At 39.6% G+C, this 72,089-nt stretch overlaps 3 protein-coding genes across 3 annotated transcripts; all 3 read right to left on the bottom strand.

Moving 5' to 3' along the window:
- Positions 1 to 25,964: 25,964 nt before the first annotated feature.
- LOC129266020 (uncharacterized) lies at positions 25,965 to 31,136 on the bottom strand. The gene is made up of 5 exons (XM_054903906.2): positions 31,074 to 31,136; positions 30,033 to 30,307; positions 28,509 to 29,351; positions 27,729 to 27,882; positions 25,965 to 26,964 (listed from the first exon to the last, which is right to left on the bottom strand). Exons 1-5 carry the CDS (start codon positions 31,134 to 31,136, stop codon positions 26,848 to 26,850), a joined length of 1,452 nt encoding a protein of 483 aa, XP_054759881.2. The 3' UTR covers positions 25,965 to 26,847.
- A 5,168-nt stretch (positions 31,137 to 36,304) lies between these two features.
- LOC129264970 (NADP-dependent oxidoreductase domain-containing protein 1-like) lies at positions 36,305 to 56,617 on the bottom strand. Its single transcript, XM_064101910.1, has 5 exons — positions 56,405 to 56,617; positions 48,611 to 48,810; positions 47,216 to 47,563; positions 46,545 to 46,731; positions 36,305 to 38,387 (listed from the first exon to the last, which is right to left on the bottom strand). Exons 1-5 carry the CDS (start codon positions 56,599 to 56,601, stop codon positions 38,207 to 38,209), a joined length of 1,113 nt encoding a protein of 370 aa, XP_063957980.1. The 5' UTR covers positions 56,602 to 56,617; the 3' UTR covers positions 36,305 to 38,206.
- Positions 56,618 to 65,203: 8,586 nt separating this feature from the next.
- Positions 65,204 to 71,158, bottom strand: LOC129264972 (dual specificity protein phosphatase 10-like). Its single transcript, XM_054902945.2, has 3 exons — positions 68,674 to 71,158; positions 67,502 to 67,912; positions 65,204 to 67,114 (listed from the first exon to the last, which is right to left on the bottom strand). The coding sequence occupies exons 1-3, from the start codon at positions 69,539 to 69,541 to the stop codon at positions 66,780 to 66,782; spliced, it is 1,614 nt and encodes a 537-aa protein (XP_054758920.2). The 5' UTR covers positions 69,542 to 71,158; the 3' UTR covers positions 65,204 to 66,779.
- Between the last annotated feature and the right edge of the window lie 931 nt (positions 71,159 to 72,089).

Here is a 72,089-nt window from a genome sequence, read left to right as displayed (position 1 = left end):
GAATTGATGCTCGAACTGCGGGCACTAATTGATATTAAAACTAGAGGGTGTCAAATCGAAGGTTCAACCAATTGAAGTATAATTGATGTTAAATGTAGGGGGAGCCGAATGGATATTTGACATAGGGGCGCCGAATTCATGCTCGACGTAGAGGCGACGAGTCGATTTTCGCCACAGGGGGGGGGGTGCCGAATGGATGTTCGACCTACTGGCGCGAAGGTGTATTTAAACATAGGGGGGGGGGTGCCAAATAGATGTTTCGACCTAGGGGCGCCAAATTGATGTTCAATCTAGGGGGCGCCGAATCGATGCTCGACCTAGAAGGGGGTGCCGAATGATCATTTTAGGGGCACCAAGGTGATGTTAAACACAGGGGGGATGCCAAATAGTTCTTACACCTAGGGGCGCCAAATCGATGTTCAATCTAGGGGGCGCCAAATTAATTTTAAACCTAGAGGGGGCGAAATGGATGTTTAACATAGAAGGGGGAGCACCGAATAGATGTTTGACCTAGGGGCGCAAAATTAAACCTGGGGGGAGGGGACACTGAATTGATTTCTAACCTAGGGGCGCCGAAGGTGGGTGTCGGATATTATTATTATTTATTTTATTTATTTTATTAAAACATCTTTCAACAGGATAAAACATTAATCAGCTCGCAGGCTGTTTCACATAATGGTCCTGCATAAAGAAAATATACACATATTAAAAGGAAAGATTACAAATAATTAGGAATACATGTAATTATAAACAGCAAAGATTAGAATACAAATAATGCTAAAAAATGAAACATCAGAAAAAAAAGAACAATTAGCAATATTTATCTCATAGTAAGATAAAGAAGTGAAGAAAAAGGAAAGAGGTACGTTTTATATATCGATAGTGACAGGAATGGGTCTCAATTTAAAGAATCGTAACAATATTAATAATCATAGGAAATCATAATAATCGATAATAAGTAGATGTGTATTATTTGGCAATCATGCTAATAGTATCAATACTACAGATATATATGGACCAAAGTAGAACAGTTGAATAATTGTTATAGATTTGAGCGAAGTTTCTTGTAATGATGTTTGAAACTTTCAACAGAAATGGCATTCTGGATGTCTTCCGGGAGTTTGTTCCAAGTTACTGCTCCGGCATATTTGAAGGATTGTTTAAATAAGGATATGTTAGGTTTGGGTAATACTACATTCAGTGAATTTGCATTCCTAGTGTTCATGCCATGGCGATCGAAGTACATTTCAATTTCATTTGATAAGCGGGGAGGGGCAACGCCCCTTATACACTTGTACATGAGAATTGCCAGAAAATAATCTCGACGTTGGTCAATAGTTTGCCAGGAGACTTGATTTATCAATGCATTCCCGCTCGCAATTTGATTCCAGATACATATCTGGCAGCTCTTTTTTGCAATCTGTTTAGGGGCAGTTTGTAGGCTGCTGGACAGTTGCCCCAAACAGAGATTGCATAGTCTATACAGGGCTGAATTATGCATTTATACAGGATATTTAGTACATGTGAACTCAGGAATTTACTCAACTTGCCTAAAGAGTAGATCTTATAGGCAATCGATTTACATAATTCTCTTAAATATACATTCCATTTCAGGTTTTCATCTATCACAATGCCTAAATATCTTATAGACTTTACCTGTTCAATCAGATCATCATTAATGAATATATTCAATGTATCAGACGATCTTAATTTAATTAGTATTGTTTTGGTTTTGCTTGTATTAATGCGTAATCGGTTTCGGTTATACCAGTCATTTAAGGCGTCTACATTTTTCTGTAATTTCTTTGTTACATCTTCCAACTTACTGTCAGAGGCAAATACTACTACATCATCAGCAAATATGCTGCAAGTACCTTCAGTAATACATTCAGATATATCATTAATAAAAATTAAGAACAGGATGGGGGCCAGAACACTGCCCTGCGGTACTCCAATTGAAAGCTTTTAATATTAGATAATTTACCTTTGGAAAATACAGCTTGCTTTCTATCATTTAAGTAGTTTTTGAACCAAGTGAGCATATTATTGATAATTCCATATTTTTCGAGTTTGAATAGAAGAAGTCCATGATCTACACAATCAAAACATTTTGAGATGTCTAGAAAGCATGCAGCACACATTTCTTTCATATTTAATGCATCATAGAAATCATCTAAGACACGATGTAGGCACGTTATTGTTGAATGGTTCGGAAGAAATGCGTATTGATCAACATTAATCATGTCATGCTTTTGAAGGTAGGATAGTAGTTGAGATTGTATTTCCTTTTCTATGATTTTGGGGATGTGACTAACGACTGAGATTGGTCGGTAATTAGATTTTTCGTCTTTTGAACCCTTACCTTTGAAAATTGGTGTCGTACGTGCAATTTTCCAGTCAGCAGGTACAATTCCCGTATCTAAACTAGTGTTAAATATGTCACATAAGGATTGGGCAATAAAAGGGGCAGCTAATTTCAATAATTTTGTATCAAAGTCAAGGATATCTAAGTTACTATTTGAGTCCAAATTGTCCAAATGCCGTAGAATCTTTGAACAGTCAATTGGTTGAAAATTGAATTCATAGATACATGGTGGATGATTCCACTTTAATTTTTCTTTGCAAAATTATTTAGAGATATTCTTACCAGTATTAATAAAAAAATCATTCATTTCATTACATTCAATATTACAACTAGGGTCCACAGATTTCGACACCCCATGAATCTTATTCAGTTCTGACCATAACTTCTTAGAATTATTTTTATGTTTCTTGTGTCCATCATGGAAATATTCTTGTTTCCGCTTTCGGATAAGACAAGTAATATAGTTTTTTGCCTTCTTATATTTTTCATAATATTCAGTGCGTATTGCATATTCATCAGAAGCCACTGACTTTCTTTTGAGAAAATCTCTAGTGTAGATGAGTTTTATAATGTCAGGGGTCATCCAAGGGCATATTCTATCTTTTACTCTTGCTGTTTTGATAGGTGCGTGTTCATTACATATTGTCAGAAAAGATTCCTTCCAGGTGTTCCATGTTTCTTCAACTGGACCGTTATTGTTTCCTTTGAATATTTCAGCATTTTCCACAGAGGCAATGAACCTATTTACATCGAATGATTTATAGTCACGAAAACGACGACATTTGTGTTGTTTCTTTTCGGTGGAGAAATCAATGCATGTATATATCATATAATGGTCGCTCATAGAAATTTCTGCTACGTCACATATAACGTGTTTCTGAGGAATTGAGCTTAATATGTGGTCTATACAGGTTGAAGAAGTCAAGGTTACTCTATTAGGTTTACGTATCATTTGTGTTAAAAGAAGTAAATTTTCTAAGAGATTTATGTGATTTTCATGGAGTGATTCATCAGCTTTATAATCTATATTAAAATCACCCATGATTACTAAATCAGATGGATCATCGGTTGCCTTTTCAAACACATCCAACATATTGTTAAAGTAATCAGTATTAGAGTCAGGTGGTCTATATAGACAACATATTAACAGATTATCAGACAAGGATATTTTTAAGTCTATCCATATCGCCTCTATTTCAGAACTTTTAAGATCATCGCGTTGAGTACATGATAATGTGTTTTTAACATATATACAAACACCACCACCACGGCGACCATCTGTTCTATCCCTACGGAAAAGTGCATATCCATCTATTGATACCAGATTGTCACTTATAGTTTCAGATAGCCAAGTCTCAGAAATGCATAATACATCAAGATCAATTTTCTGCAAGAGAAATCGCAGTTCATCTAGTTTCCCATACATACTACAGGCATTTAAGTGAGCTAGTTTGAGACCATTGTATTTCTTGAGTTTATTTATACATACATCATAATCATTGGAGTCAGAAATTGACGTAATGTTCGAATAGACAATAGAGGTGCAGTTCATGGTCAAACTGGGGGGGGGGGGGGGCACCGAATTGATGTTCAACGTGGGGGATGTTGAATTGGTGTTCGACCTAGGGGCGCAGAGTTGATGTTCGACACAGGGGCGCCAAATTGATGCTCAACCTAGGGGAGCCAAATTGATGTTCAACCTGCGGGCGCAAATTGATAATAAACCTAGGGTGGGGGGTCCGTCGAATGGATGAACATTCTAGGGGCACCAAGGTGATGTTCAACATGGCGGGGGTGCCAAATAGATGTTGAACCAAGGGGCGCAAAATGTATATTCAATCTAGGGGGCGCCAATTTAATGCTAAACATAGAGGGGCGAAATTGATGCTTAACCTAGGAGGGGGCACCGAATTGATGTATGGCCTAGGGGCGCCGAATGTGGGGGGGGGGGGGTATTGCATATACAATATAATTGCAGTTGATGGTCAACCTCAGGCGGATGGCGCCGAATGGATGTTCGACTTCGGGGCGCCAAGGTGATGTTTAACGTGGGGGGATGTTGAATTGATGTCCGACATAGGGGCGCCGAGTTGATGTTTGACATAGGGGCGCCGAATTAATGCTTAACCTAGGGGAGCCAAATTGATGTTCAACCAGCGGGCGCAAATTGATGTTAAACCTAGGGAGGGGGGGTTGTCGAATGGATGAACATTCTAGGGGCGCCAAGGTGATGTTCAACATGGGGGTGCCAAATAGATGTTCCACCTAGGGCGCCAGATTGATGTTCATCATAGGGGGGGGGTGTTAAATTATTGTTAGACCTAGGGGCGCCGAGTTGTTGTTCGACGTAGGGGCGCCAAATTGATGCTCGAACTACAAGCACAAATTGATGTTGAATTAGGGGCATCAAATGGGGGGGGGGGTGTGTCGAATAGACAATAGAGAATAGGGGGCGCATAATTGATATTGATATCGAGCTAGAAGGGGGTGCCGAATGAATGATCATTCTAGGGGCGTCAAGGTGATGTTCAACATAGGGGGGGGGGTGTTGAATTGATGTTAGACCTAGGGGCGCCGAGTTGTTGTTCGACGTAGGGGCGCCAAATTGATGCTCGAACTGCAGGCACAAATTGATGTTGAAATAGGGGCGCCAAATGGGGGGTGTCGAATAGACAATAGAGAATAGGGTGCACAGAATTTATGTTAAACCTAGAGAGGGGTCGAAATTGAAATTAAACCTAGGAGGGAGGGCGCACCGAATTGATGTTTGACCTAGGGGCGCCGAATTCATGCTAGACGTAGAGGCGCCGAGTCGATGTTCAAAATAGGAGGGTGCCGAATGAACGTTCAACCTAGGGGTGCTTAGGTGTTGTTCAACATGGGGGTGGGGTGCAAAATATATGTTGAACCAAGGGGCGCAAAATTTATGTTCAATCTAGGGGCGCCAATTTAATGTTTAACATAGAGGGGCGAAATTGATGCTTAACCTAGGAGAGGGCACCGAATTGATGCATGACCTAGGGGCGCCGAATGGGGGGGGGGGTGTTGAATAGACAATAGAATTGCAGTTGATGGTCAACCTCAGGCCCCGGGCCTCAGGCAGATGGCGCCGAATGGATGTTCGACTTAGAGGCGCCAAGGTGATGTTCAACTGGGGGCGCCGAATTGATGCTCAACCCAGGGGAGGCAAATTGATGTTGTTTATATATTTATTTATTTATTTCAATATATTTAACCAGGGTAGCCCACTCAGCAATAAACTGGTCTCCCGTGGGGCCCTGGAATACATGATAAATATGGAATATATGACAAGTATAAAAACATTTAAATACATATGAAATATACACAGAAATATTCTAAATAACTTAACTCATATCATAACAGAAAACAGAGTAGCAAGTATACGGTATCCTTAAAAACATGATACTAATTAACAAATTACATACAAAGCAATATATATAGATAAAATAAATTAGATAGACATAGAAAAGTTGATTTCAAATTAAAAGGCAATAATGAAATTTAAAATTTAAAAAGATGTTAAACCTAGGGGGTGTCGAATGGATGAACATTCTAGGGGCGCCAAGGTGATGTTCAACATGGGGGGTGCCAAATAGAATCCACCTAGGGCGCCAGATTGATGTTCAATCTAGGGGGCGCCTAATTGATGCTCAACCTAGAAGGAGGTGCCGAATGAATGATCATTCTAGGGGCGCTAAGGTGATAATCAACATGGGGGGTGCCAAATAGATGTTCCACCTAGGGCGCCAGATTGATGCTCAATTTAGGGGGCGCCTATTTGATGCTCAACCTAGAAGGGGGTGCCGAATGAATGATCATTCTAGGGGAGCCAATGTGATGTTCAACATGGGGGTGCCAAATAGATGTTCCACCTAGGGCGCCAGATTGATGTTCAACATACTTACAGCCCATGATACATGTATTATGTTTTATTAGAAATGCATGATCACTTCCTCAATTTGGTTTTTTTTTCCTATGCTATCTTATGCTGTTCATAAGAATATGCTTGACTGGTCAAATATTACATAATTTTATTTGCTCCTGAACTCCCTTTCGCTCTCTCCCTCTCTCACATTTTTCTTCCCTCTCTCTCCACTTCTCTGCCTCTCTCTCCACTTCTCTGCCTCTCTCTCTGTTTGCCTCTGCCACCTTTTTTTCTCTCTCTCTCTCTCTCTCTATCTCTTTCTCCCTGTCTTACCATGTCCTTTTACTTTCTCATTCTGAATCTTATTTTGATGTGTATATATGTCTTCTTTACTTATGTTTTCTTTATGTTATGAATTATATGTTTTGGTATTAATGCAGAGCCCTGTGGAAGACCAGCGATTTTTAATGAACGTTTTAATTGTATATATTGTGTAATTTTACATATTTGTTTGTATAAAGCTGAACAGGCTACTCTGGATAAAGATTTGAAATAAATAAAAATAAAAAATAAATAAATAAACATAGGGGGGGGTGTTAAATTGATGTTAGACCTAGGGGCGCCGAGTTGTTGTTCGACGTAGGGGCGCCAAATTGATGCTCGGACTACAGGCACAAATTGATGTTGAATTAGGGGCACCAAATGGGGGGGGGGTGTCAAATAGACAATAGAGAATAGGGGGCGCAGAATTGGTGTTAAACCTAGGGAGGGGTCGAAATTGATATAAAACCTAGGGGGAGGGCGCACCGAATAGATGTTTGACCTAGGGGCGCCGAATTCATGTTCGACGTAGAGGCGCCGAGTCGATGTTTGACATAGGGAGGTGCCGAATGAACGTTCAACCTAGGGGTGCTTAGGTGTTGTTCAACATGGGGGGTGCCAAATAGATGTTCCACCTTGGGGCGCCAAATTGATGTTCAATCTAGGGGGCGCCGAACTGATGCTCGAGCTAGAAGGGGATGCCGAATGAATGATCATTCTAGGGGCGCCAAGGTGATGGTCAACATAGGGGGGGGGGTGTTGAATTTATGTTAGACCTAGGGACGCCGAGTTGTTGTTCGACGTAAGGGCGCCAAATTGATGCTCGAACTGCGGGCACAAATTGATGTTGAAATAGGGGCGTCAAATTGGGGGTGTCGAATAGACAATAGAGAATATGGGGCACAGAGTTGATGTTAAACCTAGAGAGGGGTCGAAATTGAAATTAAACCTAGGGGGAGGGCGCACCGAATTGATGTTTGACCTAGAGGCGCCTAGGTAATATTCAACATTGGGGGAGGGGTGCCAAATAGATGTTCCACCTAGGGGCGCCAAATTGATGTTCAATCTAAGGGGCGCCGAATTGATACTCGACCTAGGAGGGGGTGCCGAATGGATGATCATTGTAGGGGCACCAAGGTGATGTTCAAAATGGGGGGAGGGGGGTGTTGAATTGATGTTCGACCTAGGGGCGCCTAGTTGATGTTCGACATTGAGGCGCCGAACTGATGCTCGACCTAAGGGCGTCAAATCGATGTTCAACCTGCAGGCGCAAATTAATATTAAACCTAGGGGGGTGCCGAATGGATGTTAGACCTAGGGGCGCCGAATTGATGCTCGATCTAGAAGGAAGTGCCGAATGGATAATCATTCTAGGGGCACCAAGGTGATGTTCAACATGGGGGGTGCCAAATATATGTTGAACCAAGGGGCGCAAAATTTATATTCAATCTAGGGGGCGCCGATTTAATCTTAAACATAGAGGGGCGAAATTGATGCTTAACCTAGGAGGGGGCACCGAATTGATGTATGACCTAGGGGCGCCGAATGGGGGAGAGGTGTTGAATAGACAATATAATTGCAGTTGATGGTCAACCTCAGGCGGATGGCACCGAATGGATGTTCGTCTTCGGGGCGCCAAGGTGATGTTCAACATGGGGTTGCCAGATTGATGTTCCACCTAGGGCGCCAGATTGATGTTCAACATAGGGGGGGGGGCGCCAAATTGATGCTCGAACTGCAGGCACAAATTGATGTTGAAATAGGGGGGCCAAAGGGGAGGGGGTGTGTCGAATAGACAATAGAGAATAGGGGGCGCAGAATTGATGTTAAACCTAGAGAGCGGTCGAAATTGATATTAAACCTAGGAGGGCGCACCGAATTGATGTTTGATCTAGGGCGCCGAATTCATGTTCGACGTAGAGGCGCCGAGTCGATGTTCGACATAGGGAGGTGCCAAATGAACGTTCAACCTAGGGGTGCCTAGGTGTTATTCAACATGGGGGGGGGGTGCCAAATAGATGTTCCACCTTTGGGCGCCAAATTAATGTTCAATCTAGGGAGCGCCGAATTGATGCTCGACCTAGAAGGGAATGCCGAATGGATGATCATTCTCGGGGCGCCAAGGTGATGTTCAACATAGGGGGGGGGGGGGGGGTGCCAAATAGATGTTAAACCAAGGAGCGCAAAATTTATGTTCAATCTAGGGGGTGCCAATTTAATGTTAAACATAGAGGGGCGAAATTGATGCTTAACCTAGGAGGGGGCACCGAATAGATGTATTACCTAGGGCGCCGAATGGGGGGGCCGTTGAATAGACGATAGAATTGCAGTTGATGGTCTACCTCAAGCGGATGGCGCCGAATGGATGTTCGACTTTGGGGCGCCAAGGTGATGTTCAACTGGGGGGGGGGGGGGGAGCGAATTGATGTTCAACGTGGGGGATGTTAAATTAATGTTCGACATAGGGGCGCCGAATTGATGCTCAACCTAGGGGAGCCAAATTGATGTTCAACCTGCGGGTGCAAATTGATATTAAACCTAGGCGGGGGGTGTCGAATGGATAAACATTCTAGGAGTGCCATGGTGATGTTCAACATTGGGGGTGCCTAATAGATGTTCCACCTAGGGCGCCAGATTGATGTTCAATCTAGGGGGCGCCTAATTGATGCTCAACCTAGAAGGGAGTGCCGAATGAATGATCATTCTAGGGGCCCCAAGGTGATGTTGAACATAGGGGGAGGGTGTTGAATTGATGTTAGACCTAGGTGCGCCGAGTTTTTGTTCGACGTAGGGGCGCCAAATTGATGCTCGAACTGCGGGCACAAATTGATGTTGAAATAGGGGCGCCAAATGGGAGGGGGGTGTCGAATAGACAATAGAGAATAGGGGGCGCAGAATTGATGTTAAACCTAGAGAGGGGTCGAAATTAATATTAAACCTAGGAGGGCGCACCGAATTGAAGTTTGATCTAGGGCGCCGAATTCATGTTCGACGTAGAGGCGCCGAGTCGATGTTCGACATAGGGAGGTGCCAAATGAACGTTCAACCTAGGGGTGCCTAGGTGTTATTCAACATGGGGGGGGGGGGTGCCAAATAGATGTTCCACCTTTGGGCGCCAAATTAATGTTCAATCTAGGGAGCGCCGAATTGATGCTCGACCTAGAAGGGAATGCCGAATGGATGATCATTCTCGGGGCGCCAAGGTGATGTTCAACATAGGGGGGGGGGGGGGTGCCAAATAGATGTTAAACCAAGGAGCGCAAAATTTATGTTCAATCTAGGGGGTGCCAATTTAATGTTAAACATAGAGGGGCGAAATTGATGCTTAACCTAGGAGGGGGCACCGAATAGATGTATTACCTAGGGCGCCGAATGGGGGGGGGGGCCGTTGAATAGACGATAGAATTGCAGTTGATGGTCAACCTCAAGCGGATGGCGCCGAATGGATGTTCGACTTTGGGGCGCCAAGGTGATGTTCAACTGGGGGGGGGGGAGCGAATTGATGTTCAACGTGGGGGATGTTAAATTAATGTTCGACATAGGGGCGCCGAATTGATGCTCAACCTAGGGGAGCCAAATTGATGTTCAACATGCGGGTGCAAATTGATATTAAACCTAGGCGGGGGGTGTCGAATGGATAAACATTCTAGGAGTGCCATGGTGATGTTCAACATTGGGGGTGCCTAATAGATGTTCCACCTAGGGCGCCAGATTGATGTTCAATCTAGGGGGCGCCTAATTGATGCTCAACCTAGAAGGGAGTGCCGAATGAATGATCATTCTAGGGGCCCCAAGGTGATGTTGAACATAGGGGAGGGTGTTGAATTGATGTTAGACCTAGGTGCGCCGAGTTTTTGTACGACGTAGGGGCGCCAAATTGATGCTCGAACTGCGGGCACAAATTGATGTTGAAATAGGGGCGCCAAATGGGAGGGGGTGTCGAATAGACAATAGAGAATAGGGGGCGCAGAATTGATGTTAAACCTAGAGAGGGGTCGAAATTAATATTAAACCTAGGAGGGCGCACCGAATTGATGTTTGACCTAGGGGCGCCGAATTCATGTTCGACGTAGAGGCGCCGAGTCGATGTTCGACATAGGGAGGTGCCGAATGAACGTTCAACCTAGGGGTGCCTAGGTGTTATTCAACATGGGGGGTGCCAAATAGATGTTCCACCTTGGGGCGCCAAATTAATGTTCAATCTAGGGGGCGCCGAATTGATGCTCGACCTAGAAGGGAATGCCGAATGGATGATCATTCTCGGGGCGCCAAGGTGATGTTCAACAAGGGGGGGGGGGGTGCCAAATAGATGTTGAACCAAGGAGCGCAAAATTCATGTTCAATCTAGGGGGTGCCAATTTAATGTTAAACATAGAGGGGCGAAATTGATGCTTAAAGGTAAATGCTAGTTTTGGTAACGATATCAAAATGAGTTCGTACAGAATCCAATGAAATGACCACCAAAGTGTCTGTTTGTATAAATAAAACGCATGTGCCAAAGGATTCTGGAAGAAATTGTGTAATTGCTGATAAATCAGCAAATAAGCACAGGATTCGGGTAGAGCGTCGGGCCCGACGCCCAAAGCAATAATTATACACTGTCCCACGTGCGCTTATCTGTGTTGGGGAAGTTCAGTCTGAACATTATTCAGCGTAGATTTCAAGATTTCACAAAGTTCAGTTTATGTAACTGTACCAGATCTAGATCCTCGATGATATACTGACAATTAAGCCTGGTTTTACAGACTTTCTCATGAAATCAGTGTTTACTGCAACTACTGGAATTTCTCTTTAACCTAGGAGGGGGCACAAATAGATGTATTAACTAGGGCGCCGAATGGGGGGGGGGGCCGTTGAATAGACAATAGAATTGCAGTTGATGGTCAACCTCAGGCGGATGGCGCCGAATGGATGTTCGACTTTGGGGCGCCAAGGTGATGTTCAACTGGGGGGGGGGGGAGCGAATTGATGTTCAACGTGGGGGATGTTAAATTAATGTTCGACATAGGGGCGCCGAATTGATGCTCAACCTAGGGGAGCCAAATTGATGTTCAACCTGCGGGTGCAAATTAATATTAAACCTAGGCGGGGGGTGTTGAATGGAAAAACATTCTAGGGGCCCCAAGGTGATGTTGAACATAGGGGGAGGGTGTTGAATTGATGTTAGACCTAGGTGCGCCGAGTTTTTGTTCGACGTAGGGGCGCCAAATTGATGCTCGAACTGCGGGCACAAATTGATGTTGAAATAGGGGCGCCAAATGGGAGGGGGGTGTCGAATAGACAATAGAGAATAGGGGGCGCAGAATTGATGTTTGACCTAGGGGCGCCGAATTCATGTTCGCCATAGAGGCGCCGAGTCGATATTCGACATAGGGGGGTGCCGAATGAACGTTCAACCTTGGGGTGCCTAGGTGTTATTCAACATGGGGGGTGCCAAATAGATGTTCCACCTTGGGGCGCCAAATTAATGTTCAATCTAGGGGGCGCCGAATTGATGCTCAACCTAGAAGGGAATGCCGAATGGATGATCATTCTCGGGGCGCCAAGGTAATGTTCAACAAGGGGGGGGGGGGGGTGCCAAATAGATGTTGAACCAAGGAGCGCAAAATTCATGTTCAATCTAGGGGGTGCCAATTTAATGTTAAACATAGAGGGGCGAAATTGATGCTTAACCTAGGAGGGGGCATCGAATTAATGTATGACCTAGGGGCGCCGAATGGGTGAGGGGGGGGCTTTGAATAGACAATAGAATTGCAGTTGATGGTCAATCTCAGGCGGATGGCGCCGAATGGATGTTCGACTTTGGGGCGCCAAGGTGATGTTCAACTGGGGGGGGGGGGGAGCGAATTGATGTTCAACGTGGGGGATGTTAAATTAATGTTCGACCTAGGGGCGCCGAGTTGATGTTCGACATAGGGGCGCCGAATTGATGCTCAACCTAGGGGAGCCAAATTGATGTTCAACCTGCGGGTGCAAATTGATGTTAAACCTAGGCGGGGGGTGTCGAATGGATAAACATTCTAGGAGTGCCATGGTGATGTTCAACATTGGGGGTGCCAAATAGATGTTCCACCTAGGGCTCCAGATTGATGTTCAATCTAGGGGGCGCCTAATTGATGCTCAACCTAGAAGGGAGTGCCGAATGAATGATCATTCTAGGGGCCCCAAGGTGATGTTGAACATAGGGGGAGGGTGTTGAATTGATGTTAGACCTAGGTGCGCCGAGTTTTTGTTCGACGTAGGGGCGCCAAATTGATGCTCGAACTGCGGGCACAAATTGATGTTGAAATAGGGGCGCCAAATGGGAGGGGGGTGTCGAATAGACAATAGAGAATAGGGGGCGCAGAATTGATGTTAAACCTAGGAGAGCGCACCGAATTGATGTTTGACCTAGGGGCGCCGAATTCATGTTCGCCATAGAGGCGCCGAGTCGATATTCGACATAGGGGGGTGCCGAATGAACGTTCAACCTTGGGGTGCCTAGGTGTTATTCAACATGGGGGGTGCCAAATAGATGTTCCACCTTGGGGCGCCAAATTAATGTTCAATCTAGGGGGCGCCGAATTGATGCTCGACCTAGAAGGGAATGCCGAATGGATGATCATTCTCGGGGCGCCAAGGTAATGTTCAACAAGGGGGGGGGGGTGCCAAATAGATGTTGAACCAAGGAGCGCAAAATTCATGTTCAATCTAGGGGGTGCCAATTTAATGTTAAACATAGAGGGGCGAAATTGATGCTTAACCTAGGAGGGGGCATCGAATTAATGTATGACCTAGGGGCGCCGAATGGGTGAGGGGGGGCTTTGAATAGACAATAGAATTGCAGTTGATGGTCAATCTCAGGCGGATGGCGCCGAATGGATGTTCGACTTTGGGGCGCCAAGGTGATGTTCAACTGGGGGGGGGGGGCGAATTGATGTTCAACGTGGGGGATGTTAAATTAATGTTCGACCTAGGGGCGCCGAGTTGATGTTCGACATAGGGGCGCCGAATTGATGCTCAACCTAGGGGAGCCAAATTGATGTTCAACCTGCGGGTGCAAATTGATGTTAAACCTAGGCTGGGGGTGTCGAATGGATAAACATTCTAGGAGTGCCATGGTGATGTTCAACATTGGGGGTGCCAAATAGATGTTCCACCTAGGGCTCCAGATTGATGTTCAATCTAGGGGGCGCCTAATTGATGCTCAACCTAGAAGGGAGTGCCGAATGAATGATCATTCTAGGGGCCCCAAGGTGATGTTGAACATAGGGGGAGGGTGTTGAATTGATGTTAGACCTAGGTGCGCCAAGTTGTTGTTCGACGTAGGGGCGGCAAATTGATGCTCGAGCTAGAAGGGGGGTGCCGAATGAATGATCATTCTTGGGGCGCCAAGGTGATGTTGGACATAGAGGGGGGGGGGTGTTGAATTGATGTTAGACCTAGGTGCGCCGAGTTATTGTTCGACGTAGGGGCGCCAAACTGATGCTCGAACTGCGGGCACAAATTGATGTTCGACATAGGGGCGCCGAATTGATGCTCAACCTAGGGGAGCCAAATTGATGTTCAACCTGCGGGTGCAAATTGATGTTAAACCTAGGCTGGGGGTGTCGAATGGAAAAACATTCTAGGGGTGCCATGGTGATGTTCAACATTGGGGTTGCCAAATAGATGTTCCACCTAGGACTCCAGATTGATGTTCAATCTAGGGGGCGCCTAATTGATGCTCAACCTAGAAGGGAGTGCCGAATGAATGATCATTCTAGGGGCCCCAAGGTGATGTTGAACATAGGGGAGGGTGTTGAATTGATGTTAGACCTAGGTGCGCCAAGTTGTTGTACGACGTAGGGGCGCCAAATTGATGCTCGAGCTAGAAGGGGGGTGCCGAATGAATGATCATTCTTTGGGCGCCAAGGTGATGTTGAACATAGGGGGGGGGTGTTGAATTGATGTTAGACCTAGGTGCGCCGAGTTGTTGTTCGACGTAGGGGCGCCAAATTGATGCTCGAACTGCGGGCACAAATTGATGTTGAAATAGGGGCCCCAAATGGGAGGGGGGTGTCGAATAGACAATAGAGAATAGGGGGCGCAGAATTGATGTTAAACCTAGAGAGGGGTCGAAATTAATATTAAACCTAGGAGGGCGCACCGAGTTGTTGTTCGACCTAGGGGCGCCGAATTCATGTTCGCCGTAGAGGCGCCGAGTCGATATTCGACATAGGGAGGTGCCGAATGAACGTTCAACCTTGGGGTGCCTAGGTGTTGTTCAACATGGGGGGTGCCAAATAGATGTTCCACCTAGGGGCGCCAAATTTATGTTCAATCAAGGGGGCACCGAATTGATGCTCGAGCTAGAAGGGAGTGCCAAATGGATGATCATTTTAGGGGCACCAAGGTGATGTTCAACATAGGGGGGGTGCCAAATAGATGTTGAACCAAGGAGCGCAAAATTTATGTTCAATCTAGGGGGTGCCAATTTTTTGTTAAACATAGAGGGGAGAAATTGATGCTTAACCTAGGAGGGGTAAAGAATTTATGTATAACTTAGGGGCGCCGAATGGGGGGGGGGGGGGCGTTGAATAGACAATAGAATTGCAGTTGATGGTCAACCTCAGGCGGATGGCGCCGAATGGATGTTCGACTTCGGGGCGCCAAGGTGATGTTCAACTGGGGAGGGGGCGAATTGATGTTCAACATGGGGGATGTTAAATTAATGTTCGACATAGGGGCGCCGAATTGATGCTCAACCTAGGGGTGCCAAATTGATTTTGAACCTGCGGGTGCAAATTGATGTTAAACGTAGGGGGGGTGTCGAATGGATGATCATTCTAGGGGCACCAAGGTGTTGTTCAACATGGGTGGGGTGCCAACTAAAGGTTCCACCTAGGGCGCCAGATTGATATTCAATCTAGGGGGCGCCTAATTGATGCTCAACCTAGAAGGGGGTGCCAAATGGATGATTATTCTAGGGGCGCCAAGGTGATGTTCAACATAGGGGTTGTTGTTGAATTGATGTTATACTAAGGGGCGCCGAGTTGTTGTTCGACCTAGGGGCGCCGAATTCATGTTCGCCGTAGAGGCGCCGAGTCGATGTTTGACATAGGGAGGTGATGAATGAAAGTTCAACCTAGGGGTGCCTAGGTGTTGTTCAACATGGGGGGTGCCAAATAGATGTTCCACCTAGGGCGCCAGATTGATGTTCAATCTAGGGGGCGCCGAACTGATGCTTAACCTAGAAGGGGGTGCCGAATGGATGATTATTCTAGGGGCGCCAAGGTGATATTTGACATAGGGGGGTTGTTGAATTGATGTTATACTAAGGGGCGCCGAGTTGTTGTTCGACCTAGGGGCGCCGAATTCATGTTCGCCGTAGAGGCGTCGAGTCTATGTGCGACATAGGGATGTGCCGAATGAACGTTTAACCTTGGGGTGCCTAGGTGTTATTCAACATGGGGGTGCCAAATAGATGTTGAACCAAGGAGCGAAAATTTATGTTCAATCTAGGGGGTGCCAATTTAATGTTAAACATAGAGGGGCGAAATTGACGCTTAACCTAGGAGGGGGCACCGAATTGATGTATGACCTAGGGGCGCCGAATGGGGGGGGGGGGCGTTGAATAGACAATAGAATTGCAGTTGATGGTCAACCTCAGGCGGATGGCGCCGAATGGATGATCGACTTTGGGGCGCCAAGATGATGTTCAACTGGGGGGGGGGGGGCGAATCGATGTTCAACGTGGGTGATGTTAAATTGATGTTCGACCTAGGGGCGCCTAGTTGATGTTCAACATAGGGGCGCCGAATTGATGCTCAACCTAGGGGAGCCAAATTGATGTTCAACCTGCGGGTGCAAATTGATGTTAATAGTAGGAAAGGGGGGTGTCGAATTGATGATCATTCTAGGGGCGCCAAGGTGTTGTTCAACATGGGGGGGGTTCCAAATAAAGGTTCCACCTAGGGCGCCAGATTGATATTCAATCTAGGGGGCGCCTAATTGATGCTCAACCTAGAAGGGGTCGCCGAATGGATGATTATTCTAGGGGCGCCAAGGTGATGTTCAACATAGGGGTTGTTGTTGAATTGATGTTATACTAAGGGGCGCCGAGTTGATGTTCGCCGTAGAGGCGCCGAGTCGATGTTTGACATAGAGAGGTGCCGAATGAACGTTCAACCTAGGGGTGCCTTGGTGTTGTTCAACATGGGGGGTGCCAAATAAATGTTTCACCTAGGGCGCCAGATTGATGTTCAATCAAGGGGGCGCCGAATTGATGCTCGAGCTAGAAGGGAATGCCGAATGGATGATCATTCTCGGGGCGCCAAGGTGATGTTCAACAAGGGGGGGGGGGTGCCAAATAGATATAGAACCAAGGAGCGCAAAATTCATGGTCAATCTAGGGAGTGCCAATTTAATGTTAAACATAGAGGGGCGAAATTGATGCTTAACCTAGGAGGGGGCACCGAATTGATGTATGACCTAGGGGCGCCGAATGGGGGGGGGGGCGTTGAATAGACAATAGAATTGCAGTTGATGGTCAACCTCAGGCGGATGGCGCCGAATGGATGTTCGACTTTGGGGCGCCAAGGTGATGTTCAACTGGGGGGGGGGGGGGGCGAATTGATGTTCACCGTGGGTGCTGTTAAATTGATGTTCGACCTAGGGGCCCCAAGGTGATGTTGAACATAGGGGGAGGGTGTTGAACTGATGTTAGACCTAGGTGCGCCGAGTTGTTGTTCGACGTAGGGGCGCCAAATTGATGCTCGAGCTAGAAGGGGGGGTGCAGAATGAATGATCATTCTTGGGGCGCCAAGGTGATGTTGAACATAGGGGGAGGGTGTTGAATTGATGTTAGACCTAGGTGCGCCGAGTTGTTGTTCGACGTAGGGGCGCCAAATTGATGCTCGAACTGCGGGCACAAATTGATGTTGAAATAGGGGCGCCAAATGGGAGGGGGGTGTCGAATAGACAATAGAGAATAGGGGGCGCAGAATTGATGTTAAACCTAGAGAGGGGTCGAAATTAATATTAAACCTAGGAGGGCGCACCGAATTGATGTTTGACCTAGGGGCGCCGAATTCATGTTCGCCATAGAGGCGCCGAGTCGATATTCGACATAGGGGGGTGCCGAATGAACGTTCAACCTTGGGGTGCCTAGGTGTTATTCAACATGGGGGTGCCAAATAGATGTTCCACCTTGGGGCGCCAATTTAATGTTCAATCTAGGGGGCGCCGAATTGATGCTCCACCTAGAAGAGAATGCCGAATGGATGATCATTCTCGGGGCGCCAAGGTGATGTTCAACAAGGGGGGGGGGTGCCAAATAGATGTTGAACCAAGGAGCGCAAAATAATTCATGGTCAATCTAGGGAGTGCCAATTTAATGTTAAACATAGAGGGGCGAAATTGATGCTTAACCTAGGAGGGGGCACCGAATTGATGTATGACCTAGGGGCGCCGAATGGGGGGGGGGGCGTTGAATAGACAATAGAATTGCAGTTGATGGTCAACCTCAGGCGGATGGCGCCGAATGGATGTTCGACTTTGGGGCGCCAAGGTGATGTTCAACTGGGGGGGGGGGGCAAATTGATGTTCAACGTGGGTGATGTTAAATTGATGTTCGACCTAAGGGCGCCTAGTTGATGTTCAACATAGGAGCGCCGAATTGATGCTCAACCTAGGGGAGCCAAATTGATGTTCAACCTGCGGGTGCAAATTGATGTTAATCGTAGGAGGGGGGGGTGTCGAATTGATGATCATTCTAGGGGCGCCAAGGTGTTGTTCAACACGGGGGGGGGGTGCCAAATAAAGGTTCCACCTAGGGCGCCAGATTGATATTCAATCTAGGGGGCGCCTAATTGATGCTCAACCTAGAAGGGGGTGCCGAATGGATGATTATTCTAGGGGCGCCAAGGTGATGTTCAACATAGGGGTTGTTGTTGAATTGATGTTATACTAAGGGGCGCCGAGTTGATGTTCGACCTAGGGGCGCCGAATTCATGTTCGCCGTAGAGGCGCCGAGTCGATGTTTGACATAGGGAGGTGCCGAATGAACGTTCAACCTAGGGGTGCCTAGGTGTTGTTCAACATGGGGGGTGCCAAATAGATGTTCCACCTAGGGCGCTAGATTGATGTTCAATCTAGGGGGCGCCTAATTGATGCTTAACCTAGAAGGGGGTGCCGAATGGATGATTATTCTAGGGGCGCCAAGGTGATGTTTGACATAGGGGGGGTTGTTGAATTGATGTTATACTTAGGGGCGCCGAGTTGTTGTTCGACCTAGGGGCGCGGAATTTATGTTCGCCGTAGAGGCGCCGAGTAGATGTTTGACATAGGGATGTGCCGAATGAACGTTCAACCTAGGGGCACCAAGGTGATGTTTAATATAGGGGGGGGGGGGTTGTTGAATTGATGTTATACTAAGGGGCGCCGAGTTGTTGTTCGACGTAGGGGCGCCGAATTGATGCTCGAACTGCGGGCACAAATTGATGTTGAAATAGGGGCGCCAGATGGGGGGGGGGGGTCTCGAATAGACAATAGAGAATACGGGGCGCAGAATTTGTGTTAAACCTAGAGAGGGGTCGAAATTGATATCAAACCTAGGGGGTAGGGCGCACCGAATTGATGTTTGACCTAGGGGCGCCGAATTAATGTTTGATGTAGAGGCGCCGAGTCGATGTTTGACATAGGGAGGTGCCGAATGAACGTTCAACCTAGGGGTGCCAAGGTGTTGTTCAACATGGGGGGTGCCTAATAAATGTTCCACCTAGGGGCGCCAAATTGATGTTCAATCAAGGGGGCGCCGAATTGATGCTCGAGCTAGAAGGGAGTGCCGAATGGATGATCATTTCAGGGGCACCAAGGTGATGTTCAACATAGGGGGTGCCAAATAGATGTTGAACCAAGGAGCGCAAAATGTATGTCCAATCTAGGGGGTGCCAATTTAATGTTAAACATAGAGGGGAGAAATTGATGCTTAACCTAGGAGGGGGCACCGAATTAATGTATGACCTAGGGGCGCCGAATGGGAGGGGAGGCCGTTGAATAGACAATAGAATTGCAGTTGATGGTCAACCTTAGGCGGATGGCGCCGAATGGATGTTCGACTTCGGGGCGCCAAGGTGATGTTCAACTTGGGGGGGGGGGGGCGAATTGATGTTCAACGTGGGGGATGTTAAATTAATGTTTGACCTAGGGGCGCAGAGTTGATGTTCGACATAGGGGCGCCGAATTGATGCTCAACCTAGGGGAGCCAAATTGATTTTCAACCTTCGGGTGCAAATTGATGTTAAACCTAGGCGGGGGATGTCGAATGGATGAACATTCTAGGGGTGCCATGGTGATGTTCAACATTGGGGGTGCCAAATAGATGTTCCACCTAGGGCTCCAGATTGACGTTCAATCTAGGGGGCGCCTAATTGATGCTCAACCTAGAAGGGAGTGCTGAATGATTGATCATTCTAGGGGCCCCAATGTGATGTTTAACATAGGGGGGTGTTGAATTGATGTTAGACCTAGGTGCGCCGAGTTGTTGTTCGACGTAGGGGAGCCGAATTGATGCTCGAACTGCGGGCACAAATTGATGTTGAAATAAGGGCCCCAAATGGGGGGGGGGGGGTGTCGAATAGACAATAGAGAATAGGGGGCGCAGAATTGATGTTAAATCTAGAGAGGGGTCGACATTGATTTTAAACCTAGGGGGGGGGGAGGGCGCACCGAATTGATGTTTGACCTAGGGGTGCCGAATTCATGTTCGACGTAGAGGTGTCGAGTCGATGTTCGACATAGGGAGGTGCCAAATGAACGTTCAACCTAGGGGTGCCAAGGTGATGTTCAACTTAGGGGGGGGTGCCAAATAGATGTTGAACCAAGGGGCACAAAATTAATGTTCAATCTAGGGCCGCCGATTTAATGTTAAACAGAGAGAGGCGAAATCGATGCTTTACCTAGGAGGGGGCACCGAATTGATGTATGACCTATGGGCGCCGAATGGGGGGGGGGGGGGGGGTGTTGAATAGACAATATAATTGTAGTTGATGGTCAACCTCAGGGGGATGGCGCCGAATGGATGTTCGACCTCAGGGCGCCATCGTGATTTTCAACTGGGGGGGGAGGCGAATTGATGTTCAACGTGGGGGGATGTTGAATTGATGTTCGACCTAGGGGCGCCAAATTGATGTTTAACCTGCGGGCGCAAATTGATGTTAAACGTAGGGGGTGTCGAATAGATGATCATTCTAGGGGTGCCTAATTGATGCTTAACCTAGAAGGCGGTGCCGAATGAATGACCATTCTAGAGGCGCCAAGGTGATGTTCAACATAGGGGGGAGGGGGTGTTGAATTGATGTTAGACCTAAGGGCGCCGAGTTGATGTTCAATCTAGGGGGCGCCGAATTGATGTTAAGCCTAGAGGGGTGAAATCGATGCTAAACCTAGGAGGGGGCACCGAATTGATGTTTGACCTAGGGGCGCCAAATGGGGGGGGGGGTGTCGAATAGACAATAAAGAATAGGGGGCGTAGAATTGATGTTAAACCTAGAGGGGACGAAATTGATGTTAAACCTAGGGGGGTGCCGAATTGATGCTTAACCTATGAGCGCTGAATGGGTTGGGATGTCGAATAGACAGTACAGTTGCTGTTGATGGTCAACCGGGGGGGGGGGGGCGCCGTATGGATGTTGGACCTGGGGTGCCAAAGTGATGTTCAACATGGGGGGTGTCAAATAAATGTTCCACCTAGGGGCGCCAAATTGATATTCAATCTAGGGGGGCCGAATTGATGTTAAAGCTAGAGGGGCGAAATTGACGCTAAACCTAGGAGGGGGCACCGAATAGATGTTTGACCTAGGGGCGCCGAATGCATGTTCGACGTAGAGGCGCTGATTCGATATTCGACATAGGGTGGTGCTGAATGGACGTTCGACCTAGAGGAGCCGAATTGATGTTTATTTTTTTTTTTTTTGGGGGGGGTTGGAATTTACGTTTTACCTAAGGGTGCCGGTTTGATGCTCGACGTGGGGCGCCAAATTAATGTTTAATCTAGGGGCGTGGAATTCATGTCTTACCTAGTGGCGCCGAATTAAGGTTCGATCTTCGGGAGCCGAATTGATGATCAACCTAAGAAGCCCGAATGGATGTTTGACCTAGGGGCGCCGAATTCATGTTCGACGTAGAGGCACCGAGTTTACATAGGGGGGTGCCGGATGGACGTTCGACGTTGGGGCGTAGAATTGATGGTCAACCTGGGGGGGGGGGCGCCAAATTGATGCTCGACCTAGAAGGGGGTGACGAATGGATGTTAAACTTAGGGGCGCCAATGTGATGTTCAACAGGGGGGGGGGTACGAAATAGATGTTCAACCTAGGGGCGCCAAATTGATGTTCAATCTAGGGGGCGCAAATTGATGTTAAACCTGGGGGGTGTCGAATTGATGCTCGACCTAGAAGGGGGTGACGAATGGATGTTAAACTTAGGGGCGCCAATGTGATGTTCAACAGGGGGGGGTACGAAATAGATGTTCCACCATGGGAAGCATAATTGTGTTAAACCTAGAGGAGTCGAAATTGACGTGAAACCTAGGGGGGCACCGAATTGATGTTTTACATAGGGGCGCCGAAGGGGGGGTTCGAATAGACAATAGAGTTGCAGCACTTCGACCTAGAGGTGCGAGTTGATGTTCGACATAGGGGGTGCTGAATGGAAGTTTGACCTAGGGGAGCCGAATTGATGTTCAATCTAGGGGCGTGGAATTAATTTCTTACCTAGTGGGCTGGCGCCGAATTAATGTTCGACCTTGAGGTGCCGAATCGATGTTCGACATAGGCAGTGAACGATTATGAGTTCTTATTCTTATATTTTAATACTTGTAGATATTGAGGTATTCCCAATTTAACGGTAAGCGAAATACCCCCCCCCCCCTCCATTACCAAGTACGTACTATAGCTTCATCTTTATTTAAAAAAAAAGTGCTTAGAATTTCGGCAAAATATCAACAATAACAGTTCGCTCTTAGCGCTTGCATTGTTTTATTAGATATTCAATATATTTATGAATGTAGTGCTTAGAATATTCAGTTTTCATGTCGCAAAATGAAAAAAATCAGCTCGTCCTTCGTGCTGGAATCAAATTTGCTTTATTAAAACTAATATACCCATCTTGTTCAAAATTTCAGTTCTCGCTTCGCTCTCGTATCAATAAGTTTAGCCTATATACCTATCCTATCCACGGTTAAATAGGTGCTTAGAATGTCCAATTTATGTCGAAATATTAAACATTTTAGCTCGCGCTTCGCGATCGTGCTATTTGAGTGGTGATATATGTTTTCTGTTTAGGAGTGACTGCTAACGGGTGCTTTTGCAGGTCAGTATATTAAAAAATTCACCTCTCGCTCGCACGATTTGTTTAGTTCGATACGCATCTTGTTCATGATTTCATAATTTCAGGTCTAAATACATGGAATATTGAAAAAAAACTCGCACTTTGCGCTCGCAAGATTTATTTAGGCCTCACGAGATAAATGTGACTGATGAGAAAGTTCAAGGCCCAAATCCCCCCTTCCCTGCTGAATAAACTGTAGCTACGCCACTGATTGCCTTCGAGATTGAATCATTTCCAAGAGATTATTAATAACATTTCTAAAGGATATATTCTATTCTATGCTTTCAGGATGTTAAGTGAATTAAACAGAAATAGCTCGCGCTTTGCGCTCGCAATCATCATTTTTATGTAGTGATATTACATTGAATTCATGGATTCTTTTTTCTATGAACACATCATAAAAAGAAATGGTTGTCTCCATTTTTTTTATGTGATTATGAAGTAAGATAATTAAACATGCATTTAAGGCACCTAACTTTGCCTGGCGGGGAGGGGGCGCCATTTTCAAAAAGTACACAGGGGCGCCAAAATCAGGTCGGGCCCCCGGGATGCAAAATCCTTGATACGCGCCGAAGGGGGGGGGGGGGGGTTACACTTAAGGCGAATCGCCTCCGATGCCGGCCTCAGTCCAATTCGACGTACATTTATGTGTATCCCCACCCTAAAGGTTCTCATCACTTTTTTGCAGTGTAGAATACCACACGAATGCTTTTTTTTCCGAAACATTTTAAAGTTTGATGAAGATCACGAAATTAATAGAAGGATCACTTTGATATCAGTAAATACTTGGTGGAAGCGCTCCAGATAATCAGAGGCGCCGCGGACCACTCTGAGCACACAAAATTGTTGTGTGCGAGGGCACAACCGAGGCCGATGAGGTAGGAACCGTTTTATCATAACCTATCACCATGATCACAGCACAGAATGTGATGTTTAAAGAAAATGAAAAAGAAAATATGGGAAGGAAAGTTTGCAAACAACAAAGTGAATTTATGCAACCTCTCTTTTTTAACATCTAAACTAAATACTTATTCTTCCTCTTCAACTCAACATTCTCGACTCATTCTATCAACGAATTCCGCCGCAAAAAGGTGAAGGCGGAAAGATTTTTGAAAATTATCTTGGAGGCGTAGGACATGCGTGCACCCAGCACATATATTTTAAAAAGGCGTATACTAACTATTCTTATTGACAAAGTTTCTAGAATAGGTACTCCGAATTATCTTATGTTTCTTCACAGAATCTGGGGCAACAAGGAACCAGAAGGCTCTCTTCAATCCTTCGCAAACACCATGACAAAGGAATTCGTCAGTGACGCTTTTGTCGAAAAACGTGGCTTCTCTGTCTCTTATCGCGCAATCAACTACTCTCGCCGGGCACCACATCAATTCCGATACCTGGCCCAAGGTTTGTCCCTGTGGCGGCTCCCAGAGACATGCCTCTACACCATAGAGGTGCCGGATGACTATCGGATAGAGCTGACCTTCCTGTCCATTGATCTTCTGGAGTCTGACTTCTGCAAGACGAACTCTCTCGTTCTTGATCTCGGTGACGGTATCGCGGTTCCAACGTTGTAAGTACTACTTTAACCCTAAAAGGACTGGGGGCCATGATGCCCCCCTCAACACTTCGCGCGACTGTGACCAAACCTGGGGTTATTGATTGGTAATATTGGCCTCATAGTAAACTTTTATAAAACGTCATGCTGTTATCTTGGTTACTACCTTGCAGTTAAAACTTTTATCATTGAGATCACAACAGTCTCCATCGTCGTCATCATCACCATCGTCATCATCACCATCATCATCATCATCATCACCACCACCACCACGATCACTACCACAACATCATCACCATCATTAAAGTTTCACAATCTAACCATTATCAAAGTTATAATTCATTGTGGTTGATCCTGTTACAGTCCACAATTACTAGTTGTTTGCACCTATGGATATCATATGAAAAAAAACTTATTTACATTGACGCTAAATTTCTCCTCGACACGCTAGATATATAAACAAAACGTTCCTAATTGTTTCTTTTTCAGCATGTGCGGCCATGGTCTTTCCGAACGTCCCATCGTTTCATTCGGGAATGCCATAGGCTTGAGGGTAACTAACGACAGAAGAAGAGGAAGGTTTACCGCTCTGTATCGAGCCGTGCTGGAGAATGTCTTCAAGTTGCCAGACGACGACTGCATTACGCTATGCGATATAGCAGCAGTGCTTCCTTTGAAAATAGCTAATAACTATTATTCACAGAAGAAAACACTAATATGATAATAAAATATTATGCCCATTGACCCAAAATGACCTTTGACCATGATAATGTAACCTAAGACAGTCATGTGCAAAACAATCATTCATACTTGATTATCCTTATGTCGACGTTTCATGAGCTAGATCCATAAACTTCCTTAGTTATGATGCCAATTCAACACATACTCCCAACACGGCCAGAGTTCATTGTCCTTTAAATGACCTTTGATCTTGGCCATTTTCCTGAAATGCATACAGGGTATTCAAGGATACACTGCTGCTCTAATGTCCAAGTTTCATGAACTAGATCCATAGACTTTTAAAGTTATGATGACAATTCCAGAAATACCCCCAACATTACCAAAGTTTGTTGACCCTAAATGACCTTTGACCTTGATCGTGTGACCTGAAACTCGCACAGGATCTTTAAGGATACTTGATTGCTTTTATGTCCATGTTTCATGAACTAGATCCATAAAATTATGATGACAATTCCTCAAATAACCCCAACATGGCCTGAAACTCGTCGCCGTCGGAAAAGCGGCGCCTATAGTCTCGCTCTGCTATGCAGGTGAGACAAAAAAGAGAGAAATGTTTGTCTTGTGCAGTATGCACATGAACGCATTTCTTGAGATTGAACTCATGATTTAAGTTAGTGTATCAAGAAGGACAGTTCTGAAAGACTAGCCATGCTTGTATACAGATCTTGATCCCTTGAATCATAAATTCGATCAGTAAAAAAAAGAAGTAGAAGAAGAAGAAAAAAAGAAAGAAAGACGAGGGTGAAGAAAAAGAAGACTCCAACTTTACCACCAATATCCAACATTCCACGAAGGTTCATAACATATTAATATTAAATAAAATGGGTAATGTATTTGTGTATTGGATGTTTAACGACATGAATTAATTTCAATGAGAAATTCTGCAAAACTACTAATCCATTCATTTTAGTTACTGTTTCCATGATTGAATACAAACGTAGCACTTTCGAATTCACATCTCATTGTGCAATGCTAATCACTTGCATTCCTTCAAAACTCATCGGGCTTTTTGCAAAGAAAATAATCAGTTGAAATTATTCTAATATAATTGTAGTTATTCAGAATCACGAATAGTTTGGTTTGAAAAGAAGAAAGTTTATTCTATCGCTTGAAATTTTATTTCACGTTTTTTCATTCAGCATCCCAGATTAGCATACACCCCAAAATTGCCCTTAAGTTATTTTGAATAAAAAGAAAATAGCCATTTAAAACAATAATTGCAATCTTCTAAAGGATTTTTTTGGTCAATGATGATATTTAACGTTATCATGGTTATTGATGTATTTTATGTGACACGAATGTTATTTAATTTGCGTTGTCTAGGTCGAAGCTTCGTCGTGAAGTACTAGTAAGCAGATGCAGACATTTAAGATGACCATGGCCTATTTACATGATTTAAGACTGGCAATAATTGAGAAGTATATATCGTGAATATATACGCTTGTAACACTTTAGTTTGGGCAAAATGGATTTTCATCGGGAGATTTTGTATGTAAATACTATGCTATGTAATTGGTTAACTTGACAATAGTGACACACTTCCGACCTATCACGATGTGTTGCTATAATAGTCATTCTCAAATCGATCAATTTCTTGCTTGTTGTTTGACCATTCCCGTCCTCCTATTATGTTTTCATTTCTTCAGGTTGGCTGACAAGCGACTTCTGTGTAATTTTCAAGAGTTTCTGGGAAGTCCGAAGTCTTTGTTGTAAAGTTTGTTTCTCGTCCAAAAGATCCCGTAACTGTAATAACATAATCCATGAAAATTGGAAATGGAAAGCAAATTCATTTTGTGTGACCTGCCTTAATTTATACATATATTCATGTTGCAATACTTTATCAAAAGCATTTATTCGCATAGTATTGCACTGTAAGTCGGTAGTTTAAGTAGCTGTCTGTTATCATTTAGATTCAGCGAAACTCCCCAAATAGGAAGACCAGCTTTTTATACGTTTTCAGGTTAAAATGACTTAACAGTGAATATCAAGTTGGTTCGACAAAAAAGCAGCAATCATCTTTTTTCCCCTAAATTTTGTTAAGCTACAAGCGAGCAGATCCCCACATGACATGTAAACTAAGTGAAATAAACTGTGTTCACGATGAATGAATGTGTGTTTCTTTTTTTTAAAGTGTCGATAAAGATGTGGTATATTATGTATATAAGGTTCTGAATGCAAAGTTTGTTTCTTTTACTAAAATGGCAGTTATTGTAACACGTCATAAATTTGAAACTTGAAAAATGCATTAACTTTATTAAGTTTCACCGAGACTTTATGTTTCTATACCTTTTCTACTTATATCAAATCCAAGGGTAACCGAGAGTCAATTGCGGTAAACAACATATTCTCTTTTTTTGTAAATGAATTTTCGACATTACTCCTATGTGTTTAAGATCGCATGCTCGATCTGTAATGAAAGTCATAAGTCAGAAAAAAAATGGAACCAATTCTCTCACAAAAAAATCTTAAGATATAGACGAATCGAAATGGAAAAAGGGACAGCGTACCTGATCTTGGAGTTTAGCGGAGTTGATTTCGGCATTGCCTAGTCTGCTCGTGAGACGTTTGTTCTGGTCGTTGATTGTTCCACATTCAACCTTGAGCTCATGGAGGACTTCGTGATTCTTCTTTTGGTCATCGCTGAGATCGTAGAACGCTTTCCTGAGAAAGAAAAAAACGAAATTACTAAAATATCGATGTCAGATATTAGTTTATCATAAACTACGTATACAGCGCATGGATGCAATCTGCCGCGATAAAAAAAAAATGCAGTCAAACCCCATTATTCCAAAAACAAACAAAAAACAAAAACGGACTCTGATTTGAACCGATCATGAGCATACACCTTTCCCCCTTTTTAAGTTAAATTTTAAAGATTTAAGTTCAAATTTTGGACGGAAATCTTTTTGTAACGGCACTAAAATCCCAACACTTTCCTCATGTTTATGATCGCATTGAACTGAGACCTTGTTATGACATTTTTTGGTCATTTAAGCTTATAATTTATTATTTTATCTATCTTCGGTAGCGTAATGAGCCAAACATTTAAGGGGCCAGACTTGGCGTAAGGGGTGTAATTTCTAAAAAGCTGAGAGCGACCTGAAGCAAGCGAGCAAAGATTTTAACATAATTTTCAGAAAATGCTATATTTCACCCTTTTACCTTTTTTTTTTTGGGGGGGGGGGGGCATGGGCTCCAAGCGCACTCCCCCATTAATATATATACGCCAGTGATGTCTTCTCTTATGACTAATATGAGATGAAACTCACGTTCACTGCGATACTTACCAGTTCTGTTTGTGAGCTTGGAGTGCTTTGAACCAGCTTGCCGAAGGGTCGTTTTCATAGTTACCGACCATTCCTTCTTCGTCATCACTGGTAGAGTCGACAGACATTGGAGACTCTTCAATTCCTCTTTTCGGCTCTGGTGAACACGAACATGCCGATTGATCGTTTTGGTGCGCTCTAGGAGAGCACATATTTTCAACCTTGTCCGCAAGCTCTTGTAGCCTGTCCACCAAGTTTCTATCTGTAGTCATTTCTGCTATTTGACTTTCAAGTTCTTCCACCCGCGAAATCAATCTCTGATTGTCAACTTTCAGTTTGGCAGATTCCCATTCCCTCTCCTTTCTCTTCCTCTGTAACCAAAGAAGAGTTCCGACAAGATTGTAATACTTTGTCAAAACATAGGCTTCTTCATTCTCTAACGATAAAGTGCCCGTGCAAAATGTTTCCGTCGTCTTCGCCAGGGCCCAGTTGCTCGCCTGGGCATCGCGGGTTGTCTTTTGCATGTTGCTGTAACTCTTGGACAATTTGTGGCTCAAGTATTCCAATTCCTTAATGACCAACTGAGTGTCTCGCATGGCTCTGAGAATAAAGTCAAAGTGGTCATCCTTGCTGATGGCCTGTTCGTTTTCTAGGAGAGAACCAGCGTGATCATGATGACGAAGAGAACTGATGCGGGAATTGATGCAGTCGCAAATGGAGGACGTTGTGGTTCGTCGAGGTGGCTCTGATGGCTTCGACGTTGCGGTTTGCATCGAAGCATCCACAGCTGATTTTAGATTAGCCATTTTTGATGAGAGGCGATTTATCAGGTGCTTCATGTCCTTGGGAAGACGTCTTTTCTCTCTGTGGAAATGTATGGGAGATTTGGAAATTCAGAGCAATATATGGGCATTTCAGGGAAGACAATGTATTAGACAAGCACAGAGTAGACATGGAGCAAGACCATGAAGACATCCTCCAAAGATGTCTGAGATTATTGAAGACCTCTTTTCTTTCCACTGTCATGTAATTATTTCACCCATTATCGAAAGGGGAATCATGGCGTTTATATTTGACATTAGCCTAATGCAGATTTTAAATACTTAAAAATACCAACATTATATTCAACCAAATTAATGTTCAGTAATAACCTGTTATAGATAACATTAGTATCCACTATTCAATAAAAACAGAAGCTGAAAGAATGGTGACGTATAAACATACACTGGATAAACTGTTCTTTAATTATGGAGAAAAGAACAAGAAAATGTCCGCTTAAAAAAATCAAATCAATACAGTGGTGTTTATAAGTTAGTGAACCCCACAGGAAAATGCTCTCCTTCATGCTGAGTGTTGAATAAAGACAACAACACTACAATGTCCGTCGAGTCCATGCAGATAAATAATCTTTATTGAACGTAATATTTTATCACCTGACTTCACAAATAAATATCTAAAAGATGGCAGAACTTGAATACTTAATTCATTTTATGGTGGGGTTCACCAACTTTTTAGCACCACTGTATATTGCTTGACATATTATACCGAGGGAGCTTGAACTGAGGAATTAATCCGATCTCTGGACCAGGAACCCATTTTTTCGACTGACGAGGTGGCATTTCATTCGGTATACGGACATCCTTCGTTTGGGCCAACTCGGTCAATATCCTGTCGATTCTCTCCACCGAAGCCCGGCGATAGAAATCCTGGTACTTGATAGGCAAGAGAGACCCGTCGCGACCGACGACGAAGCCTTTGTCGTCGACGGCAACGGGGACGCCGTTGATGGATATGTGTCCGTTTCTGACCACCATGGTTATCTGTATTAGGGTGAAAATAAAACATTAATAATACATGTAATAGGTGCGTGCGAGTGCTGAGTGTGTGTGTTTGATATATAGAGTGGAAATATAAAGACTTTAGTTCAGTGGCGTACCTAGGATTTTCCACAGGGGGGGGGGGCAAAACCGTCCGCCAAAAAATTTGACAAGCAAAAAAAAAAAAAAAAAAAAGAAGCTCGTCAGGGGGGGGGGGGCAATAAAGGTCTTCAAGCTCGTCAGGGGGGCAGGGATACGTCCTTTGCATGGGTTGTGGCTCGTCAGGGGGGGGCAGACTGCCCCCCGTAGGTACGCTAGTGCTTTAGTTGCACCTACAGAAAAGGGGGGGGGGTGAATATAATTTATATTCCTTTAATTTCCACACAGGCGATTTGGTTTTTTTCATCTCAAAGAGTTCAATAATAAGCAACCTTTCAATAGGTGAAACGAATTCAATTTATAAGTTTGGTCTAAAGGAATTTAACTTGATTATTTTGAAGTGGGGTACGACAATCCCATCGATTCTGTGAGTTTTAAGGGTCTGCAATAAGGCGCCTCTGATTCACCAATAGTGTCAAAGTTCCACGCTGTTTCAGACGTCTCAGTTTGTGACGCGAATGATTGAGAAGTAATATCCATAAAACACGTAGGCATTGTATTGAAGTGAAAAGTGTACGACATCAGGAAGCTATCAATTAAACATCTTTCAAAAATCAACAGAGAAATGACATTAGATCAAAGCAGAATAATTATCGAAAAGCATAGATACCCGAGAGCCGTCATCTGCTGTACATCTTGTAACATCAATGCTTCCTGACCCGGAAAGACCCATTTTGAATTCATTTGGGATTTCATTCAACTTTTCCATATCTGTTACCTGATACGAAGTCACATTAAAAAATTACTATACTATCTTTTGCAACATTTATCAATCTGTCCGTTGTGAAATCTTTGTGGGGATCGATCTTCACTCTTTTTTTAGTTTGTAAAGTTTTGATGAGACGACCGGCACCTATTAAAGCTAAGATAAATATGCATGTGCATGCATAAGGATTGTTGTGTTTGCAAATGCTATCTTGATTTTGTGTCGTCAAGGCCTGTATTACTTGCGCATGCGCAAAACTTTATTCAACGCGCTTGGGTTCAACAAATAATTATGACGCAATAGTAAAAATTTTGTTTTCGAGAATGACGGCAAGGGTCAGGATGAACGGCAAGAAGAAATATGTCAAATATGGAATCGGGTGAGTTGCACTAGAACCGATGTATCTGCCCATTTTCTTATGTCACGTTTAGGGAGAACAATCTATAAATGCTGCCCTTTTCCATGTTTTCGTCAAAATTATGCTAAGTGATTATATTTCTACTACTCTATGGATAACCTGGTGGACTGTACTTAAACGGATGATGATGATGAAGTGTGATTTCGCCTGAGAAGTCTGTATAGATTTTCCGTCAGTGTCATTTTTTTTCCATTTCAATCAGGCAATATTATCGTAATCCTTGATACCTAGACATTTCGAAATTGGGCGATCGGGCATTTTTCACAACGCAGCAAAAACAAGTCTCTAATTAATGCTCAAAAGGGTCATCACACATGTCATATGGGGTGCCATCTCCTTTTCTCTTGTTCTTAGTGTTCGATGAATTTTAGGTTAACTTTATGCTTTCTTCTCAGGTGCTAGGAAAAACAATGGTGATAACTTTATGTTATTGTGGCAACAGGAATGTTTTATTGATGATTATTATTTTCATACTAGCCATTATCACCATCATCACCATAATTGTTATTACAACAAACACTATGAACATTAACTGTTGCCCGTATTATTACTACTATCACTGTGATGACATTAATCATTTGAATTATTATTACTATAATCGTCATCATTGTCATAAATCTTTCGATAACCAGATAACACAATTTCCTCAAAATAAATTTATGGCAATAAAACACATAAGCAATCAAACACGGCCCAAGTAAACGAGATGTTTTGATGATGCATGGAAAAGAACGAAAGAGGTAAGGCTCACGCGTGAAAGTTTTAAGGTACTTTAATCGAATTCAAAGAGATCCAACCAACTTTATCATACTAAATCGACACGATTGACAATATCAAATGTCAAACAACCAATTGTACCAGTAATATGAGTAGGGAGGGCCTTTAAAATGAGTAATCCTCAGGCATGAGTTATTTATGTCATTGTGTATATCTATCGAGAAATTCTTATCATGTGTTATATTTTTCTGGAAATCAAATAAACATAAACAATATCTGTTATACACAACCAAATGAAGAACTTCTTCACTTTGTTTAAAAAGTAAATTGAAGAACATCTTCACAAACTGACTGAAAAGGCTATTACAAACAATTTGTAACAATATGGTGTGGAAAACAATGTGATCCTTCTGCCATGTTGATCTTACTGGATGGAATAATTGTGTTAGAGAGAAATGTGTTATGTGAGTGCAACATGTTGCACGGCAATATGACTTGGACGCGGATCACAGTTTAAAATACTCGCATGTTGATATATGACATAAGAATTGCCTTGCAAGTTGAAGAGGGCAATTGTTATGTCATATATCAACATGTTAGGGGCAGGGATGTACATTAAACAGATTGTTAAATTATGATTTAACTTTGAAAATGACTCAACTGGTATACAGTAAGCCAACATTTAGTAAATGTTTTAAACATTCTGAACATGCTTCGTCTTTGCTAGGAACTTGGTATACAAATAAAGATGACTGTAATGATTGTCATCAAACGTTTTCAATACCACCATTTAACCAAGATTGAAAGCAATTTTCATGTTAGGTTCTTACTTTTATGAATGTCTCTTAATCAAAATGTAACTGGAAGTTACTCATAGAGTAATTGACAAATTGAACTTCAATCCAATTTGTTCAGAATTAAAGGGTTCAGAGTTTATTTGGACATAATATGCAGAAAATAAATACAAATTCCACAGACGAATTAGTGTTTTATTTGTTAAAATACTGTTTTGAATTGCATACAATTTATTTAAAAAAATAATATCTGTGTCGATGTACTGCACTTTGCAGTAGACCAAGGTGTACGTTTCTTGATGTGTTAAAACATTTCAATTTAATTTGATGGTTATTTTGGCTCAAATGAAGTAATACAAATTTACTTTAAGCAATGTATCGTGATTGTAATTGGTAATTATATAGGTGTATTATATCTGATTCAATTTAAAAAAAAATCCTGAGAAATATCATTTTATTGTTTCATTTCTCATACTTCCCTTTTTCATACAAAATATCAGTTACGAGCTAAAAGGTTGTTAACTCTCTATTGAAATGTGTTAACAATATTTTCCGCCAAACTGATATTGTTTTATTTCATTGTATAGTGTTATTTACATTGAATTCTTACAAGCCATTAATAATGAATGTTGATATTTTTTGTTGGTTGTTGTATTTCATCTTTGAACTGGAACTGAATTCATATTTACTATGCACTCTGTTGAGCTTAAACAAATAGTAGATTCCATGCTGGGTGAAGATTTGTTTTTATCCAGGAAAGAAAATGAACATGTGATTAAAAATTCAATTGAGGTTGAAAAAAAATACTCGCAGTCAGGCCTTAATATGTGTGTATCTATATAAGCAATATTGATAATGGGCAATTCCCTTAAAATATTTATATGCTGTAACCAGCATTTTGCAATATGTTCAAGCAGAAAGATTGTTTAAAAATGCCTACAAGTATCATTGTGAGAAATGTAAAAAGACATCGAATTCGCAGTTGGCCTAGATTTCAGTGTCATCTACCTACACACACCAACAATTTTGTTAATCTGTTGATTATTCCCCAAGTTACTATTCAGAAAACAACTTGCATACATAATGAGTTGTGACTTTTGACCTGCGGACTTCGCAATCGAACTCAGCCTGTAGTTTGCTGTCATCTACCTATACACACACACCAGAATTCTTTGAAATCTGTTGATTATTCGAATTCCCTAAATTACTATGCAGAAACCAACTTGCATATCTATAATGAGCTGTGACCTTTGACCTGTGGGCTCCAATTTCAAACTTAGCCTGTATTTTGGTGTCATCTACCCAGACACCAAACATTTTTAATATCTGGTGAATATTTCCAAAGTTATTATGCGGAAACCAACTCGCATATACAGTGCGTCCCAGAAAAAACGAAACCGAGATTTAGCGATGATTTATCATAACTTAATCACAAATACAATAGACAAATGACCTACCATTGTAAAGCTTAGAATCTCCTCTTTCATCTGAAATTAGTTAGATTATTTCTCATTCACGCATAAGTAAGCAAAAACAATTTGAAGAGGGGATACCAAAAAGTCATTTGGCGGGCTGTATCTGGGTTTCAAAAAAGGAAACCACATTTTTAAAAAGTTCAATATCTGCTCTTTAATTTGATACCTCAATTACAGAAAATGGTCAAGAAATAACAAAGTTCTGGTTATTTGAAATAAGGCTTGAATTTCAATAATTTCATAAAATGAAGAGATTTTGCAGGCTAGCGTTCAGACTCACTCGACACTCCGTTTTGTTGACGATCAGCCATGCATCAAGTCTTTTGCGATAGCTTCTGTGGGAAACCGGTGAAAACACGTTTATTTAATGAAATTATGGAAATACAAGCATTGTTTTGAGGGATTGTAACTTTTTTACTTCTTGACCATTTTTTGTGATTAAGGATCAAATAAAAGAGCAGATATTGAACTTTTTAGACATGTGATTTTCTTTTTTAAATTCAGATACCCCCGCCAAATGAGTTTTTGGTATCCTTTCTTCAAATTGTTTTTGCTCACTCATGCGTGAATGAGGAATAATCTAAGTAATATCAGATGAAAGATGATATTCTAAGCTTTGCATTGGTAGGTCATTTTGTCTATTTTATTCATGATTAAGTTGTGATAAATCATCGCTAAATCTCGGTTTCGTTTTTTCTGGGACGCACTGTATAATGAGCTGTGACCTTTGACCTGCGGACTCCGAATTCGAACTTAGCCTGTATTTTGGTGTCATCTACCTACACACCAATTTTTTTTAAAGCCATTAAATATTTTTCGAGTTATTGCGCGGAAGTGGGGGGGGGGGGGGAGGACGGACAGGGGCAACGCTTAATGCCCCCTTCCGGACTTCGTCTGCGGGGGCATAATTATAAAGCTTTCCTTTAAACCCTTTATGTTACCTTCTTTTTCAAAAACATGTAGCTATACGTATATACCTCCCCCGGTTTTTTTTTTAATCACGTGTGTATAAGCATATGATTTTGTTGCATATTAACATGTTATGTCAGGGTTAGGAAAACGAAAATCGGATCCAGGATGGAGGTCTGTGACGTCATTCCCGAAAACGTGCAAGGGAGCGTAGCGACAGAGCACCAAAAAAATCGCTTATTTATCCAGTAACAATAAGATAGTGAAGGGAAAGGGCGGTTGTGTTCCAGGAAGAGTTTTTCTTTGCTTCTTTCGCCAGTGAAACGTTTCATTTTGAACCTCAAAGACGGAATAAAAATGCTAATACAAATTCCACTAACTGAGTGATATATACGTATATATATATATAATATATATATATACATTACCTCTTTTATCACATCTGTGTCCAACACGTGGAATGTAATATCGTATTCACCACCGAAACCGAGTATTATACGGTAGAAGTTATGCAATAGGGCATTACAGTGAAGGGGCACTTGACTTGTGCAAGGGAGAGAAGGGACCAGGAGGAAAAGTGCTTTTATCAAAAGCGAAAATTTAGATCGCTTCAAAGCCACAGGTTTTCCATTTCGCAGGGTGTGGTTGGTGCAATAATGTGAAGTCGCCGGACTCGATGAACTTATTTTGTTCTCTCTCTCTCTTGTTTTGCTTGCTGATCAACCGGGAAGGGGACATGGCCCCATATATTGCCCCTTGGATTGGGAAGCGTTTCTTTCCGAATATCTATTTTAATTCTCTGTTCCTTTTTTTTTTCACCTTCCACTCTCCATTCTGACTTTTTTTTGCACCCTGAATTATCTTAACCCCAAGTCCTTGTAATTACTCATGCTATGTACAAAATATTAACAACAAAACAAAAACCAAAACAAAAGAAAGAAAGATAATTTACTTTAACCGTAAGATTTTTTTTTATCAACAAAAAAAACAAAGAAAGAATAGTGGTCAGAATAATTTTTGATATCGATATATTTGCATTTTATTTTCAACGACAAAACTAAACGTTCATTCACATAAATTCAGAATTGTTTGAATACTCTTATTGATTCATTTTATATTTATTCACATAATATCAGAATCAATTATCAAAAATATTTAGAATGGCCTATTACTAACATTTACGGGGCAATAGCCTATAACAAAAGATGATGTGTTTAAGAAAAATAAAAGAGAAATCATAAATAAGGCAAGAAATAGCATTAAATGAATTAAAGTTTACAAAATACGATCAGATAAATCTCCATCGTCTTCTTTAAATCGAGTAACAGATGAAGACAAAAGAAAATCGAAAAACTGGAAAACCCCTTTTTTACAAAATGTAAACCGACCGATTAAACAATATCTTTGTTTCATTCACATTTAGATGGATATCATGCATCATTATGTCACATTATCAATTTACTTTTAGAATGATGAAATTAAATTTAATTTCAATGATGCCAATTCTTGCATGATTGCACATTTGTATTTTACACAATCACTGCCGGCTCCCTTATAAAAAAGGAAATTGTATAACAAAACAGCAATCATTTCACAATGAGCAAACAACACAAATTTGATCCCATTTGGGTACGCCACCCCCTTCCCGTTAAGTTGTCACCTTCAGTCTCTATCTTGGGTGACTCTCGTACAGTAAGGGTAAGATTACCTCGATTTGGGGCATGTTGTGACAGCTAAAACGGCACCATATACCAGTTTATTTCATTAGCATTAGGTCTACGTCACTTCAAGTTCGCATGGATATCTGCTGCAGAAAACACAGCATGAATTATGTCATCCGTCGAAAACTCGTCCACCTCTGCGATAGCTAACATAATCCCCTCAAAGGGGTGTAAATAACATTGATTTTTTTTAAAATGTAAAACCATGTCTGTATTTATCATTCAAGTAACTTGTAATATAGCATAATAAAATGGAAGCTTTGTGTAGATTTGTTTGTAGCCATTATGTAAACGTGTAAACATTCAGGTACATGTAATAATATTTTTATATATTTCCTACAAAATTTACTCAAAGCTCTGAAGGAAGCTAATTTTTGATGATTTGGATGAAAATTACTCAATTTGAACCAGAATTATGTCCCTGTTTTTCTTTTTTTTATATAATGGAAGACTTGGAGAGAATAAATTCTTTGGTATATTTCACACTAAAAGGCTCACATGCTCTAATGGTGTGAGATTGTTCGTAAAACTAAATCCAAATTAACTTTTCATAAAGATCCTATGTCTATGTTTAATTGATCGTAAATATGATCTCTCTGATAATTTAGAACAGCGCCACCTTTTGTCACATTAAGCAAGGTAAACTACTCATCGAGTTGACTTGTTACATTGTAAGTCTTCATCCATCGCAATATCGTATCATACACGTATTTAATGAAATAGAATACTGCCCTTCCTTACTCTGACTATGCTATACCATTTACTTCCATTAAATTAATGAATTATACTATTCATATTATTCTCAATATTCTAGTACAGACATTTTTTTAAAGGAATGTGAGCACAAAGAAAATGCGACATATAAAAACAACAATTTGTAAATTTCTTATTAAACAAACAGGAAGGTCAATAACGATGGAAAGTTATTGTAATATATAATAAAAATAGAACTAATACGATGAATATCAGTTTATGATTCTAAATTCTCATGACTGGTATTTGGTCACGTGATTTCCTGAGTTTTTGGTTTGATTTGTTTGATGCCCTTCCAGTAGTAGAATTTATCGAATACGTTCTTGTACTTCTTGACAAAGAGCGCCCTCAGTTGTTGGTTTTCGTTGATGGTTTGTGTCAAAGGTGTCTGGTTGGCTGCCACAGCAGACATGTCGAACACTGGAAATAAGCTGTGAGGAGCAAAAGGGAGGGGAGGAATGGCGTATAAACAGAGAATGGGAGAGAGTTAGGAAAGAGCGAGGGGGTGTAGCCAAGGGAAGGGATGAAATTTAAAAGTTAGGGAAGACGATAGAGGAAAGGTTAAGTGGAAAGGGAGGGAAGTAATTAAAGAAATGGGACAAAGGAAAGGAAAGGCAGGGGAGTAGAGTAGAGAGAAGAGGGGAGATGGAAGAGGAGTGGAAAATGGGTAGTAAGGGGTGGAAGATGGTAAAAGGTGTATGGACGAAGGAACAGACGATAAAAGTGAGTAAAAAAATATTTCAAAAGGAAGTGATGGAGAATAGATATGAGACACGGGATAACAAAAAAGTGAGAAGGATGGAATGCGGTAGATAAGGGAGGAAACGGATGAAGATGGTAATAAAATAATATAATCACAATGAAAAAAATACTAAAAGACCATAAAATGGGAAGGGGAAATGAGCTGTTGTCTCGATTTAATCCATTACCCTCCCCCCTTAAAAAAACAGAGATATTGTGACGCAGATAACATAATCAAATCCATCATGTGAACATAAAAACGTCTTTACTGTGCGATTTATTTTGTAAAGGACAAGTCCACCCCCAACAAAAAGTTGATTCAAATAAAAAGAGAAAAATCCAACATGCATAACACTGAAAATTTCATCAAAATCAGAAGTAAAATAAGAAAGTTATGACATTTTAAAGTTTAGCTAAATTTCACAAAACAAAAAAGTTATATTCACATCCTTGTAGGTATGCAAATGAGGAGACTGATAACATCACTCACTATTTCTTTTGTATTTTATTATATGAAATATTCCAATTTTTTCCCTGTTGTCCTGTGAAACAACGATTAATTCCTCCCTGAACATGTGTAATGTTTAATACTACCGGTATATGTTCAATCAAGTTGGTCCTTATTGTCAAATCTGTAAAAAATGACATATTGTATAATTCAAACAATAAAAAAAAAAAAAGAAATAGTGAGTGATGGACATCATCGACTGTCTCATTTGCATGTCACTGAGTTGTGCATATCACTGTTTTGTGAAAGATAAGCGAAACATTAAAATATCACAGCTTTCTTAGTTTTGATGAAATTTTCAGCATAATGATTGTTTGATTTAACTCTATTTATTCAAATCACATTTTTCTGGGGTGGACTTGACCTTTAAAAAAGTAAAACGCAATGAAAGGTCGTCTTGAATATAATTGTGAAATAAAATAATAAATGCATATCCAACTTCGAGAATTGGCTTGGTCATGTACGTTCATTTTCTTCTCAATAATTGATATCCAAACGACTTCCTCTATTTGTTGGCTTAGTTTATGTTTTTCAATCTTCACAAGAATATAGTATTACCAAGGGAAATGGATGGGGAGAAGAACTCTATATTTGGAACACACAATGGCAAGCAACATTAAGGCGAAAATCAGTATGTTGATTTACCGCTTTATCAGTCCAAATGAGGAATGTGCTGAAAATGTCAGGAAAATAAACTATACTTCCAGTTTATTTTGGGAAGAGAAAAACTTATTTCCTTGAATGTCACGGTAGTAGTGAAAATTCGAGAAAACTTTCCTGTTCTGAAGCACAGAGCAAATTTGTATTAATTAAGCAAAGTATTGTTTGGATACAGATGAAGAGACAATTGAGACAAAGAGGTAATGCATTCAGTTCCAACAAAAAGTTTTAAGTATTATTTTCTCTTCTCTCTCTCTCTAATATATATATTCTACTACTTAGATCTTATCTTCCGCCCATTGCCAGATAATTATGATACTTATGGTTTAATAGGTGAAATATTCAAGCTTTTTAAGCTAACTTAATTTAGATTTTATATAAAATTGTATTGAGAGTATGAGATTACTATGACATCAAAATGGGTATGATTGCTTCATATTTACTAATAACCCCCGAACCAATAAATAAATGAACGAACATAAATTTATTATCATGAGATAAGTTCAGAAAATGTATAACTCCCACGTGGTCCACAAGCAGTTGGTCTACTTATCAGAGAGTCTAGTACGACATAGGTTACATGCAACCCCATTTGGTCTACAATTTGGTCTTTTTGTAATTTGGTCTACTACCCACCTCGTCTAATCATCATTTGGTCTAATTTTCAGATGGTATTATTTCCTATTCGTCTAAAGATTATTTTGCACTTTGTCAAATGAAAAAAAAAATGTTTCATCTACACAAAGCCTAAGTGGTGTCGGAAAAAGAGCACAGTAGATGAAATGGGAATAGCCTTACTGGAAATTAGACAACATGGTAATGTGCTAAATGGCAATTCAAACAATGGCTAGTAGACGAATTGGTGGTAGGTGAACAACTACGTTAAAACAATGTGAGATGAAACCAGATGGAAAGTAGACGAAGCGGATACATGTAGACCAAGGGGACCAAGTGGCAATATACCGTTCAAAACGTTCAAAACGTCCAAAACCGATCGTTTGATTTTGAAAATTTATCGAAAATAATACAAGTACAAATTCAAAACATCTTGTTTAGTCTAATTAACTAGAATATAGATAAAATTTGATAAACTATAGATGTAAACTCACTGATGTTAGATATAAGACTAAATTCTGTAACGTGGGAAACTGGAAGACCATTATAAAAAGTCACTTTGAAAAAAGAATCACATCGTTCTTTGAATAAACTGTAGAGTGTAGACTCATTTGCTTCCTTTAAAAATATATTTCCTTAGACATAAAATACTTTCAGATTGGTACTGAAAAAAACATATTTACATCAATTTTAGTAACAAAATCAAAATATGTTTACATTACATCATCCACAAAGCCATAAAACCTGAATTCCACCTTTAAGCAATAACCGTCCCATCCTTGATTAAAGTGGATACTCATACCATAATGGTAAGAGTGCTTGAAACAATATAACCCTGGACAAAACGCCAGTTTGACCTTAAGACGATCCAACCTTTAGACGATAAACATATTCCCTATCTGTAAAAAACAAAATTTGGCATATATCGATGATGAATAAGGATGACACAACCTGGATCAGAGAAAAATACATAATTTAATCACCAAACTAAAACTAAGACAAAACTAAGCAGAAAAGAAAACCCAGGTATAACACTTTTCCTGGCTTGTTCCAAATTGAATCATTTTGAAAGGGCACTTCGACATGAGCAAAATGTAAATTTTACAGATTGACCAAATCACATGATTCACTATAAATTTCATCAAACCTACCATTTGAATGATAATTATCATCTAAAATTGTTAATATCGGTAGCTAGTGTATCCTGAAGGTGAATTTAGAGAATTTCATCTGAATATCGTTGTCATTTGAGAGCCTAGCATGTAGTTGATAGATGTGAGTAGAATGTCACTGTCTATAATTAGAAGTAGATTGGATGACGATTGATCTCTACTTTTCTTTTTAATAACAATATGACTCATACCATGAGAGTAGCATGGGTTTGCAGGTTATGAAATGAAAATGGGGTTGTGTTTGCTGCAGTGTTTGCTGACTTGGGCAAACCCGGGGGTCATTGGGGGTTTCCGACCCCGTCCCTCTTTTGTGTGCAGCGAAAGTCCCAATTAAATGTTATTTGACCGCATTTTTACAGTGTTAAAACTGGGAAGTGATGTAGTTAAATTACTGTCGAACATTTGAAGTCTGTTGGAGCCGTTTTCATGAACGTTGTTCCTAAATGATGATTTTACAGACAACTGTTGCAAACTGAAATCTTTTGCATATGATTGGCTGAGCGCAAATTTATCAGCAAAAATCAATGACGAGATGCTTCGTGAAATGCTTCCATTGATTCTGGGTTTGCAACTCATGTAGATAGAACATGCATACATGTGTGTAACTCCTAAAATCAGGACCCGGATATGTATTCATAACTGAATCTACATGTACATACTTATATGTAATGGCACAAAAACACAAGAGAAAATCAAATATCTGGCTTTGTCTATAAGAAGAACGACTATGGACCCATGACTTTCTAAAATCAGGAGCGCAAAAATGTCCCTAATACTAGTCATGGACTGACATGTAAAAATTATACTGCTTCAAAACAGATTTTAGCTTCACTGCATCCTCAATCAAATGTATTTAACCTTTCATTTCTGATCACAACAGGTAAATATATCATATTTGAAAAACAATTTTATAACACTCTTAAATGAATAACCATGTGCTTGACTGAAACAAACAAGGATGGAAAGTATGAGAAACACATTAGTGTATTATGCTTATTTTAACACGACTCATGGTAGAATTGATTCAAACAAGCAGCAAAGTATAATCAAGCAAGGTCATACATGAAACTCAATTGGCAAGTAGCGATTGAAAAACAATCACTAATGACTAATGAAACCAAACCAGGCAGTCTCAGAAGAAAAACTTTGAAATCAAGATATATAATATAATTGGTTTGAACCAAATTCAAAAATTTTTCAACAACAAATCTAATCGTGGAAAAAAAAAACTCAGGGGGATGAGTATAAGGTATTAGGAACAAAAAATGTGTTAATAGATCATGATTTCTCTGATTTTTCCCCTTTCCCCGCCCCACACCTCTCTTGCTCATTTCTTTTCATACATTTCAACAGGGGGAGGGGGTGTCAATTAGATTAAACTGCATTTCTATTTCATATCACAATAGGGAACATGTGGATTTAAACCATGCCTAAAGACTCAAGAGTGTGATCACATAAGATATTAACAAAATAAGGAAATTAAGTGCTGATACACTTAATAGATGAGACATTTTCCAAATATATAAGAAAGAAATCAGTAATTCAACTTGAATAGAATAAATGTCCTCTAAATCCACAAATAAAACAAGGAGGAAAAATGAATCATGAAAAGTTGATATTGGGGTTTCCCACATTTAATGTTTAAACTACATGAATAGGCAGCTTTTGTTTCAATTTTTTTTGCTACAAAAATACATGTACGGAAACATGTAGGGATGTCAACTAAGAGATAAATTGTTCTTTCATTTTCTGAAAAGGGGAATAATCCCTATTATAATACTAGGGCCAATTGACAAATGTTTATTGATATAACTTTCTAATCTAGCTTTGATGTCATTTTGAGAAAAATGGGGGCAAACACTACCAGAATCCAAATCTTTCAACTATAAAGCAGCTATGAAAAGTATGAAAATGAGTGGTCATATTACTAACAAAGTCTATACAAGATCTCATGTTTATATCAGTGTTAATGAAGATTCAGATTCCCATACATTCTTGTCTCCCATAGTAATAAAAACATTCTATTTTCTAAGTTGGTCACACTGTCATGTTTGCTCATAAATCAATGTGACTCCATATAGCTTGCATTAAGTTTTTGACTATTGAGAGACCACACAAGTTTTAGAATAATAAAACCTGTATTTCATCTTCATGTGATAAAAGTTGATTTAGAAATCAACTGGACTTGCCATTGTCCAAGAGTTTATAAAGCTATGCATAAATTTTAGAATAGTTTAATGAATCGCCCCCCTCCCATGGGTCATCCAATTACCATACCATTGCTTGTATCACTTCTTGTGATAACTCCTCGAAAATCCCAAAACTTCTCGTGCAAGAGTTTGGATTAATGCCAAAGTTTACCCCCTGCAACATAGAAATCCATGAGAGAAATGATAAAAGGAATGTGTTTCTGAATCCTACAAAAATGTGGTTATCTCATCTTTACTTTTTAAAAGAAATCAGAAATCTTTTAAACGAGGCAGAGCTTGATGAAATCAATTAATATATTTGAAAAAAGTGTATCTTTTAATCAAGCAGAATTAGGTTAAATCATTCATTTATTGAACAATAAAAATAATTTCATCATTTTTTTCTTCTTTCTTTGGGGGGGGGGGGGGGCTTGCCTAATGCCACTAACTTCTTGTATTACTTCGTATTCAGCCAGGTTACATGTATATGAATACACCATTATATATAAAACCAAGTCAATTCTTTCCTCAACCTTTATACGAATTACGAAAGGCGACCTTCTGAGCAAAGGTCACTCTCATGATCAGGTCAATGAGAATTGATCAGGAAAGGAGGATATTGAGAACGGAAGTATTCAGCCAATACATTATCCTGACTTCCTGCCCATAATGCATCAGTTCAGAGTCACATAACCACCAGTCAAAGCACAGCTGGCATGAGAACTGATGTGATTGCACAATCAGACATGACATCATTTTCTTGCCATGTGATTGGGTACTGTGGGCATTGTGGGAAGGTGTCCCAAAGGAAATAACGGTTCAAAAGATAACAACCTGAGGTATTATCACATGCAAGAGGTGCACTCCTTTGAAAATATCAAGTGATGTATGGATATACTTGTGCATACATGTTACTAGTAACTTCATAGGATCAAATGCCTTGCCATATACTATGTCAAGCTGTTTCATCATTCAATCCTATTTCCTGACTTTACAATACATGTAGTTCAGTTAGATAAGTAATTGAAATTAGTTAGTAGTTAGGTTTTGTTATGTCAAGTGCTTCGTGAAATTATACAACTGTTATTTTTCAAAAATTCAATTCCTGCCATCTAGAAAATAGAAGAAATGCTATCTGTTAAAGAGAATTTATTGATATAAACAATTTGATATGACGATATTATGATCAAGTAAGGAATATATGATAAAACAGCTTACTGTACATATGTCAACATACATGTATGCTGGCCTAACCATCCAGGTTAGTCTTTTGCCCTTTTCCTGCCATTATGCCATCCCACAATGGAACTTTTAATGAGGGTGGGCGCTATCTAAACTCAAGAATCCATTTCCAGACCAGATACAAATGCAGCTATTACAATAATGTTTTTGCCAAAACTAGCAATTGTTGGACACAAACAGTATTGCTCTCTGCCAGGTAAAAAAGTTCAGAAACACAAACCAAGCATGGGATGGAATTTCTGGTGAATGTGTTGCCAAATTAAAGGACCATATAATAGGCAATGGTAATGTTCCTCTTTTGCTTTTGATATTGTGTCATGTTGAAGGTACCTAATAGGATAATTATGAGCACGGAGAGTTATATGAATACATGTATATATTTTCAAATAATCTCCTAACTTACGGGGAGGGGGGTGGGTAAGGGGGAAGAACGTGCAGACCATTTAAGTTAATTGAACAATTCGAGCTGAAAAATAATTTTGTTCAAACCAGGAAAGAAACAACTTTCCCTACAGAGTGTGGTGTAAATGTATCATGAAAACAAAATATGAAGATTGTATCAAAGCAAGAGTTTGGAATTAATAATAATCCAGATTATTTCCCCCAGTTTCAATTTAGCTGAAAATTTTGCTGAAAACTAATTGGCTTTTTTACCAGTCTTGGGGAAACAAGCTAACAAAAATATTAAACTTGATTCAAAAGGTAGAGCTACATACACAATACACTTACATCATAAGCCTACTTCAGTTTCCTTAAAGATTCATTACCTTTTTCCATTGGTATTCTTACTTATCTTGCTCTTAAACACCACAGAAAATTGTATATCTTTAATCCTTTTCAAATATAGCTTGAATCACACTCTCATGGCTACCTTGAGACAAAATCCAAGGCTCCAACTTATTTTTGTTTTAATCTAGGGCTCCATAACATATTAAGTTTAGTGATTGACTGCTGGGCTGAATGTTACCTTTCTTTGCAATGATTATCATGTGCAATTAATTGTACAAATCAGATGCTAGATTAATTGTGAAGCTTTGTATTATAGGGCCCAGATATGAGGTACTGGATTCGCTCCAAATCAATACACAACTTTCTTTGTTTGTGTGGATTGCTATAGGCTGTGATGAAGGTATGAGAGAGCAATTTAGGAGATGGGCAAAAGCCCCTCATAAAGGAGTCTCAAAACAAATACATTTTACATAGTGTAGGATTATATATATGTTGGAATTCTTGTAAAATTTATGATAATATAAAACAGGGTATAAGTGAGGAAGGATATGCCAAGTTTAAAGACCATCACTCAGAGAGGTTTTGACAAGAAGCCCATTCCTCATTGTGAGATCACCAGTTGGACAGATAAGCTGAGATGAAAGCATGAGAAATAGATTTTGAAAGATGAGCAAGAGCCCCTAAGCCCTAAGGCTGGAGTCTCACAACTAATGCATAGAACTATATACTTACGTTGGGCGTCGCGTGAAATCCATTGCCCTAAATTCTGTGGGGTATTCCTGACTGGACGACTGCCCCAGGATAACTTCGTTGGTGACCGCTATGGTTTGTTGTTTCTCTAGACCTTCCCTGGTACACATGTTGACAAACGAGTAGAGTACCATCTCCGCCCACTTCTCTTTTGTCTGGACAATAGAACCTGTAAAAAAAATAATGAGAAAAAACACCCAAAACATAAAGTTTACAAATAAAGATTTTCAAGAAATTTTGTAAAGGTATGGAAAGCAGTGTTTTTTCAGACGCTGAATAACCTCATGTTATAGATAGTCTGAAAAAAATGATAGTCATCATGACGATGATGATAATGGTGGAACCGATGATGGGAATGAAGATGAAGTGGTGGTGCCTGTGTTGATGAAGATATTGATTATGAGGGAGATAATAATTTGGATGATGCTGCTGCTGAAGATGATGACAACAATGATGTATTTACAAAATTAATTTTGCAATACACTGAGTTTCCAAATCTGGACAGGGATTCCAGGGGTGAAGGTTCAATTACAAAATCGATTCCCTATTCCTTTATCAAAATCAAATTTGAAACAGAAACTAAATTTTCTAGGCATAGAATATCTGCATTAATTCAGAACCTGAAGTATTCAGGGTACAAACATCAAACTTACTCCTCTGCTCAGCAAGTGGACAGGTCATCTCAACCTGTTCTTGGTTCTCCAGGGTGATACAGACATCCTTGGTGCAATCCCATACCATCCCCTCTCCTCCTCCCCCTGACCGCTCCCAGGTAAACTCTGGCCTAATGATGGCCTGAGCGTCCAACATGCGTCTCAACCGCGGGATGGGCACAGAACTGAGGAAGGTGTAGATGGTGCAATGTGGTGGGATGACGGTGCAGATATCATCAGCTACTGTGGCCATCTGTGATGGAAGCACGCAGAGGAAGAGCAGATGCACCGAGGATGCCACCTTTACATTGTCATAGATGCATTCTATCCCCTTCTTCTTCAACAGGGCTGAGGATATAAAAAGGATGTTTCTTGTATAAAAATGAGACAATGTTGTTGACACTGAAAAAACAATAACTCACATGCTCTTTTAAAACAAGCAAAACTAGACAATCACATGATTCTATTCATTATGTAGGCCTACATGTAAAGGTGGGGTCCAAAATTTGGTTGTCACTGTTTTTACAAAGCATTGGGTCAATAGACCATGTGACCAGACCAATTATAGATTAAGGGTTATATTTCCCACATGTTGCACCTGTCCTTTTGCAAGTAACACAAAATTTCTTATGAAAGGTCAGGTACTCAAGCACCCGGTAGATTGTTAAAAGCCAGTCAGAATTTCAAGTTACATTTTAGCCCAATGGAGACTGATTTCGTTAGAATAGACTCCAGCCTGTATACATGTATATGTGGGTTCAGTTTTCAACCGGTTAACATTCAAAGTATTTCAAATTTTAAAGACAAATTCATCATTCTTTATAAATTATATCCTAACCGGTTTGATTAAATTTCATGAAACTAAATCGGGATGGACTAGTTCATCTTACTATTTTTGTAGTTTTTGTACTGCATATTTAAAAAAATCTATTTTGATAATTATATGTACTTCGCAACATGTAATTCCAGTCAAATGCCTGTGGAACCATGCATGACCAACAGGGTACTCGTGAATTCATCATGTAATGCGCAGTATGAGAATTAAATATCATGAGAATAAGAAGCTAACTGTTCTGCGCAATGCATTATGCACAGCATTATGGTGAATACTAAACTACTGAATTGTTCACACAGGTTATTGGGAAAGATAACTTTGATATACTAGTTATCTCAAAAAGGGGTGCTGTTGTAAAAGTGTAGGTTACTTGAAATGCTAAAATAGAGAGGGTTGTTTTAAAGTTTTAATTGGTATCTGTATTCATGTAAAAAGGGGGTCTAAATTGCTGAGAATGTACTTGAAACTACAAATAAAAAGTGATTATTGTTTGACATGGGGATTGATTACATGTATGTATTATGCCTTTGAAAAGGAAGTGCTACCATCGGGCTACTTACCCAGTGTTTCTGGTCGCCGTGTAGATATTACCAGCTCTTGTGGCAAAACATCTGCATATGTGAGAAGACAATTAGCCAAATGGTTCCCTATACGTCCGCATCCAATGATCCCTATCTTCACAGGATCTCTGGGGGGCGCTTTCTGCAAAAATTTGGATGACTTTGATTGTTGTGGAGTTTTCAAGTGAAGGATCTTCTGTCTGTCAATTGCAGGAGAAACATAAGAAAAATCTCAAAACATTTTTGTAAACATAATTATGTAAGATTTAAGGTTTCTTTTCATTTAATGTCCATTGTATAATTATCATATCATATTTTATCTTTAATATTAACCATTTTCTACTCATACTTTATTTGCGTGTTTAAATTGATTCTATATATTCTAGCTGCGGGGAGCTTTGGCAGCCCAGCACTATGCCGATCGAGCTTGCCACTCCAACCAGCGGAGTAGTTCATGATGGGCGTGCACTGGAATGAAAAATCACAAATGTGAGTCTCTGGAATGGAAAAACAGAAATTGCTATGGCTTTCTGAATTGGTGATGCTCTGGAGCGGAAATTTAGGCTGAAAATGGAGGTCTCAATAACCGCAAAACATACATATGTATCATACATTTATACCAACTTACAAGTATGATTGGGTGTCCAAACTTCGCGGACTTTTCAAAAATTATTCTTCAGGCTTAATTTTGTTCACAAAATATTCACAATTTATACAATTTATTTAGACACACATGGTCTTCGATCTTTCATCAATTGCAGCTAAATTCTTCATGACTGCTAGTTAATTGCTACCAAATATGGTACTGTGTGGTAAACTAAAACATTGATGCAATCCTTAATGCATTTTGGCAATCTAGAGATCAACAAAACATAGTGTGATGTCATACCATATGAGCAATTAAACCATATTTAATTTTCCAATCTTCTCCAATTGATGGAAACAATTATCAAAGCAATAAATTTAATTGAACAGGGCACATTATATTAATGAAATAATTGTACAATAAAGATTATTGTAAACAAGAGCAGTTTACTCTTACTAAATAAAAGGCATACGAACTAAAGATGTGACCCCTTTCAAATGTTATAACAGTCAGTAGTAACATTTTTTTTTTCATATACTACCGATGACAATAATAACAAAAAATTATCATAATAATGATGATAATAATATAAATATTAAGGATAATGATAACATTAATAATAATAATAGACTACATTATTTCTATAATAAAGGATCAAAGAAAAAAAAATTGACAAAATTAACTTGAATAACATTGAAGTGAATGACATAATATATTATATATCTATAGAAATCTATATAAGGTATATATATATATATATATATATATATAATTTTGGTAACAATTGCCCCCACTCCCCAGACAAATATCACATTCACAACACAAATTTACAATGAATTTCAACAATAGAAATATCACAAGGCAACATATTTCCTAATTGAAAGACAAACTAAAAAAAAATCTATGCCATATAATTACAGTACATAATGAGTCAATACGAGGTCGACGAAATTCCTCATTTTCCATGTGTGGCTTTTTTTTTTTCAACCGTATGCGATTCCATGCGATTGTATGAATGCATTAACATTGTATACCATTACATTCAGAAAACTTCAAACTTTCAGAAAATATGGATTTCTACTAGGTTTCTCCCCCTCCTTCATGCTCTTTTTACATGTTTTTCATCAAGAAAATACCTGAAAATATAGGCAAAAAATAAGACTTATTGTTCTCTGACTTTGAACACCAGAAAAAATGTTCAAAACCTCGACAATCTTGGTATCAAATGAAAGCTTAGAATCTCCTGTAGCGGAAAATCACTGTCGACAGCGGCCTTATGCAAGTTTGATGCCCCGGAAGTAGTATCAGAGTGCAGAGGTCAGTCAGAAATTTCAACAAAATGGCGGCCTCCAGTGAAAACGCAATCGCGTAGTGTTCCGAAGTCAATGGATTTCAAAACTCTGAATTTTCCACTTTTCCAGAGATTGTAGTAAAATAAATGGTATCGAAAGAACAAGAAACTTCTCCTCTACACATAGATGTCTTAAGAAAGGTAAAAGATCAATTAGAAAAAGCTTTGATGAGTTTGCAACATCTGGGCTCCGTAACACAAAGGTTTGCGATGAATTGCAAATATGAAAGAACCGCACTGATTGGTCCCAGGTCAGTATTTCAACCCTAATATGCGCGTCCAACATTGATATTGATTGGTCAGTTCATTTAGCGATTCATCGCTAATCTTTGTGTTACGGAGCCCAGTCTTCGTGTATATAAATTACGAAACTGCCGTTTCATCGAACTCGCTAAAAAAAAAATTTAGAGCAAGAGTGAAAGGAGTTTCTCTTTTGAGAAAAAAAAATAAATAAAAAAAAAACCCCACAAAGCTACCTTTTTTCCCTTTCCTCCCTTCGCTTTTCCTTTTCTCCTCTCTTTTTTCCCTATTTGGGGACGTTTTTTGGGGGGCGACCGCCCCCCCCCCCCCCCTGGCTACCTGCCTGCTCTGGTCTCTGGAGTGTAGAACTAGAAAACTTCATATTTTCATAACTTGAATAGCCAGGCCCAGGGATCGTTCGTCACTCTGCAGTCACAGCTTCACACACAGAGCTAGAGTGCACATTTATTTTGCCATTGGAATTGCATGCGCAATGGAGTGGTGCGTAGCTTTAGCCTTAGGACCCCCTACCATACCACTCCTAGTACCAATGAGGTCCAAACATTAACATGTATGGACCTCATAGGCGACATTACCCAAATTATGGGTTGGACAATGCTGTTCTGATTTCCAACCCAAGACTTTGGTAAATGTACACCTTAATACAAGTTAGAGTTATCCGATATACCTTTCATTCGGACGGCAAACCTTTATTTAGTTGTAAAAATAGTTGAAATTAAAATCGATTATTGTTAAACTTACATTTCAGGCCCTTTTTGTTGATTTTCGGTGAGCGTTCCACACAGCTGCGACGAGTGATCAACTCCGAAGTGATACGCGTACTGGTCAGCTGATCGGTCAGGTGATCGGTTGGTTATCTTTTTGTCAGACGTTCATAATTTATGTTAAGCGTATCAATCTTCAGTATCTTGATTTCAAAGCATCAGTATTGCAGAGAAAAGTCATTATTGATTGGAATCAGTGGCGGGGGGGGGGGGGGGGAGGGGGGGGTTGGGGTGAGCATTTCTGCCCGTTCCCCCTTTTGAGATTTATAGTAAACATTTTGGAATTAAATATGTTATTAATACTAGTTATGTGCCCCCCCCCCCTCATGAGAATCACGTACAGCATTATTTGTAATGGGGATATTTCGTTCATATTCTTTTCTCTTTTTTGCCTTTTTTTTAATTGCCAAATTCAAAATTTTACTGGGAACAAATTAACAATATGACTTTCTATACATCACTTTTAGGGACAAACTTTTTTTTATGGGGGTGGGGGTTGGGGGCTTGCCAAATATAATCAATGGTGGAAAAAATGACCTTCTTTTTAGTGACAACTTTATAAAAAAATTGTCAAATTTTACGCGAGACAAAATGACCTTCGATCATTGCTATAGTTAAAACCTTTTTTTTTTTTTTTTTTTGGGGGGGGGTTGCCAAATATCACGTGGACAAAATGACTTTCCCTTTTCTTATTTTTGTGGGGGGGGGGGCTTGCCGAATATTACGCGGACAAAATGACTTTCATTTTGAGTGACCATTTTTTTTTAACTTGTCAAACTTTACGCGAGACAATATAATGACCGTTTTTTTTTTTTTAGTAAGAACCTTTTTTGGGAGTTGTCAAATTTTACTTGAGAAAATTCACCCCGCCCCCCCTACTTAATTTGGAAAATCTTGGATGCGCCTCTATATAGTTTGAATCATAATGAAGATTAAGATCATGCGTATATATAGCTTACATCCACGGCAGAGGCGTAAACCGCCGGGGGCATGCAGGCTGGCCCTTGATCCCCGGTCCAGAGGATTTCACCAAAAAAAAAACGGGATAAGAGAAAAGGAATGAAGGAAGGAAAAGAAAGAAAGAAAGAAAGACAGACAGAAAGAGAAAGGGAAGAGAAATAAAAGGCCATAAAAAAGCAAAAGGAAAGAAAAATGCATGCGAGAATAATTCTGAATGTTATGTCAAAATCTATTGCAAAATTGATATTTGTAACAAAAGTGACAAATGTTTTGCTCGCTCGCCTCTTCATCTGGTAGGCGCGTAGCTAGGGGCGGTGCCCCCCGAAAAGGTCCCTCCCCCAAAAAAAAAATAAGGAGGGAATAGAGAAAATAAAAAGCGAAATGAGAAAAGGGGGATGTATATATCTTAGTTTATAATTGTTTTTCCTTTTTTGGGGGGGAAGGGGTCAAAACATTAACGTTATGTTTTTCTATAAATAGGTCTAATTGCTAAATATCCAGAGTTATCGAGACCCACCTGCTGATATTGCACTGGGGGTACACGATGGAAGGGTTAGGCCTAGGGGCCCCCGAAAGTTCAACAACCAAGATAAAAAAGAAATGAAGGGAATTAATGAAAAGAAAAGGAAAAGTGTAAGTTAAGATATCTATCTCAAATTTAGATTTGCACGAAAAGTTTTTTTCTCGCTTGCTTCACTCGCTTGGAACATATAAAGCAACTTTATTCCCACGCGCCATGTATGCCTACATTGGCCCTCTTTCTTTCTTTTATTTTATTTTTTTTTTACTCATCACGCTACCGTACTGCCACACACGGGTTTGCCCTAATGATCGTGGACAATCATAAAAAATATCATTTTCATACCATGTGACTGGGAAATTTTTGGCTCCACCCCCCCCCCCTCTCGATCCCTGTATCGATTTTGACTTGATAGGGGCCTATACCTGATGGAATTAGCTTCATTCAATATAAAATCATAACGGATAGAACGCCTTGAATACAGGCCAAACAGCCTAAGGGCATTTTCACCACAGATGGACACAGAGGCAAAAAAATCAAATTGATATTCATGTCAAATGCTTTATGTTTTTTAATAAAACAAGACCTGAAGTTTCTGAGACAAAATTTTTTTCCGACTCTGGCAGCCATTTTTTATTTCAAAATGGCTGCCAAAGTATGGATACAAATTAGTGTTGAAAATAGTATATTGATACATATTTTGTTTTGACAGATTTTTAAAGAACAGGTTTGATCATGATGTTTTTGCCTGTGATTTAGCTTGCTATTATAACACTTTTTAAAATCCCACAGAAAGAAACACCAGTAATTCATTCATCTGATAAAAAAACATTGATGAAGTATGTGATATGGTATGTAATGTCAGTTACCGAAAACATGAACTTTTTTTTCTCATTTCCTGGAAAAGAGGATATATTATATGAAACTTGGTAGATTTCCTCTCTAGGTAACACCCCTCCCTTCTACACCAAAATTAAAGATTACCAATTGACAATGAAGCCATAGGGTACCATTAAATATATGTAATGTCAGTTACCATGATAAAACGTTCGTTACCAATATTGAAATGCAAATATGTGGTCAATTTTATGGTGAAGAAATATTGTATACTTGTTATTTAAGTCTTTCACTTTAAAAGTCACACCAGAAGGAGCTTGCTATTGACTTTTAAAAGGTATAGTTCACAAGGAATACTATATGAAATTATGAAGGAAGTTGCATTCCCATCGTGCAAAAAAAATTACTATGAAATTGTTTTGTACATGAACTTACCAAGTACCTAATTGTTTGTATCAGACAATTTTTTTTTTTTTGGGGGGGGAAGGGGGTACTTTTCCCAACCTATTGCCTAAATCTGCAACATTTTTTAAGCTTAACATTGTGATGAAGGGGATTTCCAGGGTCCCTTTTTTAGTTTCTAGGATTCTTTTGAGCATTGCCTCGCTAAAAGTAAATTCCTAGTTTTTATACCTGTTAGTAGTGTGGATGTGTGATACAATTTTGTTTTTGGTTTACAAGTATAGATGAAAAGTGAAATTTGACAGTTCTGATCAATGTTGCATGGATCTACTAAAACTGTTTTTTTTCTAATTTACAAATAGTTCAGTTTCAGTTTAGAAGCTGGAGTTTATTTTTTGTTGACAGCTTAAAAAAGAAATTAGCAAAGAAAATGATAAAACAAATTATGATGAGAATTGAAATCCGACAGATATGAACAAGCATTGCTTGCACTGACCAGAATAGAAATCAATAAAACTACATGGCTGCATGAGATTCGGGGGAGGGGAGGGGGAAGTTGGAGAAGGAAAAGGTTTAAAAAGTCAATATAAAACTGATGAATATATTATGGGTGTATAGTCAGAAAAATCCATGTGTACAGTCAATGCAATGTTAAATTACTATAGGAAAACATGTAGCAGCTATTACCCCACCCCCCCCCCCCCGAGTAAGTAAAACATACATTTCTTATCTTTTGATAATTAAAAATGTGAAGTATTATGAAACTTTTATGATTTTAAAAAGCCTTACATATAAGTACCAAGAAAATTATGCCTTTGAAAACTATATAGCACTGGTAAATGTTAATGTGTATTGTCAGATACCGACAAGTAATTATAAAAATGTTCAAATCAAAGAAAGGAATTAAGAAAAAGAAAAAGTTTTTTCATTGAAATGTTCCTAGATACTCGGGTATACTTCCACATCAAGCTCACTTTCATGTGAAGCCCTGCACAGAAGATACAATGCAATGATTCCACACATTTGACTTCCATGTGTTATCTCTATGGCAAATTAAGTGTAATGTCAGTTACCGTAATGTCAGTTACCAGCATGGTTGTGGAAAAATTATCATAGCCCCCAAAAGACAAAAACAAATTGTTTAATATTTTGACACATCTTAACCTAGTAACGGAGGTATATTTACATATTCAAATTATTTCGCTATCTACTCAGGGACATGAGATATTTCAATTTTAATGAACACCCTGAAATTACATGTCCTTTTGCGTAATGTCAGTTACCGACACATTTTTGCTTGCTGATGCGTAAAAAAATAATGTTACATAAGAAAACTTAGTATCAGAGTATACAGCAAGGTTCACTTTATTAACACTATCAAAAGCAAACTCCCATCATTTGTTGTTTTAGAGATACACACAATAAAAGGTGTGAAAACATTGTGCCGTGTAATGTCAGTTACCGTGAAAATGCCCCTAACGACATTGCCGTGTCACGTGACAACCAGTATTAAACGAGAATGTGCACAACCCTATGGCGACAAAATTTGCCACAAAAGTTGAGCAAGTTCTGGACAAAAAGGCTTCAATACCCCAAGAAAAGACCAGGCGAGTAGGATGGGGGATCGGGTGTCCGGACACTTTATATTTTTGAAGCCTTCTTTTTTGTCATTGGATTACACTACAAATACGAAATCAATAGTTGTAATCATCTTCTATTTTGTTCTCTATAATATTTCTTGACATTTTGTACTAAAAATTGATAAAACTTTCCTTGTAAATTTTTCCAAATGACTTTCTAAAATTGATCGTCCGGACACACAACCTGTCCGGACACACAACAACTGGGTATAGTATTTATACATTTTTTCAATTTAGTAATATCTAGAGTCTAATTTAAGAACAGATTTTGTCATGGAGCTCCATGGTAAGATCTAGTAATTTAAGTCCAACATTTAATTCGCGTGCACTCACTTTTTTAACACAGGAATTAATAGCCTTGGTGCTTAGAGTGTACCATACCTCACTCATTCTCAATGAACAACAATGAATATGTAACTTCATGCAATATTGAACACACATGGAAATCTACATATGGGACCGCTTATGCTCACCGAGCTTCATTTAATACTGCCACAAAATACGCCGCTTGAGCACATGCTGATACGGTAATTGCATGAGATCTCTTTCTAAGGGCGAGATACGGTCCCTTCTCATCTTCTGATAAAGCATTTTCAAACTGCAAAGAAGGCAAATCCTTGGTAATGTCACTCAAATTTCCAAGGGAATTTGCGGCCACAACAGACGCCATTTCGGTTTCCAAGGTTAATGCGCATGCGTGAATGTGATATCCCACAAACGCACGCAAAATCGTGTCGTGGCCGAGTGGTTCGATCAAAGGGTTAATTAGATCCCCGCCCGCGGCACCTACCTATGACAATTCTGCATTTCATGCTTTACATATTCTTGGTAACTAGGTGTGCACTTGTTAAGAAAAATTGTTAAGAAAATATGTAAATGAAAAATCGATTTGTGACGTAACGTAACATATGAGCAGCTTCCGTACCGGCTTCCACATAAGTTCAATAAAATGCATAAAATGCATTTTTTAATGGTTCATGATCATTGAAATTTCGTTTTCTTCCAGGAACGAGTGTGAAATAATTTATGTGTGGATATACTGACTGTACAATAAAAAACTTCTTTTAAGAAAATGCCATTTCATTGATTCATTACTACACGATTGGGGAAGCTGCTCGCGTAATTATGATGTCACAAATCACGAAATTGATAACCTTTTTAGTCTTGATATGATTTCATATGGTTTCATCAAACCTTCACCAACATTTTTAAATAACTTTTATGATATTTTTACAATATAATTTTTGTCAGGGTAGATTTCCCTTTAAGTTACCCTCCTCTCCTTTTTCTACTCGGAAAATCATAGGGGCATTCACCCCTGACCCTTCCTATATGGCGCCACCCGCTGGTAGGCTATTGCCAATATTATAAACCCCTCAAAAAAGTTTGTAAATCTGAGTTTGGCCAATAATTTCTCCCAACTCCCAATTTTACACAATGCATATTTGGCATCATTCAAATTTCAAAAGATCATTCAATTCTCTTTACAATGATACCATGCTTGTTATGACCATGCCATCACGAAAACGAAAAGAGCAGGATTCAAAAGTGTTGGATGAGGTCTGAATTGAAAAGCTGCAAAACGAGCAAAAAAAGTTTGGAAATCTGAGTTTGGCCATTAATTTCTCCCAACTTCCAATTTTACACAATGCATATTTGATATTACTCAAAAGATCATTTAATTTTCTTTAAAAAATAATACCATGCTTGTTATGTTCATGCCATCACGAAAAGAGCAGGATTCAAAAGTGTTGGATGAGGTCTGAATTGAAAAGCTGCAAAACGAGCAGAAATAGTCATGAATGGTCAATACAGAACATGATTCTTTTGTCTGTGTCAATAGAGATGAAATGCCATTCAAATCAAGCCCCTGCTTCGTTTTGTTGTGGTTTATGTAGTGATAGTTCTGTGAGATAGTATGGTTTGAGTCGTGGTTTGAAATACCCAATCATGTTTGTTTGTTATGTGTTTGCTTGTGCAGAGGTGTGTTTGATTCCATGTCAATGTTGATGTTAAGGTGCATGAAAAAAATTGAAAACAATCAAAAGAAACCGCTGAGAAACTCACCCATCACCACGGAAAAAAGAACAGTGACTTTCAACATTGTGTAATTTTGCAACTTTTGAATTTTGACCTTGCCCCACATTTCAAGGCACTGTACCTCCATGTGAACCATAACCATAATCATATCATGTAGGGTATCATTTTAAAGAAAATTAAATTATCTATTCATTGATATTTATTAAAACCTAGGAGGGATTATCGATCAAAGTCAGATTTCCAAACTTTTTTTTGAGGAGTTTATTATTAGCAGGCCCTGCTTAACATGATAGCATTACACCGGCCGTAATAGCACGGCTACCTTGATCGGGCGCTCAAGCATTCCAGAAATATCTTCCTACCGGGTACCCATTCACCTCACCTGAGTCGAGTGCAGCACAGTGTGAATACAAGAAGGGGGCACAGTCGGCCCGTGATTCATTAAAACTGAAGTGTGCTTTGAAATTTGAAATTGTAGACCTTTTTTTTTTTTTTTTGCTTGTCAATTTTTTTCGGGGACGAAATATCCTTAAAACCTTTTTTCTTGTCAAATATTCCCTTTGAAAAATGTGCCCCCCCCCCCTTTGGAAAATCATGGGCTCACCCCTTGCCATGGCTAGGATTCGAACCTGCGACTCTCTGTTTGAAAGTCGAGAGTCAGGAACCACTAGACCACGCCGCCCCATTTCATCTCACTATAAAATTTTTGCTCGCGCTTGGCGCTTGCATTCCCTGATTGATGATTCATATCTTGCTCAATAGGCTGATATAGAACTAAAAATGTCTAGTTTTCAGGCCTTGATGTCAACAAATTTCGCGCTCTAATTAGGCTTATTAGATTAATAAATAATATAATACAATATTTAATTCCTATTTAATTTGGTGTCCCCTTTTTCAGAATGGAATATCGACAAGTTTCATCTCGCGCTTAGGAAGCGGCACACGAAGATAGTCACCATTTCCATATGACGAATGTTCTTAGAATGTCCCGGTCCCAAGCCAAAGTAATGATGAAAAAATATAAGCTCGCACTTTAAGTGCAAACCATATCCACTTCACAATTTCCCCACACAATGCTTGAAATAGTGCCTGAACTAACCCCTTTTCAGATCGGAATATATATTTCAGCCCTCGCTTCGCGAGGATGTTCAGGATTACAAAAGTGCTTAGAATTCCATTTTATAGATGAGAACGTCAAAAACCTTTCAGCTCGCGCTTTGGCGCTCGCATTTTTTTATTGTTAAAATAAGTATTGTCTTCATGGCTAACTGCAAACAATCCTTAAGCCCCCATCACACTTATTCGGAATCAGTAGGAATCAAGCAGAAGCTGGAAATAAAAAAATATTCAAAAAATCTAGACATTTTTGGGAGGAACTTATGAATTCACCAAACTGGAGTTGAAATTCAGTAAATTGACCAGGTGTATCATCATACACTAGTCAAAATGAACCGCAATGGAGTCAGATTGATAATTCGTGCTACGTTCTTGGACATTCTAGGGGCATTCTAAATATCCTGACTGCATTCTGAGTGCATTCGAAATATTTTTGTCATTTCTTTTGGCCGTCCCGAAGGTTTTGGTCATGTTCAAAACATTCGATGGATATTTTCGAACGGTGTTCGAAGAAGATTTAAATGACCAACTGGTGGTCAAACAATAGTCCTTTCATTCAGGCCAATTCGGCTTGATTAGGAATAAGTGTGATGGGGGCTTTAACAGGTTTCTTTTCGATCAGGCGAGAATGTACATTAAAACTTTCTGCTCGCGCTTCGCGCTCGCAGTGATTATTTAGTTACATTTAGTTACGCATATGGTCAGAATCACAAACATTGCCCAGAATGTTCAATTTTCAGGACAAAATACATCAAATTTCCAAAGAATTTAGCTCACGCTTCGCGCTAGCATTATTTAAATAGGGCTTATGAGATTATATTAATGTTGTATTAAAAGAATAAAGCTATAGTGACTTTTAGGACTATCCCTTCAAATAAACAAACAAAAATCAATTTTCAGCGGCTGATCGGGGAAAATATGGGTGATAACAAATTCCCCCGCCCTCTTGGCGAAAGCTGGATCCGCCCCCTGCTTGAACCCTGCTAGCGGTTCGACTTCACGACGCGCTGGTGCGAACAGGACTCACATAAAAGGCAGGACTCGAACGCAACTTAGGCAGTGCAATTTGCCGCTTCTTTCCTATAACCATGATAATATCTTTTTCTCAGACATGGTGTCAAACTAACTTGTTTATTTTTGATAAATTTATATATTTGGCATTTGGTTTGCACTTATTAGGAAGAAAACATGTACATGTAGGCTACTATACACCTTGGGGTTCTCAGGTGCATAAACATGATTAAAAAACGCGAACGCCCTGCAAGCAAACGCTCAAGCTGCTCTGGCAGAGCTTGAAAAAACCCAAGCAAGTGCTTAGACTTACAAGCGAAATGTTCGCTTTATGCATATACGCCTTTTAGCAATTTATAGCTTAATCTTCAAGGACATGCTAGTTGTCAGTTAGCGACTGCTTGAACTTACTAGCAAAAGCATTTCTCGCTCATTTTTATGCATACGGAATCAAGCAATAGCCTATAGCACAAGCATGACAAGCAATTGCTACTTTTTATGCATCTGACCCAATGCTAACGTCATTCCCCCTTTTCAGTTTAATAATCGAGTATTGGGCCCTATAGAGAAGACATATTTTTGTTATACTCTCTCTTCTCCTTTTCTTCATTTCAGTTTTCTCAAGACATTTTATTTTTTACCCCTGACTTGAAAAAAGACATTGGACGATCTCCCTTGCCTCCCATTTGTGACACATCCCCTACTCGAAATAAAAATAGATTATATTAATAAAGAGACAGAAAAAAAGTGAGCATTTAACAAAAAAGCCCCCCCCCCCCCCCATGTGCTCTTAGATTCTCAGTTTTGTTTAGGAGGCTTATATCACGAACTGGACAAAACAAAAATGATAAGTTTACAAAATGAACAAAATAAATCCTAGACCTGGCGAAACCTTCAAAAGAATCCCCCCCCCCCAAGAATTCATCCAGAAACCTTAACTTTCAACGCTGTACACTGACCGGGAAATGCAACGATTTAAATGATGCTAGCCCGCCCTTCTTTTAATATGAATATTATTTAATGAGTGATGATATAATGCATGCACGTCCAGATAGTAGTCCATGGGCGTATCTATAGGATCATGAACGACCCGTCTATTAATAATTACCCCCGGAGCGTAAGGGGAAACACCCTGCTAAGGACTATATGATATCCTTGGGGTTAATTAAGGGGCATCACCCCTATATATTGACCGTTTCCGCCTAAACCTATACAGTCTGGTATGTGTCCTCACATCTTTATTCTACTTTTATCGGACTAACTTTAAAAGGAATCAAAGAGGGGCGTTATAGACGTAATGAAATCCTCCTCTCTATAATATCATATGTTTGAAAACTTTATTGATAAAATTGATAATATGTCGATAAGTTCAGCCTTGTAACAAAAAATATATATATTCGATGTTGTGTTTTGAAAAAGATGTAGGATTTTGAAGTGAAGACAATGTAACTTTACATTTCTACAATGCAAACATTCTGTTATTAAAGGACAAGTTCACTCCAACAAAGAGTTGATTTGAATAAAAATAGAAAAATACAACGAGCAAAAACACATAGGATGTATAATAAAAAAAAAAGTTATTACAGTTTTAAGTTTCACTTAATTTCACAAAACAGTTATATGCACATCCCGGTAGGTAGGCGAATGAGAGAACTGATGACATCACTCACTCACTATTTCTTTTGTTTTTTATTGTATGAAATATGAAATATTCTACTTTATCATCTTTGTCCTGTGAAAAAAAGTTTTATTTCTCCCTGAACATGTGGAATTACCATTGTATAACATTTAATAGTTTAGTGTATAATTCAAACAATAAAAAATCAAAAGAAATAGTGAGTGAGGGATATCATCGATTCTTTCATTTGCATGTGACTAGTTTGTGAATATAACTATTTTGTGAAAAATAAGCGAAACTTTAAAATGTCATATAACTTTCTCATTTTACATCCGATTTCGATGAAATTTTCAGCATTATTCTTGTCTGATTTTTCTCTATTGATTTAAATCAACGTTTTTCTGAGGTGGACTTGACCTGTAAAAGTAAATCAGTCGATTCTGTGAGAGGACAGCACTAAGCATTCTTACAGCAGTGCACAGTTTTTCAAAAATGTCATATAACTTTCTCATTTTACATCCGATTTCGATGAAATTTTCAGCATTATTCTTGTCTGATTTTTCTCTATTGATTTAAATCAACGTTTTTCTGAGGTGGACTTGACCTGTAAAAGTAAATCAGTCGATTCTGTGAGAGGACAGCACTAAGCATTCTTACAGCAGTGCACAGTTGTTCAAAATCTATTTGTTTTATATTACATTATTCTTTAACATCGACACTACTGGTGTACCGTGGTTTTGACGTCGGTAATCTCTGTATACAATATTTCAAGTAAAACATCGATATCATCGAGGGAAATTTTCAATCTTTTAAGTATTTTCTTCATTGAAAAAAATCAAATTATAAATGCTGTAGTCTCCCCGATAATAATGATATAAAAATACCGGTGTTCACTTGCGTAAAGGACCAAGAAAAATAAGGGAAAATGCAAAGAAAGGAGAAGAAAACAAGTTAAAAATGATATAATTTTCTGATCGAAGGAGGTGGGGGGGGGGGCGAAGCGGCAACAACAACAAAATCAGGTTTTAACGACCGATCGGGGGAAATGTTGATGAAAATAATCGCCCCCCTCCCCCATGTAACTAATGTCATGGACATTGGCCCTGTAAAAGAACACGATATTGTTATATACATTTTAAATTTCATATAATTTAGATTTCATATAAGACAGTAGAAACACTATTTTCTACCACAGCGGATAGAGGTAGGCCCATCAAAATGCATCTTTTTTTATTGTCTCGTTTGTCAAAAATTAGTGAATAACAATTCTGTAGTGTCACAAAATGAATGTTTAATTATAATCAACTTTGAAAGGTGTGCAACTATGACAAATTGGCAATCGAGTTGATATCTTGGGCGTGTTATAAGCCAAACTTGGCTTATAGCGATAAGCCACATTCGTGTCAAAAGCAATCTGCAAAGCCCAATACTAATCCCTGATTTCATAAATGCATTTAAGATACGGCTCACACCCAAGGCGTGCCTTTAATTTTATTTGACACCCAGTCAAGTTTTTTTTTGCCATGCCCTAGCTGACTGCAGAATTAGTCTTCACCAGGCATTTTAGGCTTGGTTAATTTAAACTTCTTATAAACTTGTTGTTTGATATAGCAATTTTCACACCAACGTCTTTGTTTTCAAACATGATAGTCATTGCTCATTCTAACACTGTAATCATTACGATTACTATTTTAAAGATATTATTATCACCATAACAATTTTATTTTGGAAGCAAACTCTGATGAAATATGTCTGTTTGCGAAACTAATTTTGGATGAAGTATATTCAGTGAACTAATTTTACATCAACGCCCTGTCTAACATGTTCATCAGATGGGAACTTTCACATGTCATTTAAGATAATACCATCATTACACAATGATCATCATGATCATGATGATGTCGGAGCGAGGGCAGAGGTATCTAATTGTGATTAAATGGTTCCAACCGTGTGTGTCTCTCTCTCTCTCCCCACCCCTTTCTCCAGGTTCTCTTTTTTTTCTATATCTCTCGCCCATGTTACCAACTGACTATTAATTTCTGTAGAAAAGAAGAAGAATAAAAGGAGAATAAAAGAAGGAGAAGAGGAGGAGGAAGAAGAAGTATAGAGGTATATAGAAGAAGAAGAAAAAGAAGAAGAAGAAGAAGAAAGAAAGAAAGAAAATAAAAAGGAAAGAAAGAATGAAATAGAAATAAATAAAGAAAGAAATGAGGATATATAAAGCACAATACTTAGAACGAAAATTCCAAATTTTCACTAAATTGATGTAATTATCTCGGACAAAATAATGTTGTATTCATTCATCATTTTAGCTTTTCATGTAACTTTAATTGCGCCCACATAATTGCGTCACACCACTTGCAACTTGATCGTCTACTCCCATTTTTCTATTGTTTCATATCATAAAACACTTGTAGGTGCACCACATAATGAATGATCATTTTCGTTTTGCCCTTTCCCTTCAATTGTTTCTCTAAATTGCATTTTACCGTAGGTCCATAATTTTACCAATCATAGACTTGATAGACATATACAAACAAAGCCCCATATATAAATAAGAAGTTCAACAAACAAACTGAACAATTTGACCTGAACTACTGGTAAAATGTGCAAGCGCCATCTTGCGTCAGCTGCATGGTCAAAGCTATATTTAACCCATGATGCGGATAATACACATACGAGATCACTAGATGTATCACGCTGACTTCATGCTGACGAAGAGCTAAATTTCTCGCCTGACTAAGACACTGAAGAGTCATCGGCGAAATGTACAATTAAGCAATGTCCTATTTTAATGACTAGACAACCCCATCCCAATTATTTTATTAGTGATAATTTGAATTTCTGATTAACCAACCAACCCATTTAGTGCTGCATCACATCACTTATGACAATGGAGTCTAAACGCGTTGGACGTGTAATATTCTATTTTGGGCAGGGCGTGTACAGATATATATATATACAAAATATAATATTAATAATATCAAAATTGATTTGATCGTATCCCATCTAAAATTATTTCAATTCCCTTTTCGTTATGATATTCATTTAATCCTCTCCATGATAATAAAATAGTTTACAGAACCACCTGATATATTTTGTAGTGTATTTATTTTGGACAAGATGTGTATGAACCCAACCGTGATGTCATGATTCTCATGCTAGCCTCTACCCATTTTTGTTTGAAGTTTTGTAGTTCGTTATCATCCTTTCCCGCATCCTCCTCCAATATATCTTTCTATCCCACCTATAGGCCACCCTGCTTTCTCCTCCTCATTTATCTCTCTCATCCCCGTCTCTCTCTCTCTTCCCCCTCCCTCCTCCTTTCCCTCTCTCCCCTTCCCCTCTATCGGTTCGGTTCTTCTTTTTCATCACTCACTTTCTTAATAGGCGTGATATGCCTACATGTATATACACACGTCTCACTTTTCACTGTTCCCTGAATGCATCTTCCTCTCATCGGAAATTTTGTGACGTCACAAACATATTAATGTATTTTTCATTTTAATTCCATCTTTTAAAACGTGTATACAGATTCAAAGTGTGAAATACGTGAAAAGCGGCAAGAATAACGTTTTCCCCGAGGTTGAATATAAAACTACACAACCTAATAGGGAAAATTTACCAGAAAATCAAATTTATATATGGAGCATGATTCTCAAATATTCCAGGGACTCATACATTTTTAAAATTAAATCAAAGATCACTGAAAATTCAAATCACATCGAAATATTTTACAGCAACATACCAAATCTATTAATCTGGGAATGATATCATTACGACCCACGAAAATTACCGTGCCAAAATTATGGATCGTAATATGGATCAATCATTATTGCCATTATGAGTTTTAGTATTCCAAACCGTAGTAGAAAAAAAGTGAAAAGGGGGAGGTAAGTAACCACTGATCAATCGAGCATGGCAAACGAATTGAAAGTGTTTTAACGCTAGAAAGATGAGGACTTTATCATGTTTATGAACGGTAGAATATTGATTAAAACATACATGTATGTCACACAAAACGGCACAACACTATTCCAGGAAAAAAACAAAAACCGAAGAGAAATAAAATAAGCATTAAAGACCCCATGCTGCACTTACACCAATTTTCTGAACACCACGAAAAATAATGAGAGCACCAAAAAGAAAATATTACCAATCACCTTTTCATTGAAAATCAATGCGAAATTTCAGTTAGTAAGCTGTATACCGATTTCCTCACGTATTAGGTGACTGAATTTACTTTAAAAAGAGCAAACTCAAGCACAAATTCTCGCGAAGACATCAATTTCCTAATAAACTACAAGCACATTCAAAGAAACCTTTTAACAGCTACGTCGAAATTTGTTTTGTAAAAAAATCCATATCATTTTGTTGAATATCATAGTCTATCTTACCAGATTGCACATTTATAGTTATAAAAGAAAAGTGAAGGTAATCTTTAATGAAGATTTGAAAAAAAAGTGATACCATAGTTTACTTTACCAAATTAGAAAATTATCAAAAAATTGTAGTTATTACATGTATCTTTAATGTGATGTCAGTCAGGTCATGAATAAATATATTACCAGTAAATAAAACGCATGTAGTACTTCTTAAACATTAGTGACAAAATAGCGCCCAGCGCATTTTAGTCAATTTTATGAGAAAATGGAAGCCGATTTAGTTTAGTCGTAATCCTAAAGCCACTTCTAGAAAATTGTTTGGACTGAGGAAATCTATTGATATTGCTTTATTTGCTTACGTTACACGTACCTGAACATTTTCAGTATCCTGCACTTATTAGAATCTTACCTTTAAAAGATATTAAAGAGAGAAAGATATAACAGAGTGAAAATGGAAGTTGACTTGTCTACAATTAATCTAGTGTGCATTCTGAAAGGGTCATTATTAGAAGGTAACACGAGGAAGTCATTTGGTGGTGATAGTGATATTCGGCAAGAATCAATAGTTCTGATATTTGACTGTCTGTAGTCTTCATATCATCAGTGACATTGGCCCACTCTCATCGAGCCAGACACAATAACAAAATGTTCACGCGAAAGTCTGGTTTAGATTTGATCCTATGCCTCCATAACGGCTGTATCTAAGTCCATACTAGGAGTACTCGGTCTGCTGTGGTGTAATTGCTTGGCGCAAGTCACAGGCGAGTCGGTGAGCCGGCAACCGGCTGAACGCGGAGTGTTCACCTTGCTCAAGAACTGTTCAAATTCCATAAGCTGACCGACGAATCCAAGATTGGGAGCGATGATAGGTCGCTTGCTCTTGACGAATTGATAAGCTTGGGTCATTGGCTGGTTCATGTGTTTCATTACGTAAGCGATGACCACGGTGGAAGACCGGGAGATTCCAGCGTGGCAGTGAACGAGAACACGGGCGTTGCGACGTCGAGCCTCTTCTGTTTGGAGAACAATGTGGTATGAATAACTCGTCAATTTTAATTCAAGGTATATGCATTATGACTGACCATAATAACAAAAGTGACAAAATGTAGATATAGTATTGAGATAATAATAAACCTAGAAATCATAGAAATCATGGGGTTTCGGTTATCAGTAGACAGCTACCACAATTTCTGCTTCTCTAATTCCCGCTCTAATTGGGTTGGCACGGGGATGACACTTGGTGTACATGCAATTAACTGCTAAAGGAATGGCAACTGCCTTTTATAGTGTAGGATCGGTACAGATGTTTTCCTATTTTTGTCTAATATAATTCATTTCCGAGTGTTGCATCTTACTTGAAATAACATCATGATGATAATGTATACTTTTTGCCAACTCACCGATAAATTCCAAAGCGGCTTGAAAGTGGACGCGGAGGTTGATAAGTCCGTTGTCGCGTACTGGTATCCTCATGTATCGCATGGCGCTCTCGCCTTCGTGGAAACAAGGCACTGAGTTGGTGACATTGAGAACGTGGCTGATGCCGTGCAGCCGAAGCAAGTCGAGGTTCGCAGCGTCAACTTCGTTGCCGACGTAGAGATGAGGCAAAATCTGGGTCATGGGGATGCCTTCGGAGGGGCAGATGCCGGAGCCGCCGCGGAGGATGTGCTCGCTATCGGTAGTTGGGCTGGGAGGGTCTTCGCCATCATGGATCACAGTCGATGAGGTAGATGAGGATGACGATGATGAGGTGTTCGAAAGTTCGCTGACAAAGAGGTCCCCGCCGTGGTTCGCAAATTCTTTAATCCCACCTGAACAGAAGAAAGTAAAATAATTTGGTCAGATACAAATGAAAACAATCGCAATATAAAGAAAATGTCATACTAAAAAATGATTTACATGTATAATATGTTGGTAATCAAGATTGGAACAGAAAGATCAGTATATTGCTGTCCTGATTGCATCCCTTCAATAAAAAAATTATCATTCATTTTCATTTTTAACGGTGACCCTCCTCGATAATGGGACAGTGTTGGAACAGTACCAGATTCTGGTCATCATCAAAGTCGACCGGCTAACGGTATAGACGTTTTGGCTCACCACTGCCGAAAAGGAGACCCATTGGCCCAGCCTGCATACTTGCAAGAATCGGGAGGCCCAAAGATGGATCTCTGACATTCGGGCAGCATTGGTCAGCCAAGCGTGTCCAGAGCTGAGGAGGTGGATGATGAGGATGACGAGTCGCGAGATGGCGATGACTTGCGGTAAACCCAGTCATCTGCAAAGAGCATTGCAACATAGTGTAATGACCCGCCATTGTAACTCGCCACAATATCAGGTATTGTGGTCGACTCGACTCCCACGCTCCCAGTCATGCAATTAAGTATTTCGCAATCGTTCCAAGAAAATGGCATCGTTCCCTTTTTCTGAATTCGAATTCATTCCATTCGACTTTTATCTCTTAACCATCCTTTGGTTTAATTGGCTTTTAAGTATTTTTTACTAAGAGTTTGATTTTTTTTAACCAGATCTCAATAACAATTGAACAAAAAAATAAATGTGACCATCTTACCTTTTAGAAGTCTGACTTTAACGCCTTCCTTTTTCAGAGCACTAACGACAAGGGAAGTTGGATGGTTGACTGGTAGGTTATCAATTCCTTGGGACTCCTCATCGTAGACCACAACCTCTTTATCTTGGTCCAATCTCCTCTGAAATTCCTTCTTGCCTTCCTCCGAGGTGACCAGGTCCGCAAGCGCTACCTTGCCTTCACGAAGTCTTCTACATGAGAATCGAGTGGTACAGTTGACGTTGAGAGCCCCTGAGATGTGCCTCCTGCTAAATGCTAGAAATGGCCGAAGGTCTACAAGGATGACAGAGCTAGATCGAGGACGGCAAATACGGGATTGGCTGCATTTTGACAGCAATAAATGGTTATCCAGGCGCTGACTGAGTTCTTGTGGGAGCACGATGGGTGAGGTAGTGCTAGAGGGAGGAGAATGAGAACAGTTCATTGGGGTGACATCTTGGCTGTTCTGGTTCTGAGGACAATCTGATTTTCCAAACTTTCGCAGAAGTCTCGGTGAGCACTGCTGCAACTGCTCGCAAGCACGGTTCAGCAAACATCGGTTGGCCACTCTAATGTTTGAATTCAGCTCCGGAGTCCGACTCCCGCTGCTCGACGTTGATTTGAGTGCACTGGTGCAGAGTGATGATTTGCCTGAGAGCGCGAATGTGAATGGGGAGGCCGCCATATTGCACTGATCCGATTTTACGTTGTGTGTGTGGCACTGCCAGTAAGGGTTTAGTGATGTAGACAGTTCCGAATTGGAGTCACTACAATCGGGTAAACTGGTGTTCTCCTCACTGTTGGTTGCAGGGAAAGAAAATGGGCATTTCTTGATACTAGCTGCTGAAGTTGGCGTTGCGTCTGGAGACATGGACAGAATACTCCAGTAATAAACACAAAACAAGATATTCCAATACGGTGGTAGAACAAACTAATACCAATCCTTTTGAAATATATCCAGGACAAGGTGACAATATATCCACAAAATGACGTTCGATAATACAAATTTATCGATCAACGATGACAGAACTCGTTCCTCTGTTTCAATGTATAAAAAATATAGATATTCCCCGGCTATTTCAGACGTTATATGTACAGCAAAATAGTGAATCCCCAAAATATAATAGCGAAGAATATATACACAATACAGGAGAAACGTACGCTACGTGGGGAGGACAGGGAACGAGTGAGAAAATAGACGCTGCCCAGCAGAAGGAGAATATATCCTCAGAACGAATTCTCATTCGCTGAACTAAAATGACGTAACCCGCTTGGATGCTATTTTGGGACCGCTCTGTGTGCGATAACCTTTTCGCCCAGACGGACTGCGCATGGGCGTGTAAACAAGAGATAATGGGGTAAACAGGCGAACTCGGGTGTGCATTCATTATTCATATGTTGACAAATACTCACGGTGCATGAATATGCATTAGCTTTACGAAATGAGTTCGACTCATTATGACATCACGTTGTTTTCATGCCAGAGAGAATATGAATAATCATTATGACTTTCATCTGCCAATATATTTCAACATACCTGTTATTTGTTGCGTATATAAGCCATTGTATAATATTTTATAACCAATGACTCGCTAATTCCAATAAGAAAAGATCAACGAATTGATTAGTATGCATCTTTTACATCTCATAACCGTTATTACATGTCCGACAAAAAACACACAATAAATACATGCACAGACTTGATTCATTTGTGCACTTGTTGTGTAATGAGAATTACACCATCAAGAATAAGTACAATTATTTCGATGAAAAGATCACAGATTGGTCATGAAAATATTTAGGGAAGTAAGCCTCTATGATTATAGGATTTTACAGGATATGATATAGATACATGTAAAAAAAATCATTAGAGGCCTGATATTGTTATTATAATCATCACATTAAAATAAGCCCACTACTGCCACCACCCCTCACATTTTCTTTTATATTTATTATAAGAATTATCATTAACATCATAGTCGTCGTGAACATCATTAGTATCATTATTGATATAGATGTTATTGTTATTAGCCTCCTATATATTCATTCACTCTAGATACTGTCTTTTTTTTAAGTTTGTATAAATGGAATGCTGTAATTCGCCCTCATTATACTCTCCTTAGTTATCCACTAAAATAAATTATGATTCTATCAAACGTAATCGCAAAAGAGTTTAAAAACATCTTCCTTATTGCAACCTTGATAAAATAATGACGTAAATCCGAACACACCTTTTTGGACTCAACTTCAAAATTTTCTTGAGGAATCATAGAGATCGTCTTTTAATTCATTATTTTGTTTTGCTTTTTATTATTGTTTTGTATAGTAATCATAACAATGTTGTCCAGGGATCACCCAAATCTTCATGCCAACCAAGTACCGATTACTTTCAGTTCAAAATCAAAACCATGATACCCGGATAAGAACTCGTAGCAGGTTTTTTTTTTTATTATCATTTTCACCATGGAAACTGAATAAAATGCACCAACAGAGTATTGTCGCTGTTCATATTTACATAGTTTTTGCATCAGCGGTGTCCTATTGAAAGGTCGGATAATTGGGGCACTAGTAAGTGCACTCGGGTAAAAGGGTTTTACCCTCCTTTTCACTACAGAATAGTATAATACTATTCCTATACATGTTTTCCTTCTTTCATTTTCAGATTTGGGAATTCAATAAGAATATAACATCTTTTGACGTAATTGGTCTCATAAGAAATTAATCTAAACGAGTCTATTTGTGAAAAGGGATTTTTTTTTTACAAATAAAATCAGTCTTATATCACTCTCTCTTATGAAATATACACTCGTAGTTACGTTAATTTCATTGTATATAATACAAACTGCAAATATAATGATGAACCATGTATTGTCTAACAAAAAGCTCCAAAGAAATTAAGCAATATTTTTTTACTCCTACTATATAGTTCACCATTATCTGATTATAAACCTTCCCCCTAATGACTTAATTTTACATTTAATAGCACTTCCAGACTTCATGCAGTTATGCAGTTACCATGGGAGTCAATTTGAAATCATCCAATACCTGTTTGATGACCCAAAAAAAATTATCCCGAATATCTCGTTTATGAGAGAACGATTTGAGTCACGGACCGAGACTACAGGGGCAAGGTCATATAATGACGTCATCAATGATTGAGAACAGTGTCGAAATTTCGAGCAGATAGTCAATAAGCTGGCCTCGCTGATCTTAAGCACGTAGACGTTCTGACCTTGCCCAACCTATCTCCGATCTTTCTACTCAGACCGAATGAAAGTATGTTGTTTGGTGAAATAAACGAACGCGACAACCATATGCTGGTGGTTGTATGTCAACGGACAGTTACAGAAATACATTACGTGTTTATATTCATTTCATTCTTTTGTATGCCAGAATTGTCCAGAATGATTTGGGTATGT

Source organism: Lytechinus pictus, chromosome 7, assembly GCF_037042905.1.
Source record: "Lytechinus pictus isolate F3 Inbred chromosome 7, Lp3.0, whole genome shotgun sequence".
Taxonomy (NCBI): Eukaryota; Metazoa; Echinodermata; class Echinoidea; order Temnopleuroida; family Toxopneustidae; genus Lytechinus; species Lytechinus pictus.
Note: the sequence above shows the minus strand (reverse complement) of the source record. Positions and strands in the feature narration are given on the sequence as shown.

Coding starts and splice junctions, on each gene's coding strand:
- LOC129264972 (XM_054902945.2), bottom strand. CDS start 69,541: ATGTCTCCAGACGCAACGCCAACTTCAGCAGCTAGTATCAAGAAATGC. Junction 67,913..68,673: donor TAAAGTCAGACTTCTAAAAG/GTAAGATGGTCA, acceptor TCTTCTGTTCAG/GTGGGATTAAAGAATTTGCG. Junction 67,115..67,501: donor AGCCGCTTTGGAATTTATCG/GTGAGTTGGCAA, acceptor TTCTCCAAACAG/AAGAGGCTCGACGTCGCAAC.
- LOC129264970 (XM_064101910.1), bottom strand. CDS start 56,601: ATGGCGTCTGTTGTGGCCGCAAATTCCCTTGGAAATTTGAGTGACATT. Junction 48,811..56,404: donor GCAGTATTAAATGAAGCTCG/GTGAGCATAAGC, acceptor TGCAATTGACAG/ACAGAAGATCCTTCACTTGA. Junction 47,564..48,610: donor ACGGCGACCAGAAACACTGG/GTAAGTAGCCCG, acceptor TTATATCCTCAG/CCCTGTTGAAGAAGAAGGGG.
- LOC129266020 (XM_054903906.2), bottom strand. CDS start 31,136: ATGGGTCTTTCCGGGTCAGGAAGCATTGATGTTACAAGATGTACAGCA. Junction 30,308..31,073: donor CAGCAGATGACGGCTCTCGG/GTATCTATGCTT, acceptor ACCCTAATACAG/ATAACCATGGTGGTCAGAAA. Junction 29,352..30,032: donor CCTCAGTTCAAGCTCCCTCG/GTATAATATGTC, acceptor ACATTTCCACAG/AGAGAAAAGACGTCTTCCCA.